The sequence below is a fragment of the Miniopterus schreibersii genome, assembly GCF_964146895.1.
Source record: "Miniopterus schreibersii genome assembly, chromosome: 2".
In the NCBI taxonomy this organism is placed as follows: Eukaryota; Metazoa; Chordata; class Mammalia; order Chiroptera; family Miniopteridae; genus Miniopterus; species Miniopterus schreibersii.
In genome coordinates, this window is record NC_138102.1 from 109,811,902 (window position 1) to 109,877,936 (window position 66,035).

At 37.9% G+C, this 66,035-nt stretch overlaps 1 protein-coding gene across 4 annotated transcripts; it reads right to left on the reverse strand.

Annotated features, from left to right (window-relative positions):
- Positions 1–21,089: 21,089 nt before the first annotated feature.
- Positions 21,090–50,040, reverse strand: MRPL42 (mitochondrial ribosomal protein L42). 4 transcript variants are annotated; one of them, XM_081130919.1, is made up of 6 exons: positions 49,948–50,040; positions 48,103–48,263; positions 45,340–45,403; positions 43,095–43,179; positions 37,536–37,699; positions 21,090–21,263 (listed from the first exon to the last, which is right to left on the reverse strand). In XM_081130919.1, the coding sequence occupies exons 2-6, from the start codon at positions 48,170–48,172 to the stop codon at positions 21,218–21,220; spliced, it is 429 nt and encodes a 142-aa protein (XP_080987045.1). In that variant the 5' UTR covers positions 48,173–48,263; positions 49,948–50,040; the 3' UTR covers positions 21,090–21,217. The 4 variants fall into 4 exon arrangements, with proteins under 4 accessions (XP_080987045.1, XP_080987047.1, XP_080987046.1 ...); XM_081130921.1 differs by having other exon boundaries at positions 48,103–48,186; positions 49,948–50,032; XM_081130920.1 differs by having other exon boundaries at positions 49,702–50,022.
- Between the last annotated feature and the right edge of the window lie 15,995 nt (positions 50,041–66,035).

The following is a 66,035-nucleotide window of genomic DNA, read 5'->3' on the forward strand; positions in this document are numbered from 1 at the left end:
TCTCCAAAAAACAAAACAAAACAAAAATCAGAAAGTGGTTGCCTCTGCGTGTGGAGACCAGCCAGGGGGCAAAATGACTGGAAAAGGGAAAAGGAAAGCTTCTGAGGTGATAGAAATTTTCTGGTTTGGGGTTGTGGTTTCACAGGCATATCCAATTATCAAAACTTCTCAAACTTTCCTGAAGATATATGCATTATATTATTTGTATAATATATATAAAAGTTTTGTTCAAAAGTACACTACATACAGTAGTGTCTGAGGCACAGGAATGATATCAGATTTGCAATGTGAAAAAAGCCACCTGGCTGTGGTGTGAGGAAGGATGAGTCCGAAGTTCCAGGGGATGGTGAAGCCACCAATTGGCAGGAGCCTGGGTGCCTGAATGACTTTGTGGAGCAGAGATGTTTTTTTCCCATTCAATGACCCAAGTTAAACTGCAACAGCAGTGAGAAATAATCTTTATTGTGTCCAGGCACTGAGTATTTGGTGATTGTTGTACCAGTTGGCCTAACTAATTAAAAAAGGTTAAGGGAGTGAATCCATGTATTCACTTATTTAACAGAAATCTATTGAGCAATTACTACGTATGACAGAACCATGCTTGGCATTGAGTGTATATCAATAAATTAAGATAGATCTGGGCCAGACCCTCATGGAGCTTACACCTAGTAGTCACATAGTTATAAACTGGGCTAGGGGTCCAAATAAAAATCTGCTAACTCTAAATTTCTTCAATTTTCTACTCCATGTACTTCCTTACAACTAATTTGAATCAAAATGTATCACATTCCTCAAAGGTTACTTTGAAAAAATAGAAGGTTTGTCCCACCATATGAGTTATAGGTTGGAGAGAGAAGCAGGGGTTGTTTGTTAAGCTTCTATGTTCCTCAAGACCTAGGAAGGCCCAGTCCTGATAAAATTCCCTTGTACTGTAGAACCTTAGTCAGTAAAAAGAATTGGAAAACCACTGTTTTCATGTATTTAAATTTTTAGTTAAGGATTAACCTAAAAATGTATTTCAATCTATACTACTGAAAATGGCACAAGTTCATTTCCCTGCATTAGTAAGTATAGTAGATGATTTTAACTCCTGCAGATCAAAAATTCTATGAGCCTATGATTTTTTTCTCTCTGATAACTGTGGCTTTCTGGTGTCTCATAGTCACTACTCAGAAGAACTGTTCTCATTATAATGCACTGTTAAGGAACTGGGTTAAATCTGTCAGGCTCTGGATATCCCAAGCAATTGGTCAGATTTTTAGAACACTCAGAGCCTAGTTTCTTATACTTTACTCCCTTTTCTAGACAAGTAATTTTGGCATACAGGAAAAGCTGACATGGCCAATAGATCCTGAGTTTCCATTTGTTTCTCAGGTCTTACTCTCAAAAAAATCAAAAATCAAAAATGCTGGTGGCATTCATAAAAATCTTGAAATGACCCCTGAATTCACAGTTTAGCCATGTACCCACCTCAGGAACACATGTGCAGGTTGTCCTGGGCCTGCGACATGGATCCACTCTTGATGTAGGGATTAGAATGCCACTGAGACTTCATAGAGTGAGAGTGGGGAAAGGGAAAGTCCCCAGAAGAAAACTGGAGGCTTATTCTGTAAGGAGGGGTAGGCAAAGAAAAACTATGGGATGCAATGATCAACACTGCATTGAAAGATTTTAAGCATTGAACCAAACCCAGCTTCTTTTTAAAGAACAAAGCCATTAACCAGCTTGGTTAGCTGTCCTTGAACTCAGCAAATGTCTGGGTAAACACAGAATTAGGGCTTCTAGTTTACCTTAAGGAGTAGAAAAGCTAAGAGTAAACAGGGACAGTAACACCTGTTAAAGTAACTCTTGGTTAGAAAAAGTGTAAGCTTGAGTAGGCACTTAGCTGTTTGTAGCTAAAGGGAAGATAAGAAAGTATACACACTCTTACAAATGATTTCTTTCTTGCTGCTTTAAAAAGGAAGCATTTAATAAATAGACAAGATAACATATTCAATTCAAGAGTGTGATGGGAGAGGTGAAGAACTGAAATACAATATAAAGAAAGATCCTTGGGGGAGTGCCTGGATAGATGTTCTAATATTAGACATAAATTTAAAAAATCATTTTAACAACTGCTGCTTCTTTTAGGAAAAAACAGCCATTTACATTCACTTTATTTCTTACCATTTTGGGTGAGATGTTTATCAAAATGAAGTTAGCTTTTGACAATGTAAATCAAAAACAGACTTATTTGAAGTCACCGTAGGAGTGAGGTCTCTCTCTTTTGGTAAAAAGTGACTGAAACCCAAGTCAAACTAGCTGAAGCAGAGAAGGTGTCCTGGAAGACTCGGACAGTTCTGAGTAGGCAAGGGCACACCTGGTCTCAGGGGCAAGGAATCAGAGTCAAGCACCACCTGGAGTCCCCTTTCTTTCTTATCTATTTCTCCCCCACTGGATTTCTTCCTAAGAATTGTCCCACAAGCAAATCGAATGCCCCACCTCTTCATTTGTCTTAAGGGAAGAAGCCTCTGCCCAGCTTCCCTTTTCCAAACCACAAGGAAGGGTTCTTATTGGCCTGACTTCAGTCATGTGCTCACTCGGACTGAAGCACTGCTTCAATCAGCGCTACTTGATGTGGTTACTCACTTCTGTAGCTCCATTAACTATGGCCAGGAGTCAGGACTCCCCGCAAGATGTTCGTAATAGGAAAATGGGCATTTTCCGGAAGAAAGGGTTGAAATGCTGAGCCAACAAAACCAGAGATGTTCACACCAAACATCCTTTTCTTAACAATAAAGACTATTAAAGCCAACAAATACAATTATCACTTTAATAAGTAGAATTACAATTACAACACTGAAGCCCACACACCAGATAAAATGCTTGGCACAGGTAGACGTTCCAAACATTTCACAGGTGGTATCAGGCTTTGCTTGGTGCTCAGCCTTGGCAGATGGCCTCTCTCCCCTGCTAAGACCATTTAATGAGACCATTTGATGCCTACTGAAAGGCAGAACTCTGCCCAGATTCCTGAAATGAATCCTAGCCTAAGGGAGACCTTTGGAGTTCTACAAGCAACTCTGGGACTCAAGGTCAAACCAGACCATCTTTAACCAGCTTCTGACTTTTTTTGTTGTTGTTGTTAATCCTCACCTAAGGATATTTTTTCCTTTGATTTTTTAGAGAGTAGAAGGGAGGGAAGGAGGGAGAGAAACATCTATGTGAGAGATGCAACCCAGGCATGTGCCCCTGACCCGGGATCGAACCTGCAACCCCTTGGTGCGTGGGCTGATGCTCCAACCACTGAGCCACATCAGCCAGGGCTGTTTCTGACCTTAAGCTTCAGCTCTGATAATCTGATAATCAGAACTCTGCTTTTCTCATCTTTACCTAAGTCAAATTTCCCCCTCTCACTATCCTTCCATTCCCGTGTGACCACTACATAGCCACGGCCCCTCACAGACAACGCTTCTTAAAAGCGGTACACCAGCTCTGATCTGCCTGGCTCAGTTGGTTGGGCGTCATCCCACGCACAGAGAGGTCTCGGTTCGATTCCAGTTGGGGCTTGATCCCCAGTAGGGGGCCTGCAAGAGGCAGTGGATCGATGTTTCTCTCTCATTGATGTTTCTCTCTCTCCCCCTCTCCCTTCCTCTCTCTCTGAAATCAATAGAAACATTTTTTTAAAAAACAAAACAAACAAAAAGTAGTACACCAGATCTTGGATTCTAAATATCACTTTCCACTAAAAGGAAAAAGTCCTTAGAGAAGTGTCTGATTCCAGTGCTAGAGGAGGGTTAGTGTAAGAGGAGCCTGAAACATCTTAACGTGCCTGAAAGTGAACAGGTGCTCGAAAACTGCTGTGGACTTGTCAAAAAGCTTGAAGGGCTCCTTATCTTACCTGGCTTCTTTGCAGTGTATAAAACTATAAATCTCATCCTTCCTCTTGAAACTCTCTCCTTCTCTAACTTCGGGTCTTCTTCTACTTCAGATTCTCTTCTTTCCTCAATGACAGCGCCTTCTAAGTTTTTTCTGGGTATCACATTTCCTGCCCACCTCATAAATACAGGTGTTCCTCGGGGTTCTGTCTCATTCAATTTCCTCCCTAGTGATCTTAGCTAATCCCACAGTTTCAATTATTATATAAACAATGACTCTCAAATATATAGTTCTGAGTATATTTATATAAGGATAGAGATGAGATAAATTCAGCACAGGCATCTCTTTTAAGCTCCAGAATCAGAAACCATACAATCGCCTCCTGGGTATCTCCATTTAGTTTAACCCACTGATATCTCAAAAATAACCTGTCAAAAACTGAAGACATTTCCTTCCTCATCTATTACTCATTCTTTACTTCTAATACTGGTACTACTACCACATGATTGTCCAAGCAAGAAACTCTGGGATCATCCTTAACATCAGCACCCTTCAGCCCAAGTCCACCAGGAACACTTCTCTAGCTAAAGTTGAGTTTATTACTCACCGCAGTGAAGGAGAACACACAGCATAGGAGCCATGGGGCTCAGTAAGAGTGTTAGAAAGAACTTACAGGATCTGGAATTTGTTGAGTGATTTGAGGGAGGGTCTAAGGAAGTAGAGGTCTCCTCTAGCTTAGATGCTGTTAGAAAGGAGCATCTTGTGATCAGGATCTCAACACATCTTATCTACAGGGGCAGTCCAGAGCAAGGATAATAGTATGATTGGTAAAGGCTTAGCCGTGAAAGGGGGGGTGTTGGATATTTTGTAGATGGCACAGTGAATCTGTTTTTGTCTGTGCTTAGACAAACTTATGAAGTGAACTTGTTTTGTGTCCTATTATTATGATCTCAGAATCTTTTCTGATGTTGGTATTCTGTGGGATTTTTATGCCCAAACGGAAAATAACATGACCTCGCTGTAAATGCCAGATCGGCTTCTAGATATCAAGAGCTGCTTTCACCCCATTTTCATTCATTGCTGTCATTCCCACATTACTTACTAATTCCTATTAATTTCACTTCCTACATAACTCTTGAATGTGTCCCCTTCTCTCAATCTTCTTTTCTGCTTCTCTAATCCAGGCTATTATCATTTGTCATCTGAATTACTTCATCAGTCACTCAACAGTCCACCCAACATTTCATCTTGCTCCTGCTCCAGTGACCTTCTATCCTCCATCCTGTGGCCAGAACGAAGTGTCTAAATATAACATCCCTGCTTAAAATCATCTCTGATTACATTACCAGCATGCTGCTAACCTTTAAATGGTAAAATTAAAAATCAGTGAGGTTAGCAACAAAAATAAACATTTTTCTTTTCTCCCTAAAAGGAGGCAGAAGGATGGGAATGTGTATTTACACACACAAAAAATAAGCAGAATTTGGAGACTATTTTGATATTCTGATTCCCTCCTGAGAAATTATGACAATATAAATCAACCGAGTGACATGACTGCTAAAAAACTTAATGCACTATTTGCACCATTAGCAGAAGTATATTGTCCAGAACAAGAAAATTATGGTCAGTTCAGGGTAATACATTTTAAGAGAGACATTATTACAGGATAATGTCCAGAAGAGGGCAACCAGGACAGGAAGGTTATGGAAACCATGTCATATGGATAATCAGACAAAGTGGAGCTTAAAGAAAAATAAAGAGGGATATGGCAATTGTTTTCAAATATCTGATGAGCTGCCTTATAAGAGGGAGTAAATTTATTTTATATAGTTCCAGGGACAGGATCAAGTCTGAGGATTATAAACCATAAAAAGATTGACTTCTACTCAATGTAAAGAAATACAATAATCAGAAATGTCCAAATATGGAGTTAGCTTCCAGGAAAGATAATGAACTCCTAGTTACTAGAAGGGTTCCAGCCAAAGCTGAATAAGCATCTGGAAACTATATTGTAAAACAGGAGTTTTCAAACTATCTGTGATGAAGGGACAGTTCTTTAATCCATTGTGGTCCAATACTTCTATAAATTACAGTAAGTTAAATTAGTAGAAATAAAAAGAGAAAAACAAAACCATAAGCTCAAATTTTTCACTGAGTCAAATGAACACAAAATTAAATTTCAATAAAAAGAATTAGAATAAACATAAAAGGGAAATAGAAAGTAATGGTTAAAAAACCCTGTTTTTCTTTGAAAATGTGCATTTAAGATTAATATAGAGAATTTCTATAACTCAATTTTTTGCTGTTCTTCAATTATAATTGAAGAAATTATGAGTGACTTAGTAATTCTCTAGATTGGACCGTTTTATATACATACTTTAAATAAATACCATGTGGCCCAGCCGGGCGCAGCTCAGCGGTTGAGTGTCGACCTAGGATCCAGGCGATCAGGGTTCGATTCCCGGTCAGGGCATATGCCCAGGTTGTGGGCTGCAGCCGATCAATGACTCTCTCATCATTGATGTTTCTATTTCTATCTATCTCTCTCCCTCTCCCTTCCTCTGTCTGAAATCAATGAAGATATGTTTAAATAAATAAATACCATTCATATTAATATTCTTAAGTGGTTTTTTAAATGTTTTTATAGATTTCAGAGAGAGGAAGGGAGGAGGAGAGGGAGAAGGAGAGAAAGGAGGAGGGAGGAGGGGCGAGGGAGAGGGAGGTAGAAACATCAGTGATGGGAGTCATTGATCAGCTGCCTGCTGCACGCCCTGCACTGAGGATCAAGCCCGCAACCGGAGCATGTGCCCTGACAGGGAATCGAACCATGACTTCCTGGTTCATAGGTCAATGTTTAACGGCTGAGCCATGCTGGCCGGGCAATATTCTTAAGTTTTTCTTATTTCTTTCTTAACTATCTAATCCAGATTGGAACGACAACAATGCTACTCTCAGGGAATGATGTATATCTTAACTGCTTCTATGTTTTGCTTTAATATCATTTATAAGAAAGAACCAGGGTTACAAAGGAGAGTGATCATGGGGATGGAGATTTTAAAATAATATCAGCATGCTCAGAATATTCATTTTTAACTTTTGTCTAAAATTAAGTGATGCTGTATTTTCAAAATTCATTTTAAATTCTTCATTAATTGCTAGTTAGAACAGTGTATCCTGGAAGTTTATAATTAAATTTAAATCATCTCTCATGAAATAAATGATTCCATATCTATGAATTTGTTAAATGTGGACATTCTTTTTTTTTTTTTTTTTAATATATCTGTATTGATTTCAGAGAGAGAAAATGAGAGGGAGGGAGAGAGAGAGAAACATCAATGATGAGAGAGTCATTGATCGGCTGCCTCCCGCACGCCCCCGACTGGGGATCGAACCTGCAACCCGGGCATGTGCCCTGACTGGGAATCAAACCCCGATTGCCTGGATCCTAGGTCGACGTTCAACCGCTGAGCCACGCCAGGCCGGGCTGGAGATTCTTATAATGGAAAATAAAATTCAAACATTCTATCAAATTCATAATGGTTTGATAACTTTTTGCAGAGAGGCAACATCAAGATAATTACCTACTTACTTCACTGACAAATGTTAAATTATGGAACATGTAATAACAATCTGTAGAAACTTTGTTCGCCCAAGCCTCTACCTTTTGAGAAGGAGGGAGGAAGGGGGGGGTGGAAGAGGGAGGGAGGGAGAGAGAAAAAGAGAGAGAGAGACATTAACTGGTTGCCTCCTATACTCACCCTAACTGGAGATTGAACCCACAACCCAGGTATGTGCCCTGACCAGGAATGCGAACCTGTGACCTTCTGGTACACGGGACAACGCTCCAACCAACCGAGCGAGCCACACCAGCCAGAGCAAGTTGCCCACAGTTTTGAAGATTCATCTGTGTGGGTGATGTTGCTAGTTAATTCCTTTTCACTGTCTGCTGTATGCATATGCCTCAACTTATTTGTACAATCTACCTTGTTTACTGAGACAAGAGTGACTTGGTGGGTCCCCCGCTTCAGGCCTGCCTGAAGTCTATCCTACACATACACATACACTTACTGTTTCCTTTCTTTTTTTAACCTTCACCCGAGGATATTTTTTCCACTGCTTTCAGAGAGAGTGGAAGGGAGAAAGAGAAACAGTAATGTGAGAGAGACACATCGATTGGTTGCCTCCTGCATGAACCCCGACTGGGGCCGGGATCGAGCCTGAAACCAAGGTACGTGCCCTTGGCCAGAATAGAACCCGGGGCCCTTCAGTCTGCGGGCTGACACTCTAACCACTGAGCCAAACCAGCCAGGACCACTTAATGTTTTCTTGCACATGTGACTTCATATTTGTTCACAACAGACTTCTCCCAGAAATGTATCCTTAGACATATTCGAGGCACTACTTCTCCAGCCTCATTTCTTCTGTTTCCCATCATACACTTCACACTCCAGGCACACTAAATTACCAGTTCTGAAAACTGTAAGTTCACCATGCTCTTCTGCCTCTAGGCCTTTGCCCCCGTTGCTCTTTCTGCCTGGAATGCTCATTTTCTGGTAACTCTTGCTCTCCTATGGGGAACCGTCTGGTGAGAAGCCTTCCTCTACAATATTCTAGTTTGGGGCTTTTCTTTGAGCTAACAGAGGGGGCTTCCTGTCGTCATCTCAGCGTTTCATCAGTTTATTAGGGCTTTCAAAGTGTCCGATGTGTTAACATACTTGTACTTGGTGCCTGGAAAGACTGTTAGAAAGGTCTATTTTGTGTAACAGTAACTGTAATAAACAGGAAAATGGAAATACCACTTAGAATTGTCACTACCTGACTTTTAAAATGTCCTTAGGTTAGGGGTAGGGCACAAATCACATACTTGTTAGTAAAAAAGAGATGGATATATACATATTATTTTCATTTTCCTCCAGGGCTTTTAGCTAGATTCCAGAGGACTTTCTCCAAGAACAACAAGATAAAACTTTCTGCCCTTAGTTCTCTGACATGGAAAAGAAAACCTCTCATTTGGTTCCCTCTTTGTGTTTTTCTTTTCTTTTTTATTTGATTTCTTTAAACTAAAAAAAACAAAAACAGTTCATCCATTTCTCCCACTCTCAACTCCCCACTTCTGAGCTTGGTTTGTGTTTTTAAGATTCCACATGTAAGGTATCATATGGTATCTGTCTTTCTCTGACTTATTTTACATTGTATAATGCCCTCAACATCATCCATGTAGCAAATGGCAAGATTTCATTCTTTTTATGACTGGATAGTATTTCATTGTGTATACATGATTTCTTTATCCACCAATGGACATTTAGGTTGTTTCTATACCTTATATATTGTAAATAATGCTGCAACAAACACACATGCATGTATCTTTTCAAGTTATTGTTTTTGCTTTCTTTGGATAAATACCCAGAAGTAGAATTGCTGGATCAGGTAGTAGTTCTATTTTTAATTTTTTGAGGAACTTCTATACTGTTTTCCAGAGTGGCTGTACCACTTCATGTTCCCACCAATAGTGCATAAGGATTCCCTTTTCTCCATATCTACAGATGTCTTGATAACTGAAAAGTTTTAGCAACTTAAAGTTTTTCACTTCATACGAAGCCTATAAAGATTAGTGTTTGTTTGTGAAATGTTGAATATCTGCTTTTTTCAGTGTTTTCCATTAGTCTTTCTTTCGAAGAGGCATTTTGATTTTGGAATTATCTTTTTACGATTGTCTAGGGCCAGTGCTGGGGAGAACTGACAGCAAAGGGGCATGATATAACTTGATAATTTTGCGTGCGGGGGAGAGGGTGATAAAAATAGTCTATATCTTGATTGTGATAGCAGTTACCTGGGCGCATATATTTGTCAAAGCTCATCAAACCATATATTTAAAATTGTGCACTTTATTGTATGTAAGTTATACTTTAATAAGGTAGATTTCAAAAAATTTTTCTCCATGAAGCAATCTTCCCTAACTAATCTAATCCCCAGTGATTGCTTCTTTATCTGATCTTCAATAATGGTACATATAATTTACCAACTGATTAGTTAATGTCTTATTTTGGTCTTCAATTGTTAAGCAGGCCATACTGCCTTATCAGTTAGCTCTCTCCCCTGCCCTACTCCACCCACCCTTAACTAACTGGTGTGTGTGGAAAAGAGACAGCATTAAAATATATGGTTTAAATTGATAAGGAAATTATCAGTTATTGAGTATATCAATAAGTGATCATTAAAATATAGATGATTTATAAATAGAAGTTATGAATTTCTTTTGGACACTGGGAAAGAAAACTCCAATCAGCTTCTGGTTAAGAGGCCCCAGTACCATGTGCAGTCTGCTCAGACCTACAGAGACATGCCAATCTGGACCCTGTGATTTCTATAGTGATGGAATGGCCACAGTATTTGCTGTTTCTCCCTTCAAAAGGTATAGTCTATTTCCCCACCTCCTGAACTTGGGATGGCCTTGTGGAAGTAGGGTTGTGCCAGTTCTGAGACTAGGCCTCAAGAAGCCTTGTAGCTTCCAGTCTTATATCCTTGGAACCCTGAAGCCATGTGAACAAGCCAGGGCTTGCTGGATAATGAGAAACACATAGGTCCCCTTATTGCCCCAGCTGAGAGTCACTAAATCACCAGACACGTGGGTGATACAACTGAAGACCAGTCAGCCTAATCAGCCCAATTAATGACCTCAGACGCATAGGCAAACCCAGTTAGGATCAACCTGACTGAGCCCAATCTAGACCAGGAAACTACCCAGAAGAACTAAATACAGGGTTGTTGTTTTAAGCTAAATTTGAGAGTGATTTGTAACTTAGCAATAACATACTCAAGGATTCACATAAAGTTCTCATAAAGACAGACCCTTCAAGTAGTTTTAAACACTTAATTAAAAAGTCATTAAATCCTTAAAAGAAACTAAAAGTGAAGGTTGGCACTGACATGTATGGAATAATTTATTTCTCCATGAAAATATTAATCAGAAAATAAGGTAAAGTGCTTCTGAATGGATAACTAGAATGAGTGAGAAAATGAACTAATGTTTTAACAGGAAATGTATAATTTCAGGGGCATATCCAGTCAAATGCTAGAGCTGGTTCACACCAACCTGTGAGATCCAGTTATTAAGTTCAAGAATTTTGTGAGCCAGTTGTTAAACCACTGGTAGCTTAAGTCAGCTATCATGAGAGTATTTATACCATGGAAATTGGCAAACAATACCAATCAGAGCCAGCTGTTAAACCTTTACCAGTATACCACTGGGCACATATGTTACTGGAGGCAAATTTCACTGGTAGGTGTACATAAGTATACATATGAAAACATCCTTTATGTTTAAAGACATTGAGTGGTTCTGCTATACGTGAACTTAAGGAAGTCAATTAGTCTCACTGAATCTGTTCCCATATCTGTAAAATCAAACTCTGTGCCCCCAAATCTGTCTTTCAGCTCAACTATTATATTTTCTATGAGCCAACTGATGGTAGTTATACTTGGGTAGCAATAACTGAAAAGACCAATGGGATCAATCCAAATTGTCACACTGACCATGTTACTAACCACAAACACTGCTCAAATTTAAGACAAATTAAAGTGGTATAAGAGTAATTCAATGTGCTTTAGAGTATGGCAGAGTAAGGGGTGAATTGTGTCTAGAGGGGGAAAAAGGAAGGTTTGGGCAATATATTTGTCAATCGGGAATGAGGTCTCATCTTTAAATTCACAGTGATTTGAACTACCCAGATGCTTAATGAAATCTGCTGAAATGATTAGCTGCCTGGAAAGAATGTTAGAAAGAAGATATAATCCTGTTGAATTAAAGGGTCAAGAAATTAGAAGGATTCTACTTGCAATTTCTAGATGGAAATGTTAGACTCAGCCTCAGTTTTGCCATCTAAAAACAGGCACTAATTTATAACAATATTACAAGAATTCAGGCAACCATGATTGTGAAGCATTTAGGCTTTCTGCAGGAAGATGCTATATAAATGAGATGATGTTACTAAATCAAAGTGAAGGCCTTGGTGCAAAACTAGAAAGCATATTACATGTTCTTCCTGAGCATTCTTCCCAGTGCATTAAAAATATTACTTTCAGAAGGTTAAACAGTACATTAGAGAATAATAGGTATGGGGAAATTGGCTGAGCTGTAATAGGGAAAATATTTCTTTGGCATGAGAATATTTGCAAATCATTTTGGTAAGAATATTAGCAAGTCATTTTGAACTTCTCAGAAAAATAAATCTAAGAAATCATTCCCTTTGCCTATAAGCAATAGAGACATTTATTTATGCCTTCAGTGTTTATGCACTGATATTCAAGTTGACTCATTTCTGGAAATAAAAAAAATACACATCTGAAACTGGAAGAATGTGTGCCTAAAATGCTAGAGCTATCCAAAGCAAAGGCACATGTCTTGTTTTCTTCTTTTCTTAAAAATAATACTTGGAATCTAATTAAGGCTGCTTCTTAGAATATGTGGAAACCACACTTTCTTATCTTGCATATCAATATCATTCCAGTACAAATGTCATTATGTGCTTAGCTGGAGGCAAAAAAGAACTAGGGCATGATGTGACACACTATTTTATGAACTGTTGGAAAGCTATAGACCTATCCTTGGGAAAACACATTTTCTCAAAATCTGACACAATTTCAGGAGTTTCATAGATACCTCAACCCCAAATCCCATTCATGGAATTCTTTGGTTAAAATCCTTTGCACTAGAATAATTTCTTTTACAAAATCATATTTAGATGCTTGTGGTACAAGGCCATAATGAGGCACTAGGGACACAGTGGTACACATAACCAGTCAGGGTCCTTGTAAAGTCATGGAGCTTACAGCCCAGTAGGGGAGATGACATTTATCAAATAATCACACACATAAAAAATGCCTAAAAATTTTTGTAATATTGTTGTAAATTAGTGCCTGTTTTTAGATGGCAAAACTGAGGCTGAGTCTAACATTTACATCTAGTCATTTTTTTATGTGTGTGATCAAGGGCTATGGAGATAAGAATTACATCCCACCTCTCTTCAAGCAAGCAAGAAGAAAATGGAGTGAAATAATTACAGTTGAAAGCAAAAAAAAAAAACCCTAAAAAATGTGAACTTAGAATTCGGAACCCTGCAAAATCATCCTTCAAACATGAAAAAGAAATAAAGACTCGCTTAAACAAAAATTGAGGGAATTTGTTGCCAGTAGCTCTGCCTCACAAGAAAGTTAAAAGAAGTTCTTTAGAGAGATGAAAAATGATATAAGTCAGAAATGTGAACCTACATAAAAAAGGAAGAACAGTGGAGAAGGAATTAAAAGATTAAATTAAAAGATTAAAAATTGACCTGCCATTTGACCCAGTGATCCCACTTCTAGGAATATATCCTAAAGAACCCAAAATACCAATCACAAAGAACTTATGCACCCCTATGTTCATAGCAGCACAATTTATAATAGCTAAAATCTGGAAACAGCCCAAGTGCCCATCAGCAGATGAGTGGATAAAAAAGCTGTGGTACATTTATACCATGGAATACTATGCAGCTGTAAAGAGGAAGGACCTTTTATCCTTAGGCACAGCATGGAGGGAACTAGAAAATATTATGCTAAGTGAAATAAGCCAGTCAGAGAAAGAAAAGTACCACATGATCTCACTTATATGTGGAATATAATAAACAAAATAAATTGATGAACAAAGTGGATCCAGAGACATAGAAGCATGGAATAGACAGGGATCTCAGAGGGAAGGCGGGGAGGGGGGTGTGGGTGGGGAGAGATTAATCAAAGAACTTACATGTTTATAAGCATAACCCATGGACACACGACATTGGTATGGGGAAAACCTGGGGGTGGGATGGATGTGGGGTGGAGGGGATCAGTGGGGATAAAAAGGGGACATCTATAATATACTCAACAATAAAGATAAAGAAACTTAACAAAATAAATAAATAAATAGAAATGAATGGCAGCAATGATACAAGGGATGGGTGGGAGGAATTAGTATTATTTTGTTATTGTTAGGTACTCTCACTACCCACAAAGCAGTATAGTGTTATTTGAAAGTAGACTTGGCTTAGCTGCAAATGTATACTGCAAACTCTAGGGGAGCTGCTAAAAAAATTAAATTTTTAAGTATAACAAATATACTAAGAAAGGAGGGAAAACAACCATATAAAAAAACTACAAAAGGCAGAAAAAGAGAAGACAAAAAAAGGAACAAAGAATAGAGCATAAATAGAAAACAGTAACAAATACAGTAGACAGTAAATCCAACTGTATCAATAGTCACTTTGAACACCAAAATGGACCAATTAAAAGAAAGTGATTGTCAGAGTAAATTTAAAACAAGACCCAACTATATGCTGTCTGTAAGAAACCCACTTTAAATATAAAGGCACATATAAATTAAAAATACAGGAACAGAGAAAGATATATCTTATTAATGCTATTCAAAAGAAAGCAGGAATAGCTCTATTAATTTAACACAGAGTGAATTTCAGAACAACAAAGTTATCAGAAAAAAAGAGGAATTACATAATGATAAAAGGGTCAATTCTCCAAGAAGACATAACAATCCTTAATATCTCTGCGCCTAACAACACAATGTCAAAATACATGAGGCAAAAACTGATAGACGCATAAAGAGAACTAGATGAATCTACTATTATAATTGGAGACTTTAACACATCTCTATCAGAAATGGACAGATCCAGCAGGAAATCAGTAAGGACATAGCTCGACAATAACACCACCAATCAACTAGATATAACGGACATATATAGGTCACTTTATACAACAGCAGAATACATATTGCAGACTAATGTGGAACATTCACCAAGATATACCACATTCTGGGCCATAAAACACACTTTAACAAATTTAAAGGAACAGAAATCATATGGTGTCGCTCTCAGACTTCGACGGAATTAAACCAAAAATCAATAAAAGAAAGACAGCTGGAAAATCCCCAAATACTTGCAGATTAAACAACACAGTGCTAAGTACCATACAGGTCAAAGAAGAAATATCAAGAGAAATTAAACAGTATTTTGAACTAATAAAAACAACAATAACAATTTATCAAGGTGTGTGGGGCATAGTGAAAGTGGGCTTAATGGAAATTTTACCACTGAATGCTTACATTAGAAAAAAGAGAAAGATCTAAAATCAATTATCTTAAGCTTCCACCTTAGGAAACTAGATAAAGAAGAGTAAATTAAATCCAAAGTACGCAGAAGAAAAGAAATAAGACTCAGAGCAGAAATCAGTGAAAAAGGAAAATGAATAAGGAAAAAAAAAAATCAACAAAATCAAAAGCTGGTTCACTGTAAAGATCAATAAAAGTCAATAAACCACTAGCCAGGTTAACTAAGAAAAAAAGAGAGAGAAGATACAAATTGCTAATATAAGAAATGAAAGAGGGAACATCACTACAGATCCCACTGACATTGAAAGGATAATAAAAGAATATATGGCCTGGCTCAGTGGTTGAGCATCAACCTACGATCCAGGCGATCGGAATTCGATTCCCGGTCAGGGCACATGCCCAGGTTGCGGGCTCAAACCCCAGTCGGGGGCGTGCAGGAGGCAGCCGATCAATGACTGTCTCATCATTGATGTTTCTATCTCTCTCTCTCTCCCTCTCCTTTCTTCTCTCTGAAATCAATGAAGATATATTAATAAATAAATAAATAAATAAATAAATATATATATATATATATATATATATATGAACAACGCCATACCCACAAATTTGATGACTTAGATGAAATGTATCACTTCTTTGAAAGACACAATCAGGCAAAACTCACACAAGAAATAAACTATTTGAAAAGGCCTATATCTAGTTTTAAAATTGCATCAATAATTAATAACCTTCCAAAACATGAAGCACTAGGCCAAGATGGGTTCATGGTGAATCCTACCAAACATTTAAGGAAGAAATAACACCAATTCTCTACAATCTCTGTCAGAAAACAGAAGTAGAGGAAATATTTCCTAACTTATTCTCTGAGACCAGCATTACCCTAATATGGAAACCAACCAAAGACATAACAAGAAAAGAAAACTACAGGCCAGTATCTAAAATGAACACAAATGCCAAAATCCTCAACTAAATATTAGCAAATCAAATACAAAAGATAATAAAAAGAATTATATACCATGATCAAGTGGGATTTATTTCTGGTATGTAAGGCTTGCTCAACATTTGAAAATTAATTAATGTAACCAATCAATATTGAAAGAAAGAACAAGTTCAAAGGACAGACACAACCCAACTTCAGGACTTACTATAAAGCTACAGTCATCGAGACAGTGTGGTATTGGGGAATGAATAGACAAATAGATCATTGGAACAGAGCAGAGAACCCAGAACTATACCTACATAAACACAGTCAAATGACGTTTGAGAAAGGAGTAAAGGCAATGCAATGGAACAAAGATAGTCTTTTCAACAAATGCTGCTGGAACAAGAAGACATCCACATGCAAAAAAAAAAAATAGACTCGACATAGCTCTTACACTTCTCACAAAAATTAACTCAAAATAGATCATAGACCTAAATGTAGAATACAAAAGTATAAAACTTCTAGAAGATAACATAGGAGAAAATCTAGATGATCTTGGATTTGGTGATGACTTTTTTAGATATAACACCAAAGGCATGATCCATGACAGAAATAATTGATAAGCTAGACGCCATTGAAATTAAAAGTTCTCTGTGAAAAGACACTATCAAGAGAATTAACACCAGCCACACACTGGGAGAAAACATTTGCAAACGACATATCTGATAAAGAACTGTTAACCAACATATACAAAGAACTCTTCAAACTCAACAATAAAATAACAAACCAGATTTAATAAATGGGCCAAAGACCTTAACAGACACCACACCAAAGATATACAGATGGCAAATAAGCATGTAAGAAGGTGCTCTACATCCCAAGTCATCAGAGAAATGCAAATTAAAACAAGACACCATTACATACTATTAGAGTGGCTAAAATCCAAAACACAGACAATGCCAAATGCTGACTGATGAGGATGTGGAGCAATAGGAAGTCTAATTCGTTGCTGGCATGAATGCAAAATGATCCAGCTACTTTGGAAGACAGTCTGACAGTTCCTTATAAAACCAGACATACTCTTACCATAGAATCCAGCAATCATGCTCCTCAGTATTTATTTACTCAAAGGAATTAAAAACTTATGTCCACACAACCTGAACATGGATATTTATAGCAGCTTTATTCATAGTTGTGAAATCTGAATGCAATCCAAGATGTCCTCAGTAGATGAATGGATAAACAAACTATGGTACATCCATACAATGGAATATTATTCAGTACTAAAAAGAAATGAGTTATCAAGCCCTCAAAAGACATGGAGGAACCTTACTGCATACTGAGTGAAAAAAGCATATCTGAAAGGCTATATACAGTATGATTCCAACATATAACATTATGGAAAAGGTAAGACTATGGAGACAACAAAAAAATCAGTATTTATCAAGGTTAGGGAGAAAAAAGGGGATGAATAGGTGGAGTATATAGGATTTTTAGGACAGTGAAACTGCTCTGTATGATACTCTAATGGTAGATACATGCCATTCTACATTTGTCAAAACCCATAGAGTATACACCACTAAGAGTGAACCTTAATTTAAACTGTGGGCTCTGGGTGATGATGTGCTAATATGTCAATTATAACAAATATATCACCCCAGTAATGGCCCTGGCCAGTGTTGCTCAGTGGTTAGAGCGTCAGCCCACGAACCAAAGGATTGAGGGTTTGATTCCTGGTCAAGGGCACATACCTGGGTTGCCTCTTTGATCCTGGGTCCCAGCTGGAACACTTGAGGGAGGCAACCAATCACGGTGTCTCTCTTACATCAATGTTTTTCTCTTTCTTTCTCCCCTTTTCCTACTCCCTCTGGTGAGGATTAACAAACAAAAACAATGGTGATAATGGGGGAGGCTATGTATGTGTAGGGACATGGGAAATGTCCTTCCACTTAACTTTGCTATGAACCTAAAACTGTTCTAAAACATAAAGTCTTTTTAAAAAAGAAAAAGTATCTACCAGGTTGTTAATAACAGTATTATTTAAAATAGGAAACAAACAGAAACAATGATTATGTCCAACAGTAGGAACTTAATTAAATTATGACAAGCCAGATGATAAAATAATATGCATCCATTAAATCAGAGTATTTTATGATATGGCAAAAAAATTCATGATATTCAATGAAAAAAGCAAGTTACCAAACAGCATGCATAATAAATACTATTTTCATTTTTTGAAGTATATTTATGGAATGAAACAAAGGGAAAAAGGTAAGCAAAATGTTAAGTGTCATCCTTTATTGGACAATTATGTGTAATTTTTATTTTCTATTTGGTCTCCAATTTTATAAAATAATGATGCATTATACTATACTCATGGTTAAAAAAACAATGTCATTAGAAAAATTAAGTATCTCAATAGATACTAGTTAGGTAGATACTATAGTCCCTGAGAAGGGACTATATTTTGCTATTGGTCTAGCAAAAAGTATAATGCCTCTTCATACGTAGTAGAGGTTTAATAAATGGTTGATGACTACATAAAAAACATGACTAATGGCCTCAAAATATTTCAACCATTTATGCCACTAGTCATTCTAACCTAAAGAATATCCAAATATTCTCTGCTAATTAAGCACATTAAAAGTGACTACCTTTGGGTGTGGGACGTTCCGATTGAACCCATATGAGAGTGCCCTCTGGTGGCTTCACCAACAATGCTCTTTATCAAAAATTTTTTTTAATAGTTTATTGATTTTTAGAGAAAGGGAGGGAGAGGGGGAGAAAGAGAGAAACATGAATGTGAGAGTGCAGCATTGATCTACTGGCTGGTTCCTGCATGCCGCCTACCAGGGATAGAGCCCGCAACCTGGGTATGTGTTCTTGACCGTGAATAGAACCAACAACCTTTGGTGCATGGGATGACACCCAACCAACTGAGCCACACCAGCCAGGGCCCTCTGTATCAATTTGACGTGTGTTAATCCACTTCCACAATGGAAATATGAGAACGAGGACACGGTAGCGAGTATTTCAAAATTTATTCAGTTTAAATAGCTGTCCCACCTTATGTAATTTTTAAATTTCTGAAAAAAGACAAATATGTGGATCTTTCATAATGACTAAATAATGCTAGTGATAGTGGGGAATGGGAGGAGCAGAGGGGTGGTGATGGTGGTAATAGAATATGTACTTATTTAGCAAAATTAAAAATCAGTAACCCATGAAAACCAAAATTCTAGGAACTACAGTATTAATCTGTATTTCCAGTACAATAAAAATCAAAATTAATTCTCTAATGCACTGACATATGAATATGTGGTTTGGGCAGTTTACAATCGAACAATCTCTATTTAGTGGCTCTTTATATTTGAAGAAAAAAAAAGGTCTGTCATTTAATTAATTTGTTTTTTTATTCTCTACCTTTATAACATGGTAAAGCTCAATCTGTGTAAAACACTGGATATAAGTCAACCTGAAAAAAACAAACTATTTTTCAAAGATATGTGATCAAATATGACTGCTAAATATTTCTAATTATCAAGTTCTATCAGCTTTTTTCTTTTTATCTTCCCCCGCAAATTAATAATAATAAAAATGAAACCACTTAAAAATATTTCCTTTTAGTAACAGTGGTCATTATTTCCTTTCTTATTCACTTATTCCTTACATTTTACTGAACACTTGAACCTCAGCTAGAATTTTATTAAGCCCAGCCGGCGTGGTTCAATGGTTGACCATTGACCTATGAATCAGGAAATCACAGTTCGATTCCTGGTCAGGGCACATGCCCAGGTTTTGGGCTTGATCCCCAGTAGGGGGCGTGCAGGAGGCAGCTGATCAATGACTCTCATACATATCTCTCACTCCCTCTCTCTTCCTGTCTCTGAAATCAATGAAAACATTTTTTTAAAAAAAGAACTAGATAAAACAATAGACTTTGAATAAAAATCATTTTCATGACAATTTATAAAACATCACAAATATTTTAGAAGTTTGAATAAAGTACTTTCCACCCTCTAATAAGCTTCCTCACTTCCTAAATAGAAATCACAGGGGCAGCAATGCTATTAAGGACCATATACAGTGTGGAGCCAAAGTAGGTTTACAGTGAGTATGTGAAACAGTTTATTCTTGTATTATTATTTATCATTTTATTATTTCCCATACAAACTGTAGACCTACTTTTGCCCACCTCCCTGTATAATCTGGTAGTGATAACCAACAGCCGGATATACTATTAATATTCTCATAACACTAGCACAGAGTTGCCTGTGTTGCAAAGCTAGCATAATTTTAGAACAGCTAAAGAAAAATTACAAATAAGCTATATAATATAGTCTTCATAGCAAAATACATTTCTGAGTGAAAGAAAATACCCCTTCGTCATTGCAATGCACTATAAAAAAAAGCTTTGGAGACTGACAGTTTGAATCCTGGCTCTCCTACCTGCTTAGGTAGGTCACTTATCATTATCTATAAAATGATGATGATGCTCTTTCTTCAAAGGATTATTGTGAGAATTTAACAATGATGTATGTAAAGGACCCAGCAGATAGTAGTAACTTATTAAAATGTAACTAATTTAATTATTTTCTAGATGCCATCGCCCCCGCCAAAAAAATCATCATAACATGTTTTCTGAGTGATCTCTTGAGTTTCTTTTTATTTTATTTTTTTATTTTTGTTAATCCTCAACCAAGGATATTTTTTCCATTGATTTTTAGAGCACATGGCAGGAAGGAGGAGAGGGGGAGAGAGGAAAGAAGAAAGAGAGAGGAACATCCATGTGAGAGAGACATATCAAATGGCAATTGATTGCCTTCTCCCACGCACCTCGACCAGGGTGGGAGAACAAACCTACAACCCAGGTATGTGCTCTTGACTGGGAACCGAACCACAACCCCTTGGAGCTCAAGCCAATGCTCCACTGAGCCCCACTGTCCAGGGCCTGAGTTTCTTTTTAAAGGCAATTTTAAAATCTCCAGAAGGAGAACCATGCACATTTTTAATCATATTTGCACTACTAACAATATGTGGCTGATAATGTAGAATACTTAACCATATTAGTCACATAAAAATAGATGGAAGACTAAGATTTCAAAGGGAAAATAAATAGGTTTCTCTAAATAAGAACGTCAAATCCAGAATTACTTAATACATATAAAGAAATACACATTCTATAGATGAAAAGACTTTTATTATTACTTTACTAGATAACACAGTAGTGAATATACCTGATTGCATTTTCTTAAATGGCAAATGAGACACAGGACAGCATTTCTCTTTGAAATGAAACCTCAATATCATCTGTCTTTTGGAGGATTCAGTTTCTTACGGCGTCTATGATACCTTGAAAAGAGGAAAATATTTAAGATGAGATAACTTATTTTAATAAAAGATAACTGTTTTTGATAGAAATATCAACTTTATATGCTTACTTTGCCATTTATTAGTACTCAATGAAATCAATCAAACTATATACATATGCTGTTAGATATATCTCAGATAGTTCTTAATAAGCCACATTTCCCCAGAGTGAAATTTGTTTTATATTAACTAAACATTCTGGAAAATCTTTATTCAGATCTTGATTTCGATATGATAACCTGGATGGTTGTTAAAAACTAATAATTAGCTAATAACTGTCTTTATAATAAAGAAACAACACATTGTAAACATGCTCTATTAAAGTTTTATTTAAAGGGGGATATTTTCTTCTAAAAGGAGGACTCGAGCTGCAAAAGCATGTTTTAATGCACACTAGGATACAGTTAGTAAGATGTTCGGGGTTTTTATTTTGTTTTTTTTAAATCCTCACCCAAGGATATTTTTTCCATTGCTTTTCAGAGAAAGTGCAAGGAAGACAGAGAGACACATCAATTGGTTGCCTCCCACACGCACTCCGACTGGGGTCAGGGATCAAGCCTGCAACTGAGGTACATGCCCTTGGCCAGAATCGAACCTGGGACCCTTCAGTCCATGGGCCAACGCTCTAACCACTGAGCCAAACCAGCTAGGGCTCCTCACTATTTTAATTTCTTCCATTTTTTGTTACATTGCACATTTTTCCATAAACATATTACTAACTGGCCCGCAGACTGAAGGGTCCCAGGTTCGATTCTGGCCAAGGGCACGTATCTCAGTTGCAGGCTCGATCCCTGACCCCAGTAGGAGTGCATGCGGGAGGCAACCAATCGATGTGTCTCTCTCTCTTCCTTGCACTTTCTCTGAAAAGCAATGGAAAAAATACCCTCGGGTGAGGATTAGAACAAAACAAAAAAATCAGTGAGGAAATTTTTACTTGTTTTTGCAGTTACAAATATTTTTAAAGTCAAAATGCCCAATCTAAGCACAGGTGTGGTGAGATAAGCAATTTATCACCTGACTGGTTAAAGTATTAATTGGTACAATACTTACGAAAAGCAGTATTAGCAATATATGCCAAAAAAATTTTTAAATAATCATAACTTTTGATCTGGTAATTCCTCTTCTGGAAATCTATCCTAAGGCAATACAGAAAAATGGCTAAAATTTTAATTGGGGGGGAGAGATATAGGATGCAAATTTAAATTAAAGTATAAATAAAACCATATAAAAATAAGCAAACTAACACAACTTATGTATAAATACAAAGAGAAATAAAATGCATTGGTTTTATTTGAGATTGTAAATGTTATATATTTTATTATTTTATTACAATAGCGTAGAATACCTTGAACATATATGCCATTAAAACACACACACACACACACACACACACACACACACACACAACCTCCTAGTACTTACGCGCTGTTTGAAAATTTTGCAATTTCCCACAGGGAAAAAAAATGGCAAGACTGTGTTGTTACAAGAGATGGGAAAAAAACACTGTAAATATCAGTTAGGAATTACTAGTTGTTGATGGCCATAGTTTGGAAGTGCATATCTAATCAAATGTGTTCATTTCCAGAGTCAGTATCACACTCTTCAGAATGATGTCAATCAATCTGATGAAGACTGAGGCTGTAATCCTGACTTCCATTATTAACTAGAGTCATCTCTAAATAAAATGCATTGTTAGCAGTGATCATCTTTGAGTAATTTCACCATGAATAATTTTTCTTTTTGCTTCTCTGCGTTGCCTTATTTTCTTCATGGATTTAAGAAAATTTCTACACAGAGTACATGTGGTTTTTTCAGTGATGAGTTTTCTTCAAAAAATTCCCCTAAGGCCAGATTTTGGCAAGGTGATCTGAGTTAATTTTTTTTTTTTTTTACTTTTTTGCTAATATGGAAAAATATAACTTAAGGATTTCTATGCCACAAATGATAATACATGTTATCTTATGCTCTTTAGTTGTTATGATTAAGATATCAAAAGGAGCCCTAGCCAGTTTGGCTCAGTGATTAGAGCATCAGCCTGCAGACCAAAGGGTTGCAGGTTCAATTCCCAGTCAAGGGGCACCTACCTGGGTTGCAGGTTCAAACCCCAGCCCAGCCCAGCCCAGCCCAGGTCTGAGCATGTGCAGGAAACAACCAATCAATGTGACTCACGTGTCTCTCTAACATCGATGTTTTTTTTCTCTCTCTCTCTCTCTCCCCACTCCCTCCCTCCCACTCTCTCTAAAAAGCAATGGAAAAGTATCTTCAGGTGAGGAATAACAAAAACAACAACAAAAAGATATCAAAAGTATTTTTTGCTTATTTTAAGGCTTCATACAGGCAACTTTCCTATACATTATTTTTTCTGATGTTGATTTTTTAAAAATTTGTGAAATATATCCCTAGCTGGTATAGCTCAGTTGCTGGACATCATCTGTGCAACAAAAGTTTCCTGATTTGATTCCTGGTCAGGGCACAGGCACGGGTTTCAGGCTCGATCCCCAGGAGGGGGAGGGCAGGAGGCTGTCAACAGATCAATGCTACACTCTCACATTAAAGTTTCTCTCTCTCTCCCTCTCTCCCTTCCTCTCTCTCTAAAAGTCAATAAACTATTTTAACAAATTAAAAAATTTTGAAATATAGAAATTAAGTTGAAAAGAAGTGAGTACATCTTTATATACTAATATGGAACACTAAGTTGTAGAATAATACATATTGCATATCTGTGACAACATGGATGGATCTAGAGGGTATTATGCCAAGTGAAATAAGTCAGTCAGAGAAAGACAAATATCATATGATTTCACTTATATGTGGAATTTAAAAAACAAAATAAACAAAACAGAAACACACTCACAGAGAAGAAATGGATGGTTGCCAGATGGGAGGGGGTTGGGGAGCTGGGTAAAAAAGGTGAAGGGATGAAGAAATACAAATTGGCAGTTACAAAATAGTCACAGAGATGTAAAGTACAGCATAGGGAATACAGTAGGTTGAGTACTGCACTTATTGGGAGGAATCACTCTGTAAATTATATAAATGTCAAACCGCTATGCTGTACACCTGAAACTAAAATAATATTGAATGTCAATAGAAAAAAAATTTTTTTAAATACATATAGCAAATCATTTATGTAAACATTTCTACATGTACTTATATTGGCACAGTACTAGTACAATAGTATCCCCGAAAGGTGTTTGTTCAATGCAGGGGGTTGGGAAGTCATTAACTTTCTGAGATTATTTATAAACTTTAGAATATGTATTTTTCTGAGAAATTGATTCACATATTTCATCAAATTCTCTCAATGAAGTCTGTGGCCCTAAAAATGCTAAGAACTATCCTATAAAAATGAGATTTAGCTTTTACATTTTTCAACTGTTTTCATTATTCAAGAGTGACTTCAAAATGCTTGAGAACTTGATAGCCCTAAACCTTACAAAGTCAAGTTCTAAAATATGCTCAATAAATGTCAAATAGTCGAATAGCATTTATAAATGCCTTATTATTCATGGATTTCCAGTATGTGCTACAATCACTAACCAGACGTAAGCACATTGATTTTAGAGTACCTTTATAACTTATCATCCAGAGTAGGACCCTTTAGAGAATAAAACCCACCCTATTAATAACTAACAAAAGAGTTAAACTGAGACTGCTCCTGGCAAACCAATAGATATATCATTACCTTTCTTAAATTACATAATGACTCAGTGGTCTCTGAAATATCTGTCCACAATTTTTAATCCAGAGTAGAACTTTACCTCTTAATTCACATTGCAGCTAATTCCCAAAATGTTTCCTACTGATGATACTAGCTAATTTTTGTTACCTCCATGGGAAAATATTAAAAAGTTCTTTAAATAAAGTTGTTCCTTAAATAAAGTAATACTGCTATTTATACATTTATAGGATTGCTCTACATTTCAGAAATTCAGAATTACCTTCCAGATCCTTCTTATCTTCCATCTAGCCTTCTTTCAATCCTTTCTTTCAACATAACTTTACATTTAGTGGAGCTATGTTCACTTACTACTTTACTTATGAGCACACATGTAGTATACAGTTGTATTATAAAGTACACATGAAATTTATATGTTATTTACCGTTACCTCAATAAATTTAATTTTTTAAAAAGAATCAGGATCATTCATTCATTCATCTGTTCATTCATTTTAAAATATAAGTATCTACTATGTGCCAGGTACTATTTCTAGGTGCTAAGGATTCTGTAGTCTACAAAATAAGACACCCCCCCCCATGAAGATTATGTTCCAATGCAGAAAACAGGAAAACAAGATAAATAAGTTGGCCAGGGAAGGCTACAGTGAGTAAAAACCTAAAGGAAGTGAGAGCAAGCTTTGCTGATATCAGCAGGAAAAGCATTCTACACAGAGTGAACATCAAGTACAATGGCTCTGAAGTGAAAGGAAGGACATGTTAAAGGACAGCAAAGAGGCCATGTGGCTGGAACAGAGTAAACAAGGAAGAGACCAGTAGGAAATGAAAGTAGAAAGGTAATGGGGTCAGATGATGTAGGTTCTTGTAGGTAATAGTTAAGGCCTATAGCTTTTCTCTGAGTGAGATGGGAAGCAGTTGGGGGGCTTTCAAGAGAAAAATTATAAGAACTAACAAATTATAACAGGGTTGCTCTGGCTGTGTACTAAGAACAGACTCCAGGGAAGCAAAAGCAGAAGCAGGAGAACCAGTAAGGAAGCACTATAATAAGCAGGCAAAAGATGGTAGCATGGACCAGGATGGTGGCAGAGGAAGTGATGATAAATGGTCAAATTGGGATACATTTTGGAGACAGAGCTAACAGGGTTTGCTGATAAACCAGAGATGTGTGAGACAGGGGACAGTCAAGAGTGGCACCAAGGTTTCTGGCCCAAGCAACTAGAAGAATGGAGCTGGCATTAACAATAGATAGGGAAGGCTGCAGAAGCTGGTTTGTGGGGGACCACCAGTAGCTCAGTTAGAGACACATTAAGTTAGGGATGTCTATTAGACATACCGAGTAGACAGCTGATAAACAGGATCAGGGGAGAGGTGACCAGAGATAGATCTGGGAGCCATTAGCATGCTGACGTATCTTAAAAGCCAGAAGTCTGGGTAAGATCATTGTCTTAAAGAATGGGACAGAAAAGAGGAAAGATCCAAGGACTGATCCTTGGGGCACTCAAAAATTTAGATAGGGCAGATGAAAAGGAATCGGCAAGAAAAACTAAGGTAATATATGAACATTAGAAATGTAATTTAGAAATGTAATAAGAAATGTAATAAATTTAGATAGGGGAGATGAAAAGGAATCAGCAAGAAAAACTAAGGTAGTATATGAACTTTAGAAATGTAACAAAGTTATTAAGGTTGAATTAATGAGAAAAATAAGAGATAACTCAAATACAATCATCAGGAACTGTGTAACACTGCTAAAATGATGTATTCTGGAAATACTTATATTGGAAGGAATGCTCCATCACTTTTGATTTCTTTCATGCCAACTGAAGAAGACTCTTTGAAGAAATGAAGAACTTGTGCACAAATGATGGCAACACTAAAGGCTAACAAATACCTCAGGGGCAGTTGTGAAGAGCTGTGAAGAGCAAAGAAACTCAGAATCATGTTCTCAAAAACTATTTACAGAGTGGCAATCAAACGCAAATTACTGCAGGGAGTACGAAACAAATGGACTTACATAATTGGTACCTTTCAAAGAATATGTTCATGTTCGAAGTTCCATGACTTCAGGTAAATATAATGTGACAGTTAAGCTACTTTAATCTGTTTTCATTATCTACAATATCAGCAAACAGGAAGCAGCAGGAGCCTCATGGATATATATCCTATTTTTGAAATTAACCTTTGCAGAAGTGAATTAAAAAGAGTAATTCAGGCAAAGGCAGAGAGTAGGAAAGTTAAAGTTCAATTTAACCTCAAACCCAATGTCCTGGGTTTCTTCATTACCCATCTGCCACACTAAGAATTCAAACAGTTCTAGCACTCAGTCTCGGTATAAAGCCCAAATAAATTTATTCTGAATTGCCATCCTAAAATAAATCACTAGAATTAGGAAAAGGCAAAATCCAATTCACAGATTTAGCAGTAACAATTTTAACTTCAGGTAATCTAATCGCCAATGTTTACTGGCCACTATTTCAACATCAATTCTGTACAGTCAATCATACTACTTATACTCCCAGCCCACTCATCTTGGGTGAGGCCAGTAACTAGATGCAGATATTTTATGACTGTATAAGGTGGGGCAACCCCTTGGGATTACAAATCTTTTGCTGACCTTGATTAAGAATCTGATAATAAGGAACACCTTTGTGACCTAAATCAAATGGAAATTAGATGAACCCACATAACTTTATAGCTGAACTCTGCAAATAAAACTTCCAAAAATCACTGGGAAATTTCCCAGTGGAACAGCCAAAAGACTATCGTAAATAAACTACCATTTCAAAGAGAAACTGAACAACTTCAAGAAGGTGTGAAGATAATTAGGTGAAATAATATTCCATCAGATAGTAACTTAGCACCCACACATTTTATTAAAAATATTGTATTAGAGGCCTCATGGAAAATCACAAAACAATATACATTCCTGATGATGAGAAAATAATCTAGAGCAGAAGTCAGGAACAAGACAAGGATGTCCACCTTCACCACTTTTATTCAACATAGTACTGGTAGTAGTAGCCATAGCAATCAGACAAGAAAAATAAATAAAAGGAATCCAAACTGGGAAGGAAGAAGTAAAAGTGTCATTATTTACAGATGACATGATACTGTACATAGAGAACCCTAAAGATTCCATCAAAAAACTATTAGAACTGATAAATTCAGTAAAGTACCAGGATACAAAACTAATATTCAGAAATCGGTTGCATTTTTATACACCAATAACAAACTATCAGAAAGAGAAATAAAGAAAATAATCCCTAAATTTAAAAAATTTTAAATAAAATCAATTAGAAAAAAGGAAACAATCCCACTTACAATTGCACCAAAAAATAAAAAAATACCTAGGAATAAATTTAACCAAGGTGGTAAAAGACTGTACTTAGAAAATTATAAGACACTGAAGAAAGAAAATGAAGATTTTTTTTAATTGATTTTCTTTTTTTTTTAGAGAGAGAGGAAGGAAGAGGGAAAGAGAGAAACATTGATGCAAGACAGTTAAGCATCAAATGGCTGCCTCCTACATGTCCTCTACCAGGGATCGAGCTGGAAACCTGGGCATGTGTCCTGGCTGGGAATCAAACCAGCAACCTTTCAGTGCATGGAACGACGCACAACCAACTGAGCCACACCAGCCAGGGCAGAAATTGAAAAAGATTTAAATAGAAACATATACCATGCTCACAGATGGAAGAATTAACATCATTAAAATGCTTGTACTACCCAAAGTAATCTATAGATTCAATGTAATCCCTACCAAAATACCAATGGCATTTTTCACAGATCTAGAACAAATAATCCAAAATTTATATGGAGCTACAAAAGACTTCTAAAGAAGAACAAAGTTGGTGGCATCATGCTACCTGACATCAAACAAGGCTATAGTAATAAAAAAAAGCATGGTATTGGCATAAAAAAAGGCACATAAGATCAATGAAACAGAATAGAGAGCCCAGAAATAAACCCATGTCTATATGGTCAATTAATATTTGATAAAGGAGCCAAGAATATACAGTGGGGTAAAGACAGTTTATTCAAAAAATGGTGTCGGGAAAACTGAACAGACACATGCCAAAAAAATAAAACTAGACCACCTTCTTAATCCACACACAGGAAAATGGATTAAAAACTTAAAACATAAGACTCAAAATCATAAAACTCCTAAAAGGAAACATAGGCAGTAAACTCTGACATTGCCCTTAGTAATATTTTTTTTCTGATATATCTGCTCAGGCAAGGGAAACAAAAGAAAAACTAAACAAATGGAACTATAACAAACTACAAAATTTATGCACAGCAAAGGAAATCATCAACAAAATGAAAAGACAACCTACTGAATGGAAGAATATATTTGCCAATGATACATCTGATAAGGGGTTAATACTCAAAATTTATAAAGAACTCAATACATCTTAACATCAAAAAAAACAAACAATACAATTAAAAAATGGGCAGAGGACCTAAATAGACAATTCTCCAAAGAGGACATATAGATGGTCAAATAGACATATGAAAAGATGCTCAAGGTCACTAATCATCAGAAAAATGCAAATCTAAACCACAAAGAGATATCACCTCACATCTGTTAGAATAGCTATTATCAAGAAATCAACAAACAAGTGTTGTCAAGGATGTGGAGAAAACAAAACCCCCTTGTTGTTTGGATTGCAAATTGGTGCAGTCACTATGAAAAACAGTATGGAGATTCCTCAAATACTTAAAAACAGAACTACCTATCAATTCCATTTCTTGATATACCCAAAGAAATCCAACACACTAATTCAAAAAGATATATGCTCACTGAAATATATGTTCACTGAAATATATATGCAGCCCTGGCAGGTTTGGCTCAGTGGTTAGAGCATTGGCCCAAGCACCAAAGAGTCGTGGGCTCGATTCCCGGTCAAGGGCATGTACCTCGGTTGTGGGCTCACTCCCTGCCCCAGGTTGGGGTATGTGCAGGAGGCAACCAGTCAATGTGTCTCACATTGATGTGTCTCTCTCTCAGCCACTCCTCCCTCCCTTCCTTCTACTCTCTCTGAAAAGCAATGGAAAAAATATCTTCGGGTGAAAAGTAACTAAAAAAGCCCACAAAATTCACTGAATTGTATACTTTTAAAAACTGATGAATTTTTCTGTGTGTCAATTATACCTCACAAAAGACTATTTAAGAAAAAATTCTTCAAAAAGAGTTGGGAAGAAACCTATGAGTAGGAGAAAATATGAGTCATTATCATTTCATATTATTATTATTAATTTATCTTTATTGTTGAAAGTATTACAGGTGTCTCATTTTCCCCCCCATTGACACCCTTCACGTCGCTCCCACCCCCTCCCCAGGACTTCACCCCGTTATTGACTGTGTCCATGGGTTATGCATATATGCATATAACTTCTTTGGTTAATGTCTTCCCACCCTCCACCCCCTTCCCTCCTTCCTCTGAAATATGATCGTCTCTTGCATGCGTCAATGTCTCTGGATCTATTTAGTTCGTCAAATTCTTTTGTTCATTAGCTTCTTCTTAAAAAAGATCCTTTAACATTTCCTGTAGTGCTGGTCTGGTGGTGGTGAACTCCTTGAGCTTTTTCTTATCTGTGAAGCTCTTTATCTGACCTTCAATTCTCAATGATAGCTTTGCTGGGTAGAGCAATCTTGGTTGTAGTTCCACGTTTTTCATCACTATGAATATTTCTTGCCACTCTCTTCTGCCCTGCAAGGTTTCTGTTGAGAAATCAGCTGACAGTCGTATGGGGGCTCCCTTGTAGGTAACTACCTGCTTTTCTCTTGCTGCTTTTAAGATTCTCTCTTTGTCTTTAACCTTTGGCATTTTAATTATGATGTGTCTTGCTGTGGGTCTCTTTGGGTTCCTCTGTGCTTCCTGGATTTGTAAGTTGATTTCTTTCCCCAGGTAGGGGAAGTTTTCTGTATTTTTTCAAATAGGTTTTTAATTTCTTGCTCTCTTTCTTCCCCTCTGGCACCCAAATAATACAAATGTTGGGCCTCTTGAAGTTGTCCCAGAGGTTCCTCATACTATCTTCATATTTCTGGATTCTTTTTCCTTTTTGCTCTTCTGGTTGGGTGTTTTTTGTTTCCTCATGTTCCAAAATGCTGATTTGATTCTCAGCGTCCTCTACTCTACTGTTGATTTCCTGTAAATTATTCTTCATTTCATTTCCTGTAGCCTTCATTTCAAATTGGTACTTTATTATGTTATCAATTTTTTTGAATAATCTATATTGATATTTAAAAATAAAATCAAAATCAATTATTTTTGTAATAATATGCTTGAGCATCCTTATAAACAAAATTCTGAACCCTGTATCTGTTAGCTTGCTTGGATCTATTTCATTTAGTTCCTCTTCTAGAGATTTCTTCTGTTCTTTCCTTTGTGACCTGTCTCTTTGCCTCCCCATTTTGGCTGCTTCCAGGTGTTTGTTTCTATGTATTAGGTAGAGTTGCTATGTCTCCTGGAATTGGTAGAGTGGCTTTGTGTAGTAGGTGTCCTGTAGGGTCCAGTGGCTCAGCCTCCCCAGTCACCTGAGCTGGGCCTTCTAGGTGTGCCCCTGTGTGGGCTGTGTGCACTGTCCTGTTGTAGTTGAGCCTTGGTTGCTATTGGCCTCATTGGGAGGAATTCACCCCCAGACAAATCAGCTGTGAGGACCAGCTGCAACTACAGCCAAAGGCTGCTGTGCTGGAGACACCCCTATGGAGCAGGACTTACTTCAGTGGGGCTTTGGTGTTCACCAAGTGTGCCCTTTGAGTGTGTCACTCGTGGATGTGGTAGGGTTGTAATCCAGCGTGGTCGAGTCTGACCACCAGGTGCACTGTGTCTGGGGCCTCCTGGGAGGTGCAAAGTCAGCCTCTGGCAGTGGCTTGCCCAGGGCCACCCAGCATGAGCTATACAGCAAACCGTAGTTGGCTGCTACTTGTGCTGGGCTTGGAGGTGTCCAGGAGAGGCCACGCTATGAGCCAATGCAGGCTGCCGCTAGTGCCAGGCCTGGGGCCACTTATCAAGCCATGCTGCTTGTTTGAGAGATTTTAGGAAAGTCCTAAGCACGAGGCTCGAGAAGCCACTTGCATAGAAAAGCCACTGGAAATGCCCTAGATGAGCTTGCAAGTAGGGAGGGGCGGGGCCTCAGGGAATCACCGGGCAGGGCCAAAGGTGTGAGTCAGGTGCTGGAGATTCAAATATGGTGCCTGCCTGCCATGTGGGGGGGAGGACTTGCCAAAGGAGCAATGACCTCTGCCAGTTCTTCTGCCTAGGAGAAAGCTACCCCTTCACCTCTCCCCCAGATTTCAGGCAGGTTTGTTTCTCCCCAAGTGTCCCAGGTTCCTTTCAAGCTGCTGCCAGGCACTGAGGCTCAGAGGGAGCGTGTCTGAGTGAGTCCGTGTGCAGGCCCTTTAAGAGGAGCTGCTGGGGCTCCCGCAGCCTCGGAGACCATCAGCCACATTCCCTGCTAGTTTTCACAGCCCGAAGTTGTGGAGATTTCTCTTCCTGGCCCTGAAGCCCTGGAGCCCTGGGCTGGGACCCCTCATTCCTCCGGGAAGCCCCCACCGCTGAGATATCCCTCCCGCGTTTCACCTGCGGCACTGGGTGTGGGCCCTCGGCAGTGCCTCCGAGATTCAGCCCCAATCAGCCTGTGTCTCTGCCCCTAGCAGTCTCGGTGCCGCTTCAGTTCCCTGGCTGTAGGGCTTCTGTTCAGCTGGATTTCAGGAGGTTCTTAGTGACGGTGGTTCTGTATTTTAGTTGTAATTTTGAAGTGGTTGCGGGAGGCAGCAGGTACAGCTGTTACCTAAGCCGCCACCTTGATTCCTCTCTCTACATATTATTATTGAACATATATCATAAGCAGGTGCTTAACCTATGTGATTGAAAATAGAAATAACAATGCCTAATTTGCCCATTAGGCATTGTTATTTCTATTTTCATTAACAGATAACAAGATTGAATAACTAGCTAGTAAGTAGTAGACGCAAGATGATTTGAGTCAACCCAAGCCTCATTAACACAAAGTTGTACTCTTTTCTAGTTTTAGTTGACTGGAGTTCAAAAAGCACAAAAGTTATATATCTGTATATACCTGAGGTATGAGTATAATGAGGTAGGGCTACTCATCTAGGGAGAGTTTAATAGTGTTTTTCTATGGGGAACAAGGTATGAGTAGGTATAGAGAAGATTCCTATTTTATTACTTTAAACCCTTGTACATTATTTAAAGTCAGTTTTTTAAAAAACAAGCATTTTATACCTTTTAATAAATAAGTATTTAAAAAGATGTCCTGCTCTGCTGGGTGGCTCAGTTGGTTGGAGCGTTGTCCCATACATCAAAAGGCTTCGGGTTCAATCCTGGGTCAGGGCGTGTACGGGAGGCAACTGATGAATGTTTCTCTCTCACATCGATGTTTCTCTCTTCCTCTATCTCAAATCAATAAACATATCCTTGGGTAAAGATAAAAAAAAGAAAGCTTTTAAAAAATGTCTTATGTCGTCCGGCCGGGCGTGGCTCAGTGGTTGAGCGTCGACCTAGGATCCAGGCGATCGGGGTTCGATTCCCGGTCAGGGCACGTGCCTGGGTTGCGGGCTGCAGCTGATCAATGACTCTCTCATCATTGGTGTTTCTGTCTGTCTGTCTCTCCCTCTCCTTTCCTCTCTCTGAAATCAATAAAGATATATTTAAAAAAAAAAAAAAATGTCCTATGTCTCCAATTATTAAGTTTATAATGGCTCCATCCTTTTGATTGCCGTAACATAAAAATGATGAAATATTTAGTAAAACAACCTTCTATATACTGCTTGATGTTTTAGGAGAAGAGGTCTTTGACATCTAGACACCAAAACCTGAAAATGGCTTACATAAATCCAAAATATACGTAGATGCTAAATAAATACTTGTTGAACAATCAGTGATCACATACTGCCTTATTTAAAATTCTGAGAGATTACAATATATCACAAGAACAACATCTACAGGTAAATATTTTCTTTATATACATGAGGCAGTATCTGGGGTTTTTCTGCTGAGCTCTGTATTAGGATAGATACTGGGACAATTAATTGCATTTAATTAAAGTGTGCTTACAACTGAAAAAGCCTAGTAATCCTGATGGGACAAGACATACCAAGAGATTAAATTAATTAGCAGTCAAAGGATAATTAGCAGTAATAAGATCAAATAAGTAAATAAGATTAAACATAGGTGGGGTGCAATACATAAAATTCTGAAGATAACAGGCTTGGTTTCAAGGCTCCCTAATGGTCTTCTTGTCCTCAGTCTTGCCACCTTCAAGTTAGACACCTTTAGAGGATTTTCATAACTTCAATGATTTGGTTATGAATAAAAGATGACAAAAGATTGCAGCAATATGGAACACACAGGGAGGAAACAGGTATTGAAAGCCACTATAGAAAAACTTCCAGGTGGGGTTTGAACTAAAATAGTTGAATAATGACAAGAAATAAAAGATAAACATGAGAAATTTTATAAATCACGGAAAGAATCTTAGAATACAGTAATGATTTAGATTTGGGGCTATGAAATAGCTTACTAATTTGTTTTCACATACCCTAACTTACAATTACCAAAGTAGGAAAAAGCCAGAGAACATGCATAAACAAAGTAGGTACTAAATAAGAAAGAAAAATCGAGAAAGGGGGCATAAAATAAAAGCAGGAATTGAAAGATACCATGGCGCCCACAAAAATCTCAGATTTTTTACTTGGGAAATTGACACAGAAGTATCACTTTTATTACAGAAAGATTAATGGAGGAGCTTTTTAAGACAGGAAAAGAAGAGCTGTGTTTTGTTACAAATTTAAAACTGAACAGATATCTAGTTGGAAACATTCTAAAGACAATGATACTGGGAATAATACCAAGAAAATAAAAAAAAACATAGTGTTAACAAAGCAGGTTGCATGTCCTCTATGTAACAAATGTAATTAAAACTCTCAGAATGAATTTCAGCAAAACACAGAATATGAGGTACAGCCCTGAGGAATCTCTATTAGAACTAAGGTTATGGAAGAAAATAAATACCTTCTAAAGAGAAACAAAAAAAATAAGCTGAGCTTCAGATCTATACATCAACCTGCTTTCAGAATTGCCCCCGCCAGATGACCCACAGACCCTTCAGACTTAATGTAACCAACAATGGGTTCATCTTTCTCACTCCTAAACCTGTTTCCCCACTTGTATGAATGGCAGCACCATCCACCCAAACACCTGTCAAAAATGTAAGGTGTCCTATCTCTTCCTTCTCCCTCTACCCACACCCAGTCGAGTCATCTACTGCTGCTAATTAAAGTTCTTAAAGACAGTCTTCTCTTTTATTTTCCCCCTTTCTATTCCCACTGCTGGTCCTTCCACTTAGATCTTCAACATTTTTTACCTGGTCTATTATAATAGTTTCCTAACAGGTCTCTCTGACTCCAACCTTTCCACATATCACCTTATCCCAAATAGAGCCTACTTAATGATTTTCTAATGTATAAAAGTTGAGCATGTCAGTTTGTGTCTTAAAATTTGGCAATGAAAATATGATATAAGCGCCTCAGCACAACATACAATCCTTCATAAGACCCTTCCTACATTCCTTCCTCATATTCTAGATCCTATCCAAGCAGAACTACTTGCAAATTCCCGAGTACACTCTAATACATGCTGTTCTCTCTGCCTGTGGAGACTTTTTCCCATTCCCCATGGCTCAATTTAAGACTCACTCACTCAGTTTTTACTCTGTTTCCTCCTTGCCAATAAACAACTTCAAAATAAGAATTGTGTTTCTGGCCTGGCCAGTGTGGCTCAGTGGTTGAGCGTTGACCTAGGACCCAGGTGATCGGGGTTCGATTTCCAGTCAGGGCACATGCCTGAGTTGCAGGCTTGATCCCCAGTCGGGGGCGTGCAGGAGGCAGCCGATCAATGACTCTCTCTCATCATTGATGTTTCTAGCTCTCCCTTCCTCTCTCTGAAATCAATAAAGACATGTTTAAAAAATAAATGATAATATTCTAGATAGGTTAAATAAAATGTTAATAATTTTTTAAAAAAGAAAAAAGAATTGTGTTTCTGATTATCCAGCACTTAAATGTGTATTCACTAATCCCACAGCATGTCCAGCCATAAATGTGCCATGCCAGTTACTGGGGGACAGTGAATAAGAACAAATGGTGTTCCATAAACAATGAAAAAAGCAACCTCATAGTTTTGGTAGGAGAGACAGAAAGAGGGAGAATGAAAGAGAAGAAAACATTAAAGCTAGAGTCAGATAGGAGTTAGAATCAATGTAATAAAATGTTAACACTTACAGAGGGGCAACTGTAAACTACTAAAGGAATTGAAAACAATATATACTGCCCGATTATTTGCAGTGTACCCTAGTTTTATTTTTTTATAATAACAAAATCTGTTAAAAAAATGGACTAAAGGATGAAATCAAGATCAATTTTTAGGAAGATAAACAATATGTTAAATGACTATCACAGAACAAAAAACTTTTTTTTCCCCAAATATGTTTTTATTGGTCTTTACAGAGAGAGGAAGGGAGAGGCATAGATACAAAGAAACATCGACCGGCTGTCTCCTGCACGCCCCCTACTGAGGATCAAGCCCGAAACCAGGGCATGTGCCCTGACAGGGAACTGAACTGGTGACTTCTTGGTTCATTGATTAATGCTCAACTACTGAGCCACACCAGTGGGGCAAAAAAATTTTTTTTAATCCTCATCTGAGGACATATTCATTGATTTTTAGACAGAGGGGACAGGGGGAGAGGGAGAGGGAGAGAGAGAAACAGACATCACTGTGAGAAAGGAACATTGATCGGCTGCCTCCCGTACTCGCCCTGACTGGAAATCAAACCCACAACCTAGGTATGTGCCCTGATCAGGAATCAAACCTGAGACCTTTCTGTATATGGGACAAAACTCCAACCAAGCCACACTGGCCAGGGCCAAAAGGAAAAATTTTTAAGAATTCTTGCAAAATTCACTGAATGCTTTGGTTAAATTCTTCCATTAAAATAAAGGAAAAAAGAAGTACTATTTAATTTTAGCTACAGTATATGTAGACTTAAAAATATAGCATAGTAAGTGATCTAGTGGGAATGTAAATTGGTGTAACCACTATAGAAAACAGTATAGAGGTCCTCCCAAAACTAACAAGAGATCCTCCCAAAACTAACAAGAGAACTACCGTATGATCCAGCAATTCTACTTCTGGATATTTATCAAAAGAAAACAAAAACACTAATTCGAAAAGATATATGCACCCTATGTTCACTGCAGCATTATTTTTATTTATAATAGCCAAGACATGAAAATAGCCTAAGTATCCAGCCATGAATGAATGGATAAAGAAAACATGATATATATAAATATCAAATCATTATGCTATATATCCCTTACCTAATATAATGTTATATGTCAATTATACCTCAACAAAAAAAAGAAAAAATATATAGTAGGTAATCTTACTGCATGTTAATTTCCTCATGCAGAAGTTTCTTAATGCAAGGTAAGTTACATGTTCTTTCAGTGTGTCCTGTGTGAGTTGAAGAAAAGAAAATAGAACTTACTGTCCATGAGGATACCAACGGTGCTTAGTAGTAAAGAACATTTTGCTAAGTTGTTCTATCATGGGTCCTTGTTCAAAGTGTCCATCTTTTTCTTCTAATCTCGTTTTTAGTACTTGATCCTGTGTTTCTTCATAATTATGCACAGGATCTGGCCGAGGGATAGGCTACAAAATAATCAGTAATAAACAGCATAGAAATAGGAATGTTAGCCAGCATTTGATTAAGTTTATGATAAAATAATTACCATTCTCAAGAATTCATTACAGTACCTCAAGGCTGGTAGGTAAGTTATCAGAACAGAGCTTCACTTAGTTGCATTACTCATTAAAGAATAAGAAATATCTTTCTTCTTACATCAAGTTTTGGGTTTCTTTTCTAATAATAAAGTTCTTATTTAAAGTTCTGTTTCCCTCTCAATAATAAGACTTATTACATTAGTTTTTATTTCTCAAAACTATAAATTGTGCCTATTATTTTTTTTAATTAAAAGTTTACAGTCTCTACCTTGAATAAAATTAAAGTGAGATACAATGAAAAATCTTTCATTGAAAAGGACATTTCTGGAGACTTGACTTGGGGTGAACACACAATACAGATGATGTATTATAGAACTATACACCTGAAACCTATATAGTTTTATTAACCAATGTCACCCCTATAAATTCAATTTTAAAAAAAGAAATGCCAATAAAAAGAATGGAAAAGGGGTGGGTTTGAAGACTGATTTAGTAAAGATTAAATTTCTTAGGTGGGGAGAGATAGTCTGGACAAGGTGAGTATATACTTGATTTCCTTATGTTGAATAAAAAGAAAATTGTTTTAAAAAAAATGAAAAATTCTTATATACAATAGAAGCAGGAAAAATTTCAATGTGTTTATTTTAAATGACTGAAATGCCAAAAATGATGCTTTATGGTAATCTGAGTATGTTTTAGCATACAGTTATATTTACTTAGTTTATGTACATGAAACAATAAGACCTCTTTAAAAGGCAATATATAAGTCCATGAAGGTGGCGCAAGTACATCAGAAACACAAAGTAACAAAGATATCAATCAGTGAGAAGTAGAATGGGAGCCAAGTCAGAGACTTGTTGGAGGGCAGAATGTATTCTACAAGGGATAACAAACCTTATGAGTAAAGGAACGCAGGCAAGAACACATGATAAAGAGGTAAGAAATGGTTCTCAGGAAACCAAATTATGAACAGCCTTCAAAGTTAGATTTTGAAGTGAGGAAACATGTAGTGTGGGAGGGAACAAGGAGGAAATATAGTGAAGAGGTTAAGAACTTGGGCTTCGGCCTCTGTGTCTATGACCTTGGGCAAGTTATTTAAGCTCTTAATTTCCTTTTCCGTAAAATCAGAGAAGTAGCAGCTCCCTAATAGAGGCTTTATGAGGATTAAGTGAAATAATGATAGTATGCTTAGCTGTCTCTCATTCTCTAAGAGTTCAATAATGGTAGGTAGCTATTAACATTTCTTTTACATCCTCAAACAGAAAAGTGATATAAATTTATTTTAAAGAAAAAGTGCTCCTTAGACACTTAAAATAATATTAAAATATTGTCTCTTATTTGTAAAGTGAAATATTAATAAGTGTCTTTGCAAGTTACTATTAGACCATGAGGGGTACCAGCAAATATGGGATTGGAACCTACAGTTTTCTCTCTTTTAGGTTATTTAAACTTGTTGCTAAAGATTAAATGTTTTAAATATTATCAAAAAGTTAAGCGATTTTCAAGTGTTAATAAATGTTAACGGTCTATGGTCCTATTCCCAAGCAGGCTCATTTCTAAAATGTCACAAATTCTCTCTGCTTTGTATGATTAAAAACAGATTTTGTTTTCTAGGCATATAGATAAAAGACATCGGAATTAATGGATTCTTCGAAGTCTATACCAAGAGCCTCTGGCAGACTCAGAATTGATTATTAGGCAGTATTTGATCTTCTTGATCAACTTCAAAGAAAGAGTACATGAATGTTTCAGTAAAAAGGAAAAACTAAAATAAAACTGAATATCAACTTCATAAAACATTCATAACTGTCATCCTAAATTTTCTGCTTTTCTTAAGAATTGTAAAAACTTGACGTTCAAAATTTTCCACTACATCAATCACCAAAAAGAATTGCTTAGTAGTTATATTTTTACTTTATTTTTCCAATCATTATTATTTTTGTTTCTGGTGAAATACCTTTACTTTCCTAAATTAGAAATCATAAATTTGGAAAGCATTTTGAGAATATTAGCACTTTTAATAAAACATATACCAGGCAGAAGCAGAAAAGAAGGATCTTTTTACCTGGATCTATGGAAGATAATCAACATGCTTTAGACTCAAATATAAATTCCAGAAAACCAAAGATGCAAATCATCTTAACTTTCTTAGAGCCAGTTTTAGTTGCTATTTCTACATATGACTAGGTTCTTTGTACACAATATGCTTTCCAGGGCCTGAAGAATCAAAGGGCCCACTAGAGCTGTAATCCTACTTCCTGGAGAAAAGAGGAAAGTCAAATCTAAATTTTAAGTCATGTTTGAGAATTTTTATTTAATGTTATATACTATCATCACGAGATTTGTAATCTGGATTCAGAAGGAACATACTTTATTCTAACAGTAACATGTTTTCAAGAATGTTTCTTATTGTGGAGCCCAATCTACAATTTATTAGCTGAAAAACAAAAAAAATCCATGCTTCCCCATGTGAATGTTTCTTAGCCCTAAAACAGAAAACCCATAAGCATGGTGAGAGAAAAACAAATTTATTCATTTAATCAATAAACATTCATTGTGAAGCTACCAAGCAGAAGCTGTGATTCTGGTGCTGAGGATACAGCAGGGAACAAAACAGACAAGGCCCTGTCCTCATGGAGCTTACATTTTAGTGGTGTAGAACAGACAGAAAAATAAGAAAATATCCAGTGTGCAAGAAATGATAAATGCTACTGAGAAAAGTAAAGCAAAGAAAGACAACAGGGGGTCCAGGGGCAGGAGTACTACTTCAAATGCAGTAGTTAAGGAAGGCCTCGCTAGGTAATAAATAAGGAAAGATCTAAAGGAAAGGAAATAAACTATGAGAATATCTGGGGTAAAAGCATTACAGGCAGAGGAAGCAAGAACTACAGAGGCCCTGAGGCAGGAGCTTGCCTAATATACTTGAAAAACAGCAAGGAGACCAGTGTGGTAGCAGAGGAGTGATTATATATAAACTGATAGGAGTGATCTTCCAGAGATTAGAGAGAGGAATGCTGATGATGTGGGAGAGATGACAAATGTTAAAACAAAGGGAGTGCAACAAAAAAAGAGAAAGCAGGGAGCTGGGCATGCATGCAAGGGAGTGATTATAATGATGTTTCATGAAATCTATTCTGGGTTAGAGAACAGAGAAGTGAGAATGTGTGAGGTACATGAGGGACTGTGAAAAAGTGGTTCAATCCATTGATATAGGTCTCATTGTGGAGATGAATAATTCTTGGACCTAAAAGACTAGGGGCAGTTGGTGGTAAGCTAATAGAATTCTTGACATTGAGATTGGGGGAAAGGAGAAGCAGTTATTTGTGATTAGAATATCTCTAGGGTACAACCATGGGAGTAGGGGCTGAGAGACAGAAAAGAGAAGTGAAAAGCAGAAGTCTATTAGACAGATCATCTACATGGATATTGAAGCAACAAAGAATTAGGACAAAAACAGTGTTGGAGAGTGTGAAAGTACATCTAAATCTTCAAAGAACAGTGGAAGGATGGAGGGAGAGAAGTAAACTGCGGGTTGGTAGATGACAGCAATAAAAAAAGGTAGTAGATGGTACAGTTCAGTGATATATATAACAAAGCTAGAAATTGTTAGAGAGAAGGAAAAATGGTCTGAATATGACAATGAGGAACTACAGAGACACCTACCCCACCTCTAGGCCCAGTAATAAAAGGATATAGGAGAGAAAACAGCAACTACTTAAAAAGACTGTTGAGGAAGCACTGGCCCCAGGGTATAACCTGGTTTCTGTTAAGCCAGATGTGAAGGCAACCTTCTGAAAGAAGTTTCTGAGAGATTTTGTTGATGATAGTAAGTTTTAAGAGTAGAGTGGAAAAGTTTTGAGAGTTGGGAGGGATAGGAGAAGGGTCAGATTCAGAGATGTAAAGAGCTATATGTGGATGAGAGTCTGGATGCTGAGAAATAACTCAGAGTCTTGGGCATTTTGGTATTACTACTAAAACAGGAGAAAGCATAAACCAGAAATATACCACAAAATAAAAATGGAAGAGAGCACAAAACAGTGTCAGCTGGAAGGTTTATAGGCTGAAAGTCATTAACTTAGGTCTATTTTCTGCATACTGCTCAAAGAAATGAAACGAAAGAGGTACTGAATTATTGACTCTGATATGTGGCTAGAATTCAAAGCAGTCAGACAAAATGGTGAGGTTAAAAAGGGAGTAAAAATTAACAAAATAACAACTTATTTTGTCAAATCAACCAGTACTCTAGACCCTAATGGTAATCTTTAAAAATAGGTACCACTAGATGCATTATGTGATGACTTGAATTATCTAATTATTTTTTCAAAAAGCAAATCAAACATTACCAAATATAGTAGAAGAAGGCTTAAAGAAAAAGAAGAGACCGGCTGGGCATGGCTCAGCAGTTGAGCATCAACCTAGGATCCAGGAGACTGAAGTATGATTCCTTGTCAGGGCACATGCCCGGGTTGCGGGCTCAATCCCCAGTTGTAAGAGGCAGCCCATCAATGATTCTCTCTCATCACTGATGTTTCAACTCTCTCTCTCTCTCCCTTCCTCTCTCTGAAGTTAATAAAAGATATATTTAAAAAAAAGGAAAAAGAAGAAAGCCTTTCAAATATAAAATAATAAAAAGATTTGGGCCAAGCTAAAATAAACTATTAAAAATAAAACAATGCCCTGGCCCATGTGGCTCAGTTGGTTTGGCATCATCCCATGCATCAAAAGTTTCCCCGAAAGGGGACATGCAGGAGGCAGTGAACTGATGGTTCACTCTCATATCGATGTTTCTCTCTCTCCCTCTTCCTTCCTCTCTCTCTTAAAAAATCTTTAAAAACAAAACAAAATCTCTTCTAGCTAGTGCCTGGCATTTAAAGAAATATGAAAAAAATTAAACAAGGTGACTTAAAACATATGCCCTTATTGGCCAATTAGAAAAAACTAACAAAAAATTCAACAAACATTAAAAGGATTATCAGACCCAATACAATATAAAAATTATGAACCAGCACTCTAAAATACAAGTTTTTCATAATTTACCAGTTATAATATGGGACAATGTGTTCTGTAAGTTTATATCAGGTGTGTTGACACGTAGTCAGAAATCTACCAAATTTTTTACCAGAAAACTGATGCCATAATTGTGTTTAAATGGTTCGCTTTGTATACTGAAAATAGCCTTTAAAGAAAGATGAAACAGAACTAAGAGAAAAATCAAAACAATAAAATTAAAAAGCCAAAAGGAAATTCTTCTCTTTAGATACTCTAAGGAAGTGTGAATATTTCTAACAGCAAATTAAAAATTCTATGATTTTCTCATACATACTTTGGTGTGTTCATATGGAATATCCACAGAAGGATGGTAGCAAACTATTGTCCTGCCATCAGATGTCAAAGCAAGTTCTACTTTGCTGAAAAAGAATGTTTCAGAAACAAAATTATACTATATTCAAGGCAGAATGATTACTCTTAGAGCTAAAATTAATTAATCATGAATCCCTGAAGAATAGATGCCCTGTCACTGGACTGGCAAACCTGATATGGTACCTATATCATAGAGAACAACTCAGACCATCCCACAAAATATGTCAGTTTAACTACCACAACAAACCCTTAATGCATTACCCACTATTACATCTAAATTATTTTTTTAATTATTTGTTTTTTAGACTATCCAGATCTTTGGAAGAGGCCTTCATGCTTGTCATTATTATTATAACTTCTTTTTCATATCCAAAAACTGCCTTCAAAAAGTAGTAAGGACATTACTTGGTTGAATTATTAAAGCTGAAGATCAGCAAAGTACATAATCTTCCAGGTAAAAGATCACCTGAATTTCTAATCATAAAGATGGAAGCTGAGCACACTGTTTAGATCAGAATTTCAAGTGCCTTTGGCAAAACAGTACAACTATAAAAAGCTTCCCATAAAAAAGGATTCTATGGTCAAACAAATTTGGGAACTACTGAATATTTTCCTTTCCTTCCATCAATTCCCTCAGAAGGAAACATTTTGGGCAATATTCCTCTAAACACTTCCAGGAATGCTCTGACTAGATTTCATTCTTTCAGGTATCAAGTTACCAAGTCTGTTTTTCAAAGACTCTGACAACTAATATTGTACTTAGATCCATATACATTCAAAGGAGCACAGCTTTCAGCTTTTATTAAATGTATGTGTTCTCTAATGTCTATAAACTTAAGTTTCTAGGATTTCAACACCAACCAGATTTGAGCTAGACCAGCAATTAAACTATAAAGTGTATTTTAGCTAACACAGGATAAAGTTAAATACCATAACAAGGCTATAATGAACATTTAATCTATCAAATGATTTTGATGAAGGATAGAGTTTTACGTATGCACCTACAAGATTCATTCTTTTCAGGATCAAATTAGACCTTGTCTAATTTCACCACTATCTTAACACTTACTAAATATACCATTAAAACTCAAATTAAAACTACATAGTGTCTCCCTTGCTGGTGTGCTAAGTGATTAGAACATCGGCCCATACACCAAAGGGGTCTCCAGTTCAATTCCTGGTCAAGAGCATTTATCAGGGTTGCAAATTTGCTCCCCACTCCTTGGCAGGGCACATGCAGGAGGCAATGGATCCATCAAAGTTTCTCTCTCTCTCTCTCTCTCTCTCTCTCTCTCTCTCCCTCTCCCTCCCTTCCACTCTCTCTAAAAAGCAATAGAAAAAAAATATCCTCAGGTGAAGATTAACAAAAAAACAAAACTACATAGTGCCAAAAGGGAAGAAAATATATTTTTACTAAAATTTGCAATAAAAAATGTAGCTTAAGAAAATATGTTGGTTTCTGCACATCAGACTCTGCTATAGAGGAAAAAGACATCTTATTCATATGTTATTCCCAGTTCTTAGAGTAGTGACTAGAATTGAAGAAGTACCAAATAAATTATGGTTGGATTAAATATTTTTATTTAGGATTATTCAATGTCAAATAAAAGATAAGATAAATAACTGCATAAGCTAAAAGATATAAACCCTAAGAGAAAACTATAAAAACTAATTAAGTTTTTCAAGAAGCTAAAGAATGCTTCAGGAAGAAAAGATAGCATTTGTAACAGCATGCCTATCTTATAACAAATTAAGTATTCACTGAAATACAATGATAATGATTTTTTTTTTAATTCTCAAAGATATTTTTTCCATTGCTTTTCAGAGAGAGTGGAAGGGGGGGGAGAGAGAGAGAGAGATAGAAACACTGATGTGAGACACATCAACTGGTTGCCTCCCGCATGTGCCCCAGCCTGGCCAGGGATCGAGCCTGCAACCAAGGTACGTGCCCTTCACCGGAACTGAACCGGAGACCCTTCAGTCCTCAGGCCAACATTCTAACCATGAGCCAAACCGGTTAGGGCATGATTTTTATTTAAAATGTTTCTAAGCCCAGATAGCGGGTAAATAAGATCACTGAAATCATTTTTAAAAACAAAATTAAAGAAAGAATAATAAAAAAGCAGAACAATCTCAAACAATAAACAAAATTACATCATTTCAGGTGCAGCTAATAGCTATTTTTCCAACTGAATTTCAATACATACCAATTATAGTCATCTGGAAGAGAAGAATATGTAGATTTATGACAAACACAATATAAAGCTCCATCTGGAAAAAACCCAAAAAGTAAAATGGATTTAGTTAATTTGAGGATATGTTCTCATATAAATGTAAAGCTAGTTTCACTCATTCAACTAATATCTACTGTTTACTACGGAAGGGGCATGTAACCAAGGGCCAGGGATTCAACAAGTAAGATCCAGCCCCTGCCCTCAGAAAGGGTTTAAGTCTGGTGAGAGACAGACAAGTGAACAAACAATTCCAATATAAAAGATCAGCCCTGTTAGGTTGGGTTAAGGATCAGAAAAGAGAAGAGGGCACAGAAGAGTTATAAAACAAAACTGTACAACACTGGCCGGGGCTCAGTTGGTTGTAGCATCATCCTGTACACCAAAAGGTTGTGGGTTCGACTCTAGTCAGGGCACATACCCAGGTTGCAGGTTCAATCCCCGGTCGGGGAGTATATGGGAGGCAACTGATGTTTCACTCACATCCATGTTTCTGTCCCTCTCTACCCCCCTCCCTCCTTCCCTTCCTCTCTCTCTAAAAAAAAAAAAAATCAATAAAAACATACCCTCGGGTGAGGATTAAAAAAACAAAAACAAAACAAAACAGAACTGTACAGGTTCAAGAATTCCTTTCCAGTGGAGATGACGTCTCCACCACAGCACTATATTCCTCCCTATTAAAAAAACACCACATGTGGGTGTCAGACCATCCCATTCCGAGCCTCTGCCCCTCCTATCCCTCTCAGTGTGGCTTCTTTAAGATTCACCCAGATTTCAGGCAGTTCTGAATGATGGTTGTACTGTGGTTTAGTTGTAATTTTGATATGGTTGTGGGAGGATGCAAGTACTGCGTTTATGTTCGCCACCATCTTGACTGGAATCTCTAAGAACTTACATTAGTTCACTAGATATTTTGACAACTCCCATCCATTCACATTAGTTCAAAACTTATTACTTACCATGTATGAGAGGCACTGAGGAAACCAAAATAAATTAGACACTGTACAAATTTACAATCTAGTGGGTAATGTATACATAGACAATTTTTACTTATCCTAGGGCAGATTAACCTGAGTAAGGACTAATTGCTGTTTCAGGACATGAACTAGGTAAAAACTGATTAAGTCTGATTTTCCATCAGCCTTGGGGATGGGGTCCTGTGAGGGCAAAGGGGGGGGGGTGCTAAGCTGCAAGGGTCTCACTCACAGTTATCAACAAAAATGCTCCCAGGTAACCAAGCGTTGTCTATTGTTTTGTTTTGACTCTGATTTTTATATCTAAAGTCTCTAGCAATCTTCTCCTCCTTTTACTTAGTTCATTATACTTTTACTTATACTTTTAATCCGAGTCTTCAAATAACTCTTTTTCCTTTTAGCTCAATAAACAAATATTCAATTGCAAATGAGAGTAAATAGGAAACATGAACAAAGAGATTCAGGCAAGGCAGAGATGTGTAAAAAGGTTGGCTGTCCTGGCCAGTGTGGCTCAGGTGGTTGAGGGTCCTCCCGTGTATGGAAAAGGTTGCCAGTTCAATTCCTGGTCAGGGCACATACCCCAGTTGTGAGTTACCCAGGTCGAGGTGTGTACAGGAGGCAACCGATTGATGTTTCTTTCTCCCTCCTTCTCCCTCTATAATCAATAAAATAAAATTTAAAAGTTGGCTGATGTAGCTAAACACATAAAAGCAAACCTTTTGGAACCTTCTATGTCTACTTTAGAAATGGGAGAATAGTGTTCACAGTGGAAAAAGAAAATGAAAGTAAGGTTGGCTGGGAAATAAGATTTTAATAATCTACTTACTTATATGGGTTGATGTTTTGACTCCAAAGATGTATTAATACTTTGAAGAAAAAGACTACATACATAGCTTTAGAAAAGGTAGGTAAAAATTACATTTTTTTTTAATTGATTTCAGAGAGGAAGGGAGAGGGAGCGGGAGAGAAATATCAATGATGAGAGAGAGTCATTGATCAGCTGCCTCCTGCACGCCCCTATTGGGAATCGCACCCAAAACCCAGGCATGTGCCCTGAGCCAGGAATCAAACCATGATCTCCTGGATCATAGGTCGATGCTCAACCACTGAGCCACAGGGGCCAGGCCTACATTTTATTTTTTTAAATTGCTAAATATATAGATAAAAACACAAAGAGAATACAAGAAAACGTTAACAATGATTATCTTTATAAGATGGGATTGTAATTTTGCTGTTTATTTGCTGATGTAAACTACTACTAAAAAAGTAACATGTGGAAATACAGTTAATATGATTCAAACCAGAGAAAGTTTCCTTTAAAATATATATATTTTTATTGATTTCAGAGAGGAAGGGAGAGGGAGAGAGAGAGAAACATCAATGTGAGAGAGAAACATATATCGGCTGCCTCCTATACATCACCTACTGGGGATTCAGCCCATAACTGAGGCAGGAGTCCTCATCAGGAATCGAACCAGCCATCTTTCTGGTGCATGGGACAACGCCCAACCAACTCAGCTACACCAGTCAGGATTATAAGATACTTTTCCCCCCTTCCATTTGGATATCTTTACATACAGTAAAGATAATTTACCCATCTCCCCTTTGACAGACATTTAGGCTTTATCCCTTTTTCCATTATTGCAAACACTCCTCCTAAGACATATACAGTAAGTAAATGCTTTAAATTTTCCATAATGAATGCATGTTTCTATAATATTTGAAAAAGTTTAAAACTCTTTTTAAACATTAAAAACTCACTTACTTTGAATTGGAAGTAAATGTTTCAAGATAGTTCTGTTTGATATGGCCCATTTCACTGCTGATACAGCCATGGTGAATCAAGATGCTTATCAGGTGGTATGGAAAAAGATTTGAAGAGAAAATGCTTTTAAAATGTGCTTCTAGGCATACCTATTTTCATCCCTGAGTAAGAGATAAAAAAAAAAAAAAAAAAATCACTGCTACCTATGGTAAATCAAAGTGACACAATATATTGACCACTACAAGCACAAGATAGGAATCACTACCTAGAACCAGTCACCTAAAGCAAACTTTTAAACAACTTTCCATTTTTATGGGACACAAAAAGAGCAATTTTATCAAAATACATGATCAGAAACCCCAGAACTATGTCCTTTACAATTTCTCTTACATGCAAATTTCTCAGCACCTAGTGTAGTTCTTTCTATTTAATGAGTGCTCAGAAAATGTGTAATTACCCTTAGAAACAGTCACCTGCACATGCTACACTGAGCATTCCCTTCATAATGCTAATATCTGTGTACAACCTTCCAGGTACCATACACAAATCTTATTCCATCTCTTAAAGTAGTATTGTTTCTGATTAAATGAAATATTAAACAAGGCCTTTCCTTAGCCTATTAAATACTGAGTTAAGATGAACACATATTAACACCCTGAAGTGCCAAATATAATCTCACTGTCTGATATACAGGATGGGACTAAAGTAGGTTAACAGTTGTATGTTAAACAGTTTATTACAACTTGTAGTATTATTTATTTATTATTTTCCATACGAACAACTGTAAACCTACTTCTGCTCCACCCTGTATGTATAAGGTTTTTAATTTTCCAAGGTACTTTCATTACCATTTCATTTCACTCTCATATTAGTCATGAAGAAACTAAGTGCAAAGTTTTAACGAGTAGCCTCCAAGAACTTTTAAGAGTCAGTTATAATCTGGGAAACACTGGGCAAGTCATGAACTAAATGGCCCTCCGTTTCTCCCATAGTAAATGGGGAAGAACAACCACAACCTCCATGGCTGTTGTGAATAAAAGAATGTAAGCATTGTTACATCCCTTGTGGAAAGAGCCCTGATGACTATTTCTTCTTTTCCCCAAAGACACCGACTGGAATTAGCACGCAGTCTTGTTTGCTAGACCAGACTATGCGGGCCGATGCCTCCCGTCAGTACATTAGCCCTGCTACCCCCGAGTTCATACGGTGTGCTTTTTACCGTGTACAACCCACTTTCGTATACGCTATGTGCTCTTCCACACGTCTGTGAAGTAGGCCTCTTCATTTTGTACATTCAGAGAGGCCAAACGATTTACCTGCCCACTGCACCGCAGCTTAGGTGGCCAGGATGGAAGACAGGGCAAACCCCTGTCTTCTGAGAACAAACCGAGAAACAAAACTTTGGGGGGGAGGGGTTGGGCCCCTCTGCCTGAGGCCCACAGGCAGGCACGCTCACAACCGGTCAGATTATTCACCCCGGGGAGAGTAATTCTGAGGGTAAATCACTTGCCCTGGAATTCAACCCCGAAGCAAAACCTGCAGAGAGCCTCGGAGGGCCCTAAATTTGAGGAACGGGCTACCAGGAGCACATGGACTCACACTCGGGGGCAGATCCGAAAGACTTGAACCTGAAGAGGTCCCTGAGCGATCGGCACAGGCACGAGGGGAGTCCCCACAGGCAGCGCGCGGCCACACGCCGGAGACGGACCGAGTCTCGTGATGCAAGAGGCTTTATCCTGCCGCGAACGACAGGTAGGACACCTGACAACTGCGGATAAACCTCTGGGCCTGCCCAGCTTAGCTTCTAGGGTCTCCTTGGCCCGAGGAAGAAAGGGCAACGGTTACCTTGGCAGCTGCTCACCGCGTGCCCGCCATCTTGCCTCGATCCGGGTCCTAAGAGACACCGCTCCACGCGCCTTCCTGGCCTGCGGGGCACTCTGGGAAATGTAGTCTCGAGGGAAAGAGCCCGGTGCCGCGAGGGCGGGGATCCACCTAACCAGCTTCCACGTTTAGTGATTCGTGTCACTCAAAAAAACAAAATCACCGCCCCACGCACGCATCCTTAGAAAATAACAAGCTCTGTTTTTTAAGTTTATGTTAATAATTAGGGGACCTCGAGATCGCTCCTTGGTGGATGAGTTAAGGTTTCCTAGACGAAGAGGTATTTCATAGAAGCACTGAAAAGGAGTGGGGTTGGATGTGAAGTTTAAAACGGGGAAGTGGGGAGGGCCTCCGATCCGAAAACCCAGCACCGTGTTCTGAGAACTGTGCTGGCTATTCATTATGGGAGGAAGAAAATGTGCAGAATCCTGGATTTGCCTTTTATCTTGCAGGGAGATGAGGTCTCTGCGCCTTTGCACTTTCTGTTCTCATTGCCATCAGTGCTCTTCCCTCACCTCCTATGACCACTGCCTTATTTTATACAGGTCTTCTTCAAATATCATCTCAGAGAAGGCCACACCATTAAAATAGCCTCAGTCGCCCTTATCCCGTTGCCCTCTTTTAGTTTTCTTCGTAACATTTACCATTATATGACATATTATTTGTTTCCTTCTCTAATGTCTGTTTCACGCTGGAATGCAAACTCGATGAAGGCAGGGATAAGTATCTGTTTTGTTCTATACTGTATGCAAACCCTTCTAAAACTGTGTTTGGCCTCATTGTAGGCCTCCAATATTTGTTGAATGAATGAAACAAATAGCACAGCAGACATCCAGGACAGCAGATGATCAGCTGCTAAAGCAGCAGTTTAACCTGGAAATTCCTTTCCCTCATGGTTTGCAAATTTTGTATTTATGTACATTTTTCTGAAAAGGATTCATAGCTTTTATCATGTATTCAAGGGGGTTGATAAGCCCCTCAAAAAGTTAAGGGCCATATTCCGGAGTGAATAATATTTAAAATAAGTGAACGTAAATTCACAGTAAGGAAAAATAAATGTGGGCTGCTCTGGTGTCTCTCCTCATTTCCCACAGAATAACAGGCTCCTTCTGCTGCTAATCATTGCTGCTGTAGAAGCCCACAATGAGGGCCCATCTCTGTCCTTTATAATCTTGTCCATCCTTTAAAGCCACTCTGTAATGCCTTTCTGGACTATGCTGTAGGAAGAGACAGAGAGAAGAAATAGACTTGAATGAACAACCGACTGGACTTGTCAAACATTCATTGTGCAAAGTGGAAGAGGGATGGATCAAAGATGACTCCAGAGGACACGTCTTGATGACTGTGAGCAGAATAAGGACCACTGACCAACAGGGAGACTCACTTAGTGGGGCCAGGAAAGGTTTACAAAGCTGAGACCAGAAATGAAACCAATCATGTGCATGGAAAACAGACTAGAGATAGCTCTAGGCTGAGGCAACAACTTAAAAGTCTAAAGGGGGTGGAAATAACTTACCATCTGGTGATGTGTGGAGGAGAGTGGCAGGAGGTGAAGTAAGTAAGAACCATGTCATGTCGGGCTTTATAGGCCTTGGTGGAGATAACATGGAATTGGGACATTGGCCATATATATAAATGTTATTCTAAATGCAGTGGGGAGTCACTGAATGGGTTTAACACAAAAGAAGAGACATGATTTATATACATATATATATATATATATATATATATAAACTATATATTATATATATATAATTTATATATATATAAATATTACATATATATATATAAATCCTTACCCAAGGATATTTTTCCATTGCTTTTCAGAGAGAGTGGAAGGGAGAAAGAGAGAAAGAGAGAAACATCAATATGAGAGAGACACATTCATTGGTCTCCTCCCACAATGCGCCCTGACAGGAGCCTGGGGATTGAGCCTGAAACTGAGGTACATGCCCTTGGCTGGAGTAGAACCTAGGACCCTTCAGTCCACAGACTGACACTCTAACCACTGAACCAAACCGGCTAGGGCAGATTTATGTTTTTAAAAGATTACTCGGGCTGCACTGTGAGGAGTTGCAAGACTGCAAGTAACTCTAATGAGGCTGTTGCTATACTTCAGTCAAGTTAAGAGATGAAGGTGATGATGTGATGGAGGGTGGCAACAGTGGAAATGGAGAGAAGGGAAGAGTCCAGACATATTTTGGAAATGGAAATGATAACCAGACTTGCTGGTGGATTGACTGGATGTAGAAGGTGAGAGAGAGGAAAGACACTTCAGGTGACACTTTGATGACCAGCTTGAAGATGGTGTGGTTCATGAGATAGGGAAGAGTGAAAGAGGAGCAGGTTTTGGGGGTCTGATGAGGGTGGAAATGAATGACTCCACTTGGAAGTTATTGAGTTTGAGATACCTCTGAAATATCCAAGTAGAGATATAAAATGAGGCAGCTGGTTCGACAGATGTGTCTAGAGAATAGAGGTTAGGCTAGATATAGATTTAAAGCCATAGGAATGTTGAGTGCATGTAGGCAGAGGGTGTAGAAAAAAAGAAAAAGGTGTGAGAGTAGTTAAGAGAGGCATGTTATGTCATGAAGTACTTCATAACTTTAGAATTTAGTGCCGGCAAATTTAAAACTATTATTTCCAAAAATACAAACTTGAAATACCAACAAATAACTTACATTAGCCTATATAAAAGCCATTGAAATTCATGCTGGTAAAATTACAAAACAGATAAAATTGTAATGATTTGGAGTTGGCTTCAAATGGCTTCAGTTGAAAAGGGTATTCGCTTTTTTCTTTTCTAACTTCACAGAATAAAGTTACTCTTTATATAAATCAGAGATCAAAGACTTCAGAGCAATCTAACTGCCAAACCATTAGGAAAAATCTTCCTAAAAACTCTTTTTATTTTTTTTATAACATAAAATTGGCTACAATTTGGAGCATGTACTATGTGCCAGATATTCAAACACTTTACATGTATTGCTTCAGTCTGTTCCTACTGTTGGCCCTAGGAGATGGGTATAATTACTGTGACTGCCATCATACGAATGAAGTATCAGAAGCAGACTTGTTCAAAGCCATGCAAAGTACAAGTGGTAGAACTGTGATTTGAACCCAGGAACTTATGATACCAGCACCCACTGGGTTATTTCCAAACAGAAATGTAGATTTTCAAAAAACGAATACAGTATAACAAAACCCCAGAGATCATATCTACTAACATTTTGGTGTGTAACTTTTCATTTTTATCTCTTCTTATATCTATATTATGATAATAACTAACATTTATTTGACACATTATGTGCACTATTTTATTTTATTATTTTATTTTTATTTATTTTTTTAAATATATCTTTATTGATTTCAGAGAGCAGAAAGGAGAGGGAGAAAGAGAGATAGAAACATCAGTGATGAGAGAGTCATTGATCAAGCCCACAACCCAGGCATGTGCCCTGACCGGGAATCGAACCCCGATCGCCTGGATCCTAGGTCGACCCTCAACCTCTGAGCCATGCCTAGCCGGGCATGTGCACTATTTTAAAGTCCTATGGCCAGTGACTGGTGGAGGTGAGATTTGAACCAGACAGCCTGGTTCTCCTTCAATCTCCAACTCTTTCATGCAAACACATTATTTTTAGGTTTTCTTTTATTCCTGTTAATATACCGTATATAAATAAATACACATACACATATAGATTTTCTTTTTATAAAACTATATATGTATGTCTTTTTTTCCACTTAATGTAGTATGAACATTTTTCTTATGAGTAGCCTAAGTATTGTCAGTTTCAAACCACCAGCCTTGTGTAGATCATCAGGACTTCTTTAGATTATTAAAGATCCTTACAATATAGTTTTCTTTTTTCCCCTGTAGTTTTCATTTTAAAGTTCTTTCATTATTAGGTGCTTTCCTGAAAGTCCTAAATTTTAATTTTATTCTATACTCATTCATTTAGCAAATATTTATTGAGCAAGTATTAGATGTACAGGACACCAAGAGCAACAGTTTCTGTCTTCATAGATTGTACATCAAGTGGGGATGACAGATATTAAGCATATGATTATGTACTTAATTATTTTACTATCATTGTGCTGAGTGTCTCAGAGGAAAAGAATGCCATGGAGCATATATGACTAGTCTATTGGGGTTAAGAAAGGCTCTTCTGAGCATATGAATTTAGGCAGAAATCTGAAGGAAAGGTAATAGAAAGAGGAAGGGGGCAAGAGGGAACAACATGTGCGAGGGCCTTGAGATAGGAAGGAAGAATTAAAAATAAGGTCAATGTGACTAGAATACAGAGGGCCAACAAAAACAATGGGGTTGGTGATGGCAGATCTGTTGTATGTTTCTAAGAAATATTTCACACGTGACAGGTAACACTGAAAAAAGGACTTGCTGTGTGTCTTCTTCAGAAAAATGTCTATTCCTATCCTTTGCCCATTTTGAATCAGATTATCTGGTTTTGGTTGTTGAGACATAGAGATGGCCAGCAGGCGCATGAAAAATGTTCAGCCTCACTAATTATTAGGGAAATGCAAATCAAAATCACAGTGAGATATACTTCACACCTATTAAAGTGGCTATTATCAAAAAGATAAGAAATAACAGGTGTCAGAGAGGTTGTGGAGAAAAGTGAGCTCTTGCTCACTGCTGGTGGGAATGGACTTTGGTACAGCCACTATGGAAGACAGTATGGAGATTCCTCAGAAATTAAGAATAACTACCATATGATCCAGCTGTTCCACCGCTGGGTATTTATCCAAAAAATATGAAAACACTAATTCAAAGAGATATATGCACTGCTAAGTTCATTGGAGCATTATTTACAATATCCAAGATATGGAAAAATGCCTAAGTCTCCATCACACACACACACACACACACACACACACACACACATACACACACACACACACAGAAATGCTATTCAGGCATTAAAAGGAATGAAATCTTGCCATTTGTGACAATATGGATGGACGTTGAGGGTATTATTCTAAGTGAGAAAAGTCAGATGGAGAAAGACAAATAAATATAAATTTCACTCATATGTGGAATCTAAAAAGTAAACAAAACAATACAAGAACAAACTCATAGATACAGAGAACAGATTTGTGTGGTGATTACCAGAGGGGAAGGGGTTGGGAGGTGGGCAAAATGGGTGAAGGGGATCAATTGTATGGTAATTCATGGTAACTAGACTTTGGTGAAGATCACTTTATAGTGTATACAGATGTTGAATTATAATGTTGTACACCTAAAACTTATATATGTTGTGTATCATTTTTGCCTCAAAGAAAAAAGCTTTCTAGGAGAACATGCCAGTTTGAAACTTAACCAAAACAAAACAAAACAAAACAAAATGCACACCCAGTTTTTCTAATAAGCTTTGAGTGTTCTTGAGTGTTCTTCTTAAGAAGTGTTTTCTTTGCTTTGTCAAGATAAGTCATATACCTTTAATCGCATTTATAAATGATCCCACTAGAAGCTCTGAGAAAGTGCTAGTTATTCCCCAGTAGATATTTCTGCCTTTCCTCCATATCAGTAGAACCCCTAATGTTTGACTGGGTGGATGGCTGCTCAGAATTTAAAAATCCACATTTCCCAGCCTCCCCTGTGATCACAGGTGTGGCCAGTGAAATGTAAACAAGTGTGTCCTTTCGGCAGCTTTGGGTCTCTCTCTTAAAGACAATTGGTGTGCACTCTTTGCCCCTTTTATTTTGCCCCTTTTATTTCGCCCCTTACTGCACCCTTCCTCCTGGCGTGTGGATGTTATGGTCGTTATCTTAGAAGACTAGGAGAAGGACCTTGACTTTGGAATGATGGAGCAGTCAACAGGAAGAGTCTGGGTTTTGTGGACTAGAGCTCCCACTTCTGGAGGTCCTACTTTTATATTTTTACAGAAGAGAGAAGTAAATTTTTATTGTATTTAAGTCAGTTACTTTGAGCCTCTTTTACTGATCCTAACTGAAATGACAGAATGAAAATAATTCAAATCACAAATGAGTCAAGAAAAATGTATCTAAGGGATTAGTACTAATTAAAATATAAGTGCCTCCATAATACTAAGTACAATACAGGCCACAAGTTATAAGCTACTTTTCCCTCAAAGGGCCTCTTAGGAACATTCCAAGTGATTTTTACATTTATTTCTTCTCTATGCATAAGGTCTTAGGCTTCCTGCCTGTAGGCCCACCTTATTTGAGGTCCAGCATAGTGGTAGGGAGGCAGTAGAGTGCAGAGCTTAACAAGTGGATTCTGAGAATTGCTTTGCCTAAATTTGAATCTTGACTCCCTTACTTCCTACGTTATTTGGGGCAATTTATTTACTTAACATTTAAAAGACGGCATTTAAAAGACAGCATCATACAAACTCCATTTCTTTTCCAGGATCAACTGTACAAATAATGGTTTCTTTCCTTTTGCCTGTAAAAAAGAATGTATATGCTTAGGTTTCTGAGTATTTAATATATATATATTTAATTTATCTTTATTATTTAAAGTATTACAGATTTCCCCCTTTTTCCCCCCATTGACCCCCTCCTCCCCAGCTCTGCCCCCTCCCCAGGCCTTCACTGCACTATTGTCTGTGTCCAGGGTTATGCATATGTGCATATAACTTCTTTGGTTATATTTACTTAATATTTTTGAGTCTCCATTTATTCTTTGTCAAAGAGGGATAATAATGATTTCCCCTACTTTATAGAACTGTTTGGTAGATTAAAGAACAGAAGGTAAGTAGAATGCTTAGCAAAGGACCAGACATGTAGTAATTACTCAATGCTAGCAATAATTGTACCTTGTGGCCACTTAATAAATACTTGTATAATAAATGTTTTATGAATATCTTGCCCAAAGAGATTACTTGTTTCTTGGACATTAAAATAGAATCCTTTCCTTTTGCCTGTCAGGAATAATCTGATTAATGTAATTAAAAATGAATTTAGTCTAAAAAGTACAGTAATGATTTCTAGCTTTAAGTTGGCATATCAATTAGGGTCTCAGCAGAAAACAGATGACATACTCAAATTGGTGGACTCCCAGGAGGGTTTATTACAGAGGGATTCTTTACAGAGTGTGAACAGAATCACAAGGAGGAGGCGTCTAACCAGAGCTTACTAGCACTGGCTGTTCCTTCTAGGCCACAAGGGACAAAGAGAGGGAGCAGCTGCTGGACCCCAGAAGGAGAGAATCCTGTAGTTGGCTACTTTGAGGGGAGCAGTAATTTTCTGTTGAAGGGCATAGCCAGCCCGAGGTGACTCTGCCAGGAGCAGCCCAGGGTAATAATTACTTGACCTCCACATTCTTGTCTTCCCCAGTCGCCTGTAGAGGTTCCTCATGGCCCAAACCAATTAAAAAACGGGGGGCAAGGAACTCCCTCCATGCAGATCAACATTCTTGGCAGAGAGCAGGGTGGACAAGGTAAAGAGTGGACCTGAAGAAGAGAAAGGGAGATAACTGGCACCATGTCAGAATATGTGTCATTCGCATGCTTTTGGTGCAGAATCCAATTGGGTGTCACTTAAATATAAGCAGTGTGACCCTCCTATATTGATCGAATGTGAACAGAATTCTGAATAGCTTCAAGCAGTAACTAGCTTTATTGACTATGTTGGTAAATCAAATAGTGAAACAACCTGGGTAGGAGGTTTGAAGCTCACATCACACTTAAGAATTAGGTAATATATGTTACCTGAATTCAGGTGACATGGGCGGCGACACCACCCCATTTAGAGGCATGGGCTTGGAATTCCTATTGACACAGCAACCATCAAAGAGGACTCTGCTTCTCCCTCCAGGTCATGCAGAAGATGATCCTGGAAGTCTGCTCTTCTAGACGTCACCCTCACAACCAACCTAGAAGGCACCCCCAAATTGCTTATGTGGGTAACTTCAGATCACTTGGGGCTTACTTAGTTGTTTCCTTGGGTGTAAGTGACTTTTAGCTCCACAAAGGTTTAGAATTAAGTGTAGAAATGAAGTAAATCAAACTCACCTACTAACACTATTTTCCAGTTAGGTTTGAGAATATATTGCACACTCACAAACGTGTATTCTATGGTTTATATTTCAGTATTTAGGGTATGTAAGAAAATTTGGACTATTAGATTAGCTTTGTGATTCTAATTTTTAAAAACTTTTTGTGAAAAAATTTGAAACACATACAGAATGAAAAAGAATAGTATAAGAAACCACCATGTACCTGCCATTCAGCTTCAACAATTATCAGCCAATTTTGTTTCATCAGTACTTGCAACATGTACTTTCTCCTATATTTTTTGAAGCGAATCTCAGGTAACCTATAATTCATCTATAAATATCTCAGTAAGAAATGCTAAAAGATATAGACTCTTTTTCTAACATAACCATAACATCATTATAACTGAAAAAAATTTACAATGATTATTTAACATCATTAAATATTCAGTCAACATGCAACTTTCCAAATAGTTCATAAATGTCATATTTTCTTTTTAGTTTGCTTGTTTGAGTCAAGATCCAAATTAGATCCACACCTTTCAATTGCTTAATATCATTTCTAAGTCTCTTTAATTTATAAGTCCTTCCTCTGTTTGTCTCTCTTTTTTTCCTTGCATTTATTTGTTAAAGTTTGTTTGTCCTGTAGAGATTCCCACAATCTGGAGTTTGCTTAATGCACTCTTGAAGCAAATTTTAATGTTTCTAAGTCCCTTGTGTTTTCAGTAAATTATGATTCCAATTTTAACTTGTCATTAGGTAGTTGATTTACACTTGTGATTCTATGTTGAGGGGTGTAAAAGAATTGTATTAGGTTTGGAAGCAGAATTAGAATTTTTAATAGAAGGCTCACTATATTAAAAAAATTTATAAGAATTATTAGTTACTTGGGAATATTTATCCATCAGAAAATTGAAGGGCTGGGAAAGAAAATTGAATATGTTCAGTTTATAAGTGCAATTTAAAAGGCTTAAATGTATTTAATTTACTTTTGTGAAAGGTTCCCTTAAGAGTTTTATTTTAGTTGCTAGCCTTATAAATAGAATAAGAGTTGTAAATTGAACTTGAAAGCATAAGGAAAATCTAGACTTTACTGTTACTTAAAAAAAATTTGAATGTTAATTAAAAACTAATCTGTGAATAATCTCCTTGCGCAGGAAAGCTGCCTCAAAGACAGCAAAATACTCATATCAGCATAAAGATGTTTTTGCCGTCTTCTCTCAAAAATCACACCTGCACAGTGAGAACAAGGATGGCAGCCAGCAGGTGTAGGCATGGCACCTGACTTAGCAGAACACAGGAAAGTTAAGCCTGCAGATTCCACCAAGGCTCAAATAGTTGGTGGCAAAAAGTATTTAGGAAGAGGGAGTGAGGAGGGAACTGAAACTTATGGAATGCTTGAAAGTCAGTGTCAGGTATGATTAGACCTGACTCCCATACCCATGAGCCCACCCTAGTTAGAAATGGGAATCTGAATCTGAGAGGCTCTGAACTCAGGAACACCATACCTGGAGTAGGGCAGGGGAGAAGTGCTGAACAGAAAACTAGTGAGTCCCCTGACTCCCCTCCTTACCCAGCTCCAGATATGCCAGCACCTTCTGTGTTTGGAGTCTGAACCACCCTATGTCCTTCCACTGAATTCCTTTTCTGTTTAAGTTAGTCTGAGTCTGTTTCTATGCCTGCAACCAGGAATCCTAAATAAAATGTCACATTTATAAAAATTTTATTAATATATATCTGCATCCATTCTCTGTGAGTGGAATTCCATGTCTGATTTGGTTCATCATTTTATCTGCAGAATCTAGTATTGTGCCTGGCACTTAGTAGGCTCTCACTAAATGCTTATTGAATAATTGAGTGGATGAAGACTTCCCCGTATCTTATATATACTCTTCACCAAACCTTAATATTATATTTGCAGAATTTGTCACATCAAATTTATTAATAAAAATGTTTGTTTTGCCCTGGCCAGTGTGGCTCAGTGATTATAGTGTGGGCCCCTGCACCAAAGGGTTTTGGGTTCAATTCCCAGTCAAGGGCACATATCTGCATTGCAGGTTCGATCCAGGCCCTAGTCAGGGCACACATGCAGGAGGCAACCAGTAGATGTGTCTCTCTCAAGTCAAAGTTTCTCTCTCTCTTTCTCTTCCCCTCCCTCCCACTCTCTCTAAAAATCAGTGGAAAAATATCCCCGGGTGAAGATTAACAACAAAATGCCTCTTTTCCCTATTAGAAAGTAAGTTCAAGATCAGAGATCTTACCTTGCTTATTTTTAAAACCCAGGTCTCAGGGAGGGTCTAGTACATACTAGGTAGAGAATGAAGGAGGCAGGAAGGACAGAATATGTGCCAGGCACTATGTTACTGCTCTGCACACCGCACAAAGAATACGGCGCTCCCTGCCTTAGAAGGGTGTATGGTGTGGTGAAGGAAATAGGTAAACAGATTACTACAGTGAACATTTGTTAGAACATAATGTGCAAGACGTTTCGGAGAGGACAGAGAAGACTTCTCAGAGGAGGGTGAGAGACCAGCAGGCAAATGAGTGGGGAACTGAGATTGAAATGGCAACATGGTGTGAGTGAAAAGGCAACAGAGATGTGAGAGTTATGGTGTTAGAGTGGAGGTGTGATCACAGGATATTCTAAGCAACTCGATTGTCCAGACTGTGGTCTGAGGTTGCCTTTGACATGGAAAAGTAAGCAGTAGGTTAAGAAAATGTCAAGTGCTTTTGTGATTAGAAGGTAAGGGGAGTAAGTTTTCTGACTGGTGAATTTAAAATAATGAGCTGGGTTGCTGGGTCTGCTCGGCCTTGTCTCTTTCCCTCCTTCCTTTCATTCTCTCTGTCCGTTTTCCTCTAAGTGACTGGGTGGCTATGCCTGAAACTGGGGGAGCTCATGGGGAGGGGGGATATTAGTAAGCCCAAATTACTGCTGACTTAGAGCCGTGTTCTCCAATCAGCTTTATTGGTAATGAAGGCAATATCTTTCAATTGGTTATAATTTCAGAAGGGGAAAAGGGGGCTATTTATTGGTGAGGAAAAGGTGAAGATAGGGAATATATAAAATGGGGTCACTTTAACCAAGCTGCTGAAATTATTAACATTATGAAGGTTGAGGCATGAGGAAATTATTCTGTTCTTGTTGAACTTTCCAGTCCTATGTCAATGCGGGGATATACATCTGGACATACACCAGACCTCCAGATAACCCTCTGGTTACTCCCCTGAAGGACTCATACATCTAGACCACCTGACATCCATTTTTCAGACCATGGGGTGTGACCAGACCTGTTGACACCCATCCTTTGGACCACCTGGCACCCATCATCCAGACTGCCTGACATCTGACTGATAACTGTCCCAAATCAATCCTAGAGCTAAGAATACAGGACTGGGTTCACAGGTGTTCTATTTATTTTTATGCTTCACAGATTACACATGTACATTTATATGTGTGAAATTATTGCATAATATAAACATTTTATGCACACACAAAAAAGAATGCAGGACTGATAATTGTCAAGAATGCACTTTTTACTATAAGAACTCAACTTTTCTTTCTTCTTTGGAACACTTCTGGGTTTTTCAGGGGAAACTCTAAAGCCCTCTTAAAATTCTTTTTCATTTTTTTTAAGCAAAACCTCCAAACTCTTTTTGAGTTCGTTTGAGATTGGCCTCCTCAAAACCTGGAATACTGAACAATCTGGAATACTAAACACTTGGGCCAGCTTAAGCCACAACAATCTGAAATATCTAATGCTTGGAGCAAGAGAATTAGACTAGGCAGGAGGAAATAGGGATCAAAAGGATCTAGAGAAACAGGAACACGAGCCCTAGCTGGTGTGGCTCAGTTGGTTGGAGTGTTGTCCTGTACACCAAAAGGTGGTGGATTCGATTCCTGGTCAGGACACATACCCAGGTTGCGGGTTTGATCTCTGGTCGGACCTGTGCAGGAGGCAACCCAATAGATGTTTCTCTCTCTCCCTCCCTCCCTCCCTGCCTCTCTCTAAGATCAACTAAAGAAAAAACACACACAGGAACAAGAAAATAAAAGTCAAGGTTGATGTTGCAACTGTTTTGTTTCCTGACACAGATCAGACAATGTAGGAGAGTGACTCTCAAGCTTTGGATACTTCAGTAGTACCTGGGGAGCTGCTAAAAACAGATTCCTGGGGCCTGTGACTAGCACTCAGATCTCCGGTGGGGCCACTGCACCTGTATGTTTAACCAGCCTCTGAGGTGATTAGCACTCCAAAGTTTGAAAACCTCTCCTTAGGAGTATATTTGACCCCAAGTCATTATACTCAAACTGGAACCAGGTGAGCAGTTTTCTGCAGAAAGCAAGTGCACACCTGAGAAGCATATGAGAAATCAACAGGACTTGAGAGAAGCCGGAGAGGTTGAGGGAAGAAGAAAGGTGATGGGAGTGTACTGAAAAGAAATTGGGTGGGGCACACCAGGTGGGAAGGAATGAGCAACAGTGTAGGCTGGGCAGGCTGAATCACAGGTGGAGTTATGTGATGTCCAGCCCAAGGACATTCTTGGAAACCTGAAAGGATGGCACACAGAGTCAAGGAAAAGAGCTTTGCTTTTAGAGTTCCTGCTCCAGCCAGGCTTCTGGTCAAAAGTCTTGAGTCACCATCTCTGGAATCCTGTTTCCACTGGGAACTGGCCCAGAGAAAATAATACCCCTTCCATCTATACCTTTATAGAAACATCATGGAATCAATGATGGGCTCTACAGAATGCCTCCAGGGGTGCATGGACTTAATGGCTACATGGATAACATTAAAAAAATGCTTTGCAAAGCATAGAGCACTAAACAAAGGTGAGCCTCATTACTCTGATTCTCCTGGGTCTCATCTTTCCAGAGGCTTTCTACCTCAACATAGTGCTCCTAGGATTCTGGATGACCCAACTCAGATCCTTCTTACAGGCTGGTGTTGTGTGGGTTAACAGTGAGTGCTCAGCCATTTACACTGAAATCACAAGTATGAGGCAGCAGGCGTTCCTTTCTTTTTGAAAATCAGTATACAATCTTCCTCCCCTACCCACTTCCTCCCTGAGTCAGTGTTCATGAACCCTCTTCTCACAGATACTTCTGTCTTGATTGCCCACGAAGCAGTTTTCCTATGTTGCAAGAAACAATAAGGGTAGCTGCAAACAAGTACTTTTGCCTGATGACTATTGCTCATGAGTGGAAACAGGGCCTCTATTAAAGGTGACTGATTTCCAAACTGATCTACTCCATGTTGTCTCTGAAAAGCATTAGACAGTTTGTGAAAAAAGCTCTGTTGCTGTACAGGAAGTCAAGTTGAAAAGTTTAGGGATGAACATAAACATCCTATCCTTTCTGTAAGCATTTACTTATGGATCGTGAATCTACATCAGCCGTTCTCAAGCAGGTATTTATTTTCAACCTGCAGTCATTGATTCAATCCCTTGACAAATATTTTTTGGAAGCTCTCATGTTACTGGCCCTACACTGAAGCCCCAGGGGTACAGTGGTGACCATATTGGAAGAAATCCAGGACTCTGAGGAGCTCAAGTATAAATGTTCTAAGATATTACCTGCAGGGTTATGCATCTGTTATTTTAGGGCCAAAGTAAGGAACCTGGAATATTAGGGGGTAGGGGGTGGGGAAGTAGCAGGAGGCAGTGAAATAATGTTCTGAGGAGTAAAAGATTTGCATAGAACAGGATTCCTCTGATTCCTCCAACACAGCATTCTTTTTTCTCTTTTTTTAAAAAATATTTTTGTTTTTAATCTTTACCCAAAGATATTTTTTCCATTGATTTTTCTTTTAGAGAGAATAGAGAGGAGAAAGGAAGGGAGGGAGGGGAGAGAGAGAGAAAGATATATTCATGTGAGGGAGACACATCCATTGGTTGCCTCCTGCATGCCCCCTACTGGGAATCAAGCCTGAGATCCAGGCATGTGCCCTGACTGGGAATCGAACTGGTGGCTTCTCGGTGCATGGGGCAATGCTCAACCAACTGAGCCACACCAGCCAGGGCTCCAACACAGTATTCTTGCTTTCTCTTTCCCTATATCATAGTTAAAAGGTCCTTGTAGTTTGAGTCTGGGAAGGAATGTGGGGGGAAAAAACATGGATGAGAGGCCTGACAAAGAGCTGAAGAAGATTAATTAGCTAAGAGTTCTGCCTAGCACTGTTCAGCTTAGTGAAGCTCTCAGATCACTATAAATTGCTCAATACCACGGACCAGCATCTTTTTCATAAGTTTTGAGGGTGTAATCATTTTTTATCAGTGTTGAAAGAACTTTGAATACCTCATAGACTTGAAATTAGTGAATTGGATTCTTTTTTTATATTTTGGATAGCCACATGGTTCAAAATAAAAAAGGCACAAGAGTATAGAGTGAAAATTCTTCCTTTTACCTCTGTTCTCCTGTTGCTCAACACCTCTCCCCTGAAGAAATCGATTCAATTAGTTTTGTGGATATCCTTATTTTATCCACATTTTATGGATATAGGACATAGGATTCTAAACCAGCTTTCTAAATTGAGAATAAACTTCATCTTGGCCCCGTGGCAACCTGTCTTTCTGGAATATATCCTGTTCTACAAAACTCATGAATCAGAAGTTCAGGTTTTATTTTCCTGATGAGTATAGTGTGAGCTGTTCTCAAGGAGGAAGAGTGGGAAAAGCAACTAGAAGAGACATGAATATATATATATATATGTGAATATATATGTATACACACACACACGTATACATATATATATTAGAGTGTTAATACTCTAATAGAATTTCATTTTATCAATCTCTGCCAAACAAGGTTATACTGTCAAGTTTTAAAATCTGGTTTCCTAAGGAAACTAAACCTGGTTCTATCAAGATTACAAAATAATAGCCTTGCTAAGTGCTATGTCATCTTCTATATATATATATAACTGAAACTTCATGACAATCACAATAAAGTAAGTTCATTTTATAGATGAAGAAAACCAAGGACAGGCCAATTTCCAAATCTGGGAAGGGGCTCCACTTAATCTGCATGATACTCAATACCCGTTCTGATAGAGAATAGCTAAAAGAAGACACATGACAATATTTTTTGTTTATATAGTTCTCATTTATTAAAAAAATTTCATTCTCAAGTTTTAGGATCCATCAAAATTATTCATGATGTTTATGGACACGGACAACAGTGTGGTGACTGGGGGCCCGGGGGTGAACACAGAGTACAGTTTCAGATGAAGTGTTGTAGAATTGTGCACCTGAAACCTGTATAATTGTTAACCAGTGTCACTTCAATAAATTCAATTTAAAAAATTACCCATGATTAAAAGCAGATACCCAAGCCTCAGCACTGACCTAAAAAATTAGAATCTCTGGGAGGGGGTGGGGGGAATCCACACTTGGAAGACTTGGGCCCAAGGGGGAATGGGGGTGGGGTGAGGGGGAGTGGGGGGGGTTCAGGGAGAGTGGCAGCTGCTTTTCTGGCAGGGCCATGGGTGTCAGGTACAGCAAGAGAGCTGGGCCAAGCTGCTGAGAGAGAGCCTGGGGGAACCAACGCTGGTGGGAATTGCATCTCTTTCTCTGCATATATATAAACAAGAATACTTTCAGAATATTTAGAGACAGTCCCTCTGTACATGTATCTAAACATGGGTTCACGTGCATGTGTCTGTGATGTGTACATGTGGTCTGCATGTGTATGTGTTTGGGGCAGAGGGAGTGCACACCCAGGAAGCAGCCGGGGCCTTGTTTGTCTCATAATACCTCTCAAGCCCCTCTTTGTAGTACACTGACTGCTGGCACTTTGGTGAAATTGGAAGCAAAGTCAGACATTAAAGGTCATTTCTCCTATGGAAAAAAAAAAGAACTAGAATCTCTGGGAAAAGGGCTCCAGGAACGCTTATTTTAACCAGCACATAGAATCACAGGCAATCATTCTCAAGGAGGTGTTTTGTAAGCATACTCTGACCAATGTTGTACACGTGAATTCCTGTTTTCCAAAGTAGGCCCATCACAAATACTCTGCTAGTTTCTAGAATCTTTCCCCTCTACTTTTAAGAGGTAGAGTCTATGCCCCCTACCTTTG

Excerpts from the sequence above, each read along its gene's own strand:
- MRPL42 (XM_081130919.1), bottom strand. The coding sequence starts at position 48,172 with ATGGCTGTATCAGCAGTGAAATGGGCCATATCAAACAGAACTATCTTG. Across the intron at positions 45,404-48,102 it reads ACATTTACTTCCAATTCAAA|ATGGAGCTTTATATTGTGTT; the intron begins GTAAGTGAGTTT and ends GGTTTTTTCCAG. Across the intron at positions 21,264-37,535 it reads CGTTGGTATCCTCATGGACA|GTATCATAGACGCCGTAAGA; the intron begins GTAAGTTCTATT and ends CCTCTTTTCAAG.